Consider the following 72,089-nt stretch of genomic DNA (forward strand, 5'->3'; position numbering starts at 1 on the left):
CCGGCAGCGGCGCCAAAAATGTGCGCTCCTTACCGCACTGTCGAAGCAAGGGACTTGCCGATACACCGTGTGCGAGCCACAAATGGCTCCAAGCACACAACAAGACTAATCTAGCAAGCTCAAGAGAGCAAAGGGTGTGTCACTCACCGCTCTACGCTCGCCTTCGTGGTGGATTCCTCGCCACGATGAAGAAGAAGCTGCAGTCGTGCCGCGCTCAATCGCTTCGCCGCCGTCGTGCCTTCGTAATGTTCAATCGCACACACACTCTCCCTCTCTCTCTCTCTCACATACACACACACACGAGGAGGTGAAGAAGAAGAAGATGGAGATGGAGATGGAGCAAGAGCACTCTTCTATTGCACAAATGAGAAAATAAGTGAATTTTAGGTTAAGTTGGCTTTTATATGAGCTCACCCCATTCACACTTGGGCGCCCAGGCTTAGCCAACTAATTCCTTGAATGTCCCAGTTAGAGTGCGCCTCTCATCGGCGATCACTCTTACCCTTTTCCTATTGGTCCGACAAGCCCGGTACCTGACTCTACCAAATACATAATACACGTCCGTCGTAGGTGATGGGGTGTCCGTGAGCCGTGTGGGTTAACACAGACTTTGGGATCCCAAATCCAGAAAGGTTGTCCGCAGCAATGATGTTCACTTTAATGAATCCAAATATCATTCTAAACCAGAGAGGGTTGAGGAGATTAGAAGAGTTGTCTTCCAAGAAGATGGACCTGCACGTGCAAGACAAAATGTCAGGGCTCAAGAGGAGCAAGGACAGGATAGAGTGGAACCACAGGTTGTGGCTGAGCCTGAGCCACCTATTGTGCGTAGATCTGGACGTGTCACGCGACCTCCTGATAGGTTTGTTCCATCTATGAATTATGTCATGTTGACTGATTGCAATGAGCCTTCATGTTACAAGGAAGCAGTGCAAATGAAGGACTCCGGGAATTGGCAATTGGCCATGCAGTCAGAGATGACAACTCTGCATAAAAACCAGACATTGAAGCTAGTTAAATTACCACGGGGCAAAAAGGCTCTACCCTGTAAATGGGTTTACAGGTATAAGATCACCGCTCATGATAGTCAGCCAAAGTACAAAGCAAGGCTTGTTGCCAAGGGCTTTAAGCAAGAACAAGGCATTGACTTTGATGAAGTCTTCTCTCCGGTGGTCAAGATGACTACATTGAGATGCTTTCTTGCATTGGTTGCCATATTAAATTTGGTGTTGCACCAAATGGATGTCAAGACAGCGTTCTTGCATGGTGATTTAGATGTGGAAATTTACATGCAGCAGCCAGAAGGGTTTGTTGAGAAAGGCAAGGAAGATTGGGTATGCTAGTTGTTAAAGAGTCTTTATGGCTTAAAACAATCACCGAGGGCATGGTACCATAAATTCCACAAGTTTATGCTTTCTCAAGGCTACAAACGTAGTGAGTTCGATCACTGTCTATATACAAAGAAAGCTAAGGATGGTAGTTGGCTGATCCTTATTTTGTATGTGGATGACATGTTGATTGCTGGCAAGGACTTGGAAGAAATTTCAGCTTTGAAGTCAAAGATGGAAAAATCGTTTGACATGAAAGACATGGGTGAGGCAAGTCATATACTTGGTATGCGCATTGAGAGAGACAGATCAAAGAAGTTGATTTGGTTATCTCAAACAGAGTATATTGACAAGGTTTTGCAACGTTTCAATATGGAGAAGGGAAAGGCATTGAGTGTTCCATTGCCACCATATGTGAAACTTAGCAAACAAGATTGTCCTGTGTCTGAGGAAGAACATGCTGAAATGGATAAGATTCCATATGCGTCTGCAGTGGGTAGTTTGATGTATGCAATGATTGCTACTCGCCCAGACATTGCATTTGCAGTGGGAGTAGTAAGTCGATACATGTCAAACCCAGGCAAGAAACATTGGGAGGCAGTGAAAGGAATATTGAGATACCTGAAAGCTACAAAGAGTATGCGTATATGCTATGGGAGTCAGGAGCTAAGTGTAAAGGGTTTTACAGACTCAGATTATGCAGGTGACTTAGACAACCGAAGGTCTACGTCAGGGTATGTCTTTACATTGGCTGGTGGAGCAGTATCATGGCGTTCTAGATTACAAGATTGTGTTACTCAGTCTACTACAGAGGCTGAATATGTTGCAGCATCAGAGGCATGCAAAGAATCAATTTGGCTTAATCGACTAGTAACAGATTTGGGAATCAAAGAAGAGATGCCTGTGTTATATTGTGATAGTCAAAGTGCTATACAATTGGCTCGCAATCCAGTTTATCACTCAAAGACAAAGCATGTGGATGTGAAGTATCATTTCATCAGGGAAATGCTCGAGGATAAGCAACTTCAGCTTGTCAAAGTTCACACCACAGAAAATCCTGCTGATCTACTTACAAAAGGACTTCCCTCAGAGAGCTTTGCGCATTTTCGCAAGCAGATAGGTGTAGGGTAGTACATCACTTCTCTACATCTCTTGTATATTAGCTTGTATAGTAGCTTCTCTCACACTTAAAGTACGACATTGGACTTTAAGTGGGAGGTTGTTGGGGTATAAAGCCCAATGTGGTCGCCCAGGTAAGTGGGCGGGCCGCCAGGTATGTACACATATTCTTTTGTAAAAACCTAATAAGAACTCACTATGCTCTACACATTACAGTAGAGCGAGTTTACCATATCGTCGTGCTCTTCTTCTCGCACTCTCTCTCGCGTCGCACTTCCGCTCGTACTCCTTCAGGGTAGCTATCCCCATCCAATTTATTGTCAACAACAAGCATTTTGAAAAGATTTGTGTTGTTGTCAGCCACGGTGAGTGACTACACCTGATGTAAAAACTGGCCCAAAAGAGAAAAACCAAAGTAGGACTAGCACATGCTATATATCACAACCTGAAGAGGACTATAAGAAACCTATTCTGCAGAAAATTGTAGTGACAGAAACTCTGCACAAAAGAACAAAATTGCCTACACATTATTGCTTGTGGTGAAAACAGAGGCCGAAATGCACTCAGATGAAAAAATTGAGCCTGAAGTATTAATTGATCTGCTAGTGCTTGTCAAAGCTTGCAAAATTTTGAGAACATGAGCGGAGGGGTGTTGGCTACAGTACAGGAGGACCTGACCTGCTCTAATACCAACTATTGGAATTAGGGTTGCAGGGACGCACACACAACTTGGAGAAGATGAAGAAGCCCAAGGCACGCAACATATAGTATATTTCTTAGTGCGCAAATAAAAAGATATGGTAGCCCTAGAGTAATGGGGGTATATACAATGCACATGGGGAAAACCTCCTAGTGAGGGAAAAAGTGCCCCAATGGTCCTAAGTGTGTTCACACACATCATAACTAGATTTATGGTAGCACTGCGCATTGTCATAGCCATTAGGCTAGCCCTCTTGCTGTGGATCCTTCATTTCCTAGGGGCAAATCCCCTCTTTGTGTCGTACCCATTGACCCCATTGCCACCATTCTGACAATCAATTGACATCCCACTTTGATTTGAGTTTGGGTTTGAGAGAGAGAGAGAGAGAGAGAGAGAGAGAGAGAGAGAGAGAGAGAGAGAGAGAGAGAGAGAGAGAGAGAGAGAGAGAGAAGAGAAGACAAATAGTAGTGATTTGCATGCAAGAAAATAGTAAGAGATAGATAGAAATATAGATAGATAGATCTTATTATCTCCTTAGAGGTCAAAAATGACCTATTGGACCACATATACATGTGATGTAGTATGTATGGGGCTGATAAGTGATTCTCAATGCTCCAAAATAGTGATGATGAGAGTCACAATGGCGAGCCCACACTGTGGTCAGTAGAGGAAAGTGTGTAGGTCTAAGTGATGGTTGAAAATGTGAGGAAAGCAAGATAGATTTTATTATCATCCTCAGAGGTCAAAAATGACCTATGGGACCAAAGATACATGTGATGTAGTATGTATGGGGCTGATAAGTGATTCTCGATGCTCCAAAACAATGATGATGAGAGTCACAATGGAGATCTCACACTGTGGTTGGGAGAGAAAAGTGTGTAGGTCTAAGTGATGGTTGAAAATGTGAGGGAAGCAAGTTCGGATGTGTAGGTCTAAGTGATGAGAGTCACAATGGAGAGACTACACTATGGTTGGGGGAGAGGAAAGTGTGTAGGTCTAAGTGATGAGAGTCACAATGGAGAGACCACACTATGGTTGGGGGAGAGGAAAGTGGGTAGGTCTAAGTGATGGTTGAAAATGTGAGAGAAGCAAGTTTGGATGTAAGAAAAAGCTGAGCACTCTAGTAGTGTGTGGCGTTAGGAAATATGACGTAGCTAAATAGAAAGTGATTAGCTTACTTAATGGAGAGAGATAGATTTTCACACACGAGAGATTATAGAATGTAGAGAGAGAGAGAGAGCACACACAATATACGTGGTTCACCCAATGTGAGCCACATCCACGGAAAAGCAGCCACTCAATGGCTTTAGTACTTCAAACAAGAAGTAGGTTACAAAGGGATCAAACCCTTAATAGAGCTCCCGCCTTGCTTCACTCTCACCACCTCACACCCACCTTGTTGCATCAACTTCACACTCTAAAATGTGTGTAGAAATGGCCTCCTTTTATAGGCCAAAATGATTGCCCTCTCTCATGAGAGGCAAGCGTGTGTAGCCGCCCCTTGTGTAGACAAGGACCCTCCAATCCGCCCATATGTGGCCGCCCTTGAGAGGACAAGTCCGTCTTTGAAATCGGCCACTGGTCATTGACTTCCAACCAAACGATCGGCCGTTTTTCGACCACTTTCTGGCCGCCGTCCGGCCCCATAATATTCCAACGAAAAGGAATATTTTGGAGCGGTAAATCAGGCTCCTACTTAACATGTGGTACTCAAACTCTTGAAATTGCAATGAGCATAATGTGCATAGTCGAATTGACTCTTCTCCATTGCCCCAATGCTTTGTCTCACATCGAAGAGAGTGGGAGGTAAGACGAATGTCTACGATGGTGTGTATCACCGACAAGGGGATATGCTCAAGCATATAAGGGTGAGTACGATTTTCTCTTTCAATGAAGAGCATGATTTTGTAGTTGGGCATGAAGCGAGACCCACTGGGCTCCTTCCAAGTCATAAGACATTGGTGTTGTAGAAAAGCTTCATTCACTTGGGAGTCTATTGAGGCATCATGTAGCAAGTGTAATGCATTCCATCTCCCAAACCACTTCTTTATGTCTTGCATCCATATCGTGCTCAAGATCTTGCTTTTATGCATCTTTTGAACTTTTTTGCTTTCTTTTCATGCATTATAGAAAGTCGGTGTGAGGGATTTTGACGCATCTTTGTCATGTCCTCCACAACACTTTCCATGCCCATAACCTCTATTGGAAGAGATCCCGACTCAAGAAGTAGGAGCATATATGGTATTTGTGTCTTAACTTGGAGAAACTTTGTGAGAAAATGCTTTTGGATATTCTCAAACTCTTTTCAAGTAGACTTCGAGATGCTCCCGCCCCACACTTCAACTCCATAAAGAAGAATCAGCGTTACCAATGTGTCAAAAATGTACTTCTTGAGAACCCAACATTTAACATCCCCTACATTACACATGTTCTCAAATCCATAGTATGCTCTCTTCCCAACTTCCGATCGATACATAACACATTCATGCCACTTGTGATTTGCCAGAACCTCAAGGCCAAGGTACTTAAAGCTCTCAACAACTTCAAGTGTCTCATTGTTCTACACAATGCATGGCTTCTCGTTATGGTTGGTTTTTAGAAGCATAACCTTTGTTTTGGATTCATTCACAATCAGCCCACTATGCAAGCAAAAGTTCTCAAGGACAACCATAAGCGTTTGTGCATCGTCTAAAGTGTGTGCTAAATCATCGAGAGAGAGAGAGAGAGAGAGAGAGAGAGAGAGAGAGAGAGAGAGAGAGAGAGAGAGAGAGAGAGAGAGAGAGTACAACGATTCTCTTTATTTTGGGCTTAAAATGAATCGGGATCACCTACCCTCTTAAAATCATGCTTCCTGCTAAGATCTAAAATAAAGTGCACTAGTTGGAAGATGTTGCCTTTTTCGTCATCGCCTTGCCCTCACCTCCACCTGCCCGCATCGGCTCGGTCTTGCAGGGCTTGTTGCATGCTAATTAGCACGTAGCTGCTACTATTCTCTGCAATTGGATAGTTTGCAACAACAACCCTTGCAGGCTATAGCCAAGGATGATGCTTTCTCCCAAGAGCCCCTCACTAGCAATCGCCTCTCGAATACTCTCATTGATGTGTCTTGCCGTAAACGTTGAAGGCGAAGGTATAAGTGATTGGTTATGGAGAAAGACGTTCCCTTCAACGCCTATCCATGACACAAATGAAAGTGGAAAGATCGCTCTCACGTGAAACGGAAGTCGACCTCCATATCGAGGCATATAATAAAAGTCGACCTTGCATATTCAATTTAATAGAAACTTTTTTCATTTTTTGTAAACGGGTTCACAAACTCATGAAAATTTTGATTTCATCCGACGAAAAAAATCGCTTAGGAAGTATATAAACGGCTTGAAGACAGTCCTACCAAAAGTCTTAAAGCCGTAGTGGCCATGGCTGCTGCCTCGTTGAAGCAGTTCCTTTTGGAGGCTCTCAGGCACGATCAGCGCCTCGATGGTCGCGGACCGTTCGATTTTCGTAGTCTCACCATCAATTGTTCAAGGTGAGAGAGAGAGAGAGAGCGAGCGAGCTTCGTTTCAAGAGGTATAGGTCCTACGATGAGTCCTCGATAGTACTCCTGTTCATTCATGATTTGTTAGTTATGGGCGTGGTCAGAGCTTTGTTAACTAGCCACCCTACTGATCAATCTGCTTCCAATGCTTTAAATTCTTTTTTCCAAAAACTTAGAAAACCTTCTTATGGGAAATTTTAGACGTAAACTGACTATATCTAAAGGTTTTTACACTAAATTTCTCTAAACTTCGTAGGGTTTCAAATTTTAATTTAAAAGCTAAATTGCAAAATTTGTAGATGGGATTACACTAAATCTAGGTTTTTTTCTCTAGCCCTTCTCACAACGATGCTTTTTTTTTTTTCACATGATTTTAGATATCTTTTGGCTATTAATAGGCATATTGTGGTGTACATAGGACTGGACCACAACGAGCCTCTCCTTCTTGGGAGAAGGCATATTAGAAGTAGTTAGTTACAACAAGATTCACACCAAGGCTCATCCGGCCAGGCACGATCCACATACGTCAGTATCTACATCCACACACTTAAAATGTTAAATATAAAGGAACAGACCAATCAAGCTACCCATCCATCATCCAACAAGCAAGGCCACACACACATTAAAAACCAAATACATTGATTATCAAATAACACCAAACACCTTATGTGACTACTTAAGTTAATAGAGCAACAATGGATAAACAAGACTCGACTGGATGCTTGGATTTTTAAAGAAATCCTATGTAAATGGTGGGAAATTTTTTGACTTTTTCAACTTTGCAAGCCCATACGATACTTGTGGAATGTGTGAAAATTAGAGCCCAACTTGTGTCAAAGACTCTCATCCAAGTATTTCTTAGACCTTTCTTCCAAGTATCTTGTGAATGCGCATGTTTTTCAAAAAAATCGCCTCAAAAGTACCATTTCTCAAACTACATAGAGTCATCAAATGGATTGTTGCTCCAAGATTGTATCCCATACCTATCGTTATATATCTATTCACATCATACGCCAAGAAACGTTTGTGCCTATTTGGAACTTTGCTCATTTGGAAATACTTCCTTCACAGGACTCTCTAAGGACATTGAAGATTGAGACGGCTTTTGCAGTTTGAGATGGCCATGGTTGGATTCTTTATAGCGGTGCTTCATGGTACGCGACATCTTTGAAGGATCTTTTGTCCAACATTCAACGACACTACGATGAAGTTGGGTTTTCATCTAATGTCTGTGCATGAGGTGTGCAAGCTAGACATGGAGGTGATCTTCAAAGAGGATGCGGTATTCATTCGAGCCTCCAACAAGGAGGTTAGAGGGGGCATGGTGGAGAATGGTCTCTATAGACTCCATGCTCTTTCTTCAATAACTAGCACTTCTGCATGTGATTTATGGCATTATGGGTTTGGTCATTTGAGCATTGATGCTCTTCGTCGTGCTTTTCGTGACGAGATGATTGGAGGCTTATCAAATGCTGGGAGTAAGCATGGTAAATGCATTACTTGCATTTGTGGGAAGCAACATAGAGAGGCTATTTAGAAGCACTCTACACGTCGAGCGACTGCGGTTTTGAAGTTGGTTCACACCGACCTTTGTGGACCTATGCAGACTCTGTCTTTAGGCAGAGCTCTCTACTTCATATTGTTGGTGGATGTTTTCAACCGCTTTACTTGGGTATATTTTCTATAGCACAAAATTAGAGGCACTTGATTTTTTCAAGAATTGGCGGGCTCTTGTGGACAGCGTAACCGCGAAACGCGTTTCAGCAGGCCTGAAATGCGGAACGGCCCACGTGTGAAACGTTTCACCTACAAGGTGAAACGCCTGAAATAAAAAAATTCCTTTAGAGAATTTGGCCATTAAATAGTTATGTACTTATTATGTATATGCTATTTTAAGGTTAACATAGCATATGTCTCTACTCACCGCACTGTGAACACCTATTTTGTCGATACATAACTCTATATATACACAAAATTGGCGTTCCGCTCAGACGTTTTAGTGAGGCCTTAGCCTAGGGAGAAACGTTTTGGGGTGAAATGCCACGTTTCGGGGTGAAATGTTTCGTGGTTATGCTGCTTGTGGATAAAGAGAGCAATGAAGTGTTGAAGAGATTTCAACTTGGATCTGTGGTGTGACGGTTGCTCTTCCCAATGCATCCAAGCAATCGTTCCTATGTTTTGTCTTCCAAATTGGCCCCTGAAGACTATACCATTCAGGACACACCTACTTCCCTTAGCCTTAGATTGGCATGTTGCTTCGCACAGGTGGATATTAGTCCTTGGACTAGGAAGGCTGTCTTCTTGGTTCTCCCAAATTTGGTTCCAAGTTCCATAGGTATATTATTTTCCTTTCGGATTCACCTCCCTTTGGTGATCCAGTTACACAGGCTGACATTGTTGGAGAGTTATGATAGTTATCCATGGTTCGGGTGTTCTCCTATCAGAGGGGGATGTTGAGCCCGCTTGGGACTTCCATATAGTTCTTGTGGTTCCATGTGCATTGGATAGGATTGACAACCTACTTGGTTGCTTTTTACAGCACCTTGTTCTTCTCTTGCAGAGCTTGGGAGCAGGATCTTCTCATGATCTTGCCATGTTAGCTGTAGTCTCAATATTGATGTGTGTTCTTTTCTGCCGGATGTTTATTCTGATTCACTTCGAGAGTGGGGTGACATTCTCTTGGGTGGTGTTCCAGACAGATGAAGATCGATTCACCAAAAATTTTGATGAAATTTCTTCACATATAGTTTGCAGATCATTGATGCAATTCTTTGGTTCTTCGTCATCGGACAACTCATTCTTAAGTAGCCTCGGTTGTCCCATTCTTTGGACTTCTTGTAGCAACTTGGAGTTTCTGGCATGTCGTATATGACCGGAGATACAAATTTTCAACTCTTTCTGTAACAGGATTGGACACTCCAAGCGAGAAATCAATAGCAACACACGAACGGAAACTTCAAAATCTTTGAACTTTGAGAGAGAGAGAGAGAGAGAGAGAGAGAGAGAGAGAGAGTGCCTGATGTAGTTTTGTGCCCAGAGATATTGGCCCCAAAGTTTGGTGCCCCTTTCGGTATTTCTTTGTCATTAATCATTACTCCCGAGGGACCTCTGCTCTCCGACTCTGCGTCCAGATGCTCTGTAGAGTGAGGCCCCAAGGGCTCTTATAAAGAGTACATGGGATGCCCAAAAGTAGAGCCCCAAAAGCAATCAGTTCAAAAGCACTTTCACGCAAAAGCTCTGGTCCTCAAAAGCTAGCGCTAGAGATTCCCAAATGCAGCCATCGTAAGTTGCAAAATCCGTACAACCTACCACGTGGCACTTGTTGTGCAAATTGCGGAAATTTCGTACAGCCCTGCCACGTCAGCATTTGTACGCTCTGCCACGTGGGCATGTCAGTGCAGTTTACGGAAATCTCTTTCAGGGTTCAAGCTTCTGTCTTTTAGGGTTTCGGGCCCCATGACGCGTGTGGCGGGCAGCCTGTAGCTGGGCTACAATGTGACTCTACACGGAAAGACAGTTATAATTGGTCGTGGGTTCACACTTGGTGGACTTGACAAGTGGTAGGAGTGGTGGTTTATAGGACACTGTGGCCAGTTCTTCTCCGCCACAGTTGGGGATATGTGCAGTTGGACAGTTAGAGATATTTGATATATCTGTTGGTTGCCCTTTTGGGGTTGTATATATGTTCACATTTGCTTAGTTGGGATACACTGTTCTAGATGGTTTATGAGTCTTGAGTCTAGCATCAAGTCGGGTCTACATCACACGTAGCACCCTCCGTGCACATCTTGAGCCTCGACACCCCCATTGTACCCGTGAGTTCTGGGCTTGGAGCAGAGAGTGTGCTGTCATGCCAGAGTCTGTACTGGTTCATCTGAGTTAGTCGAGTCCCATGCTATTCAGGTTCTACTGTTTAGTCTGCTGTTCTATTGAGTTACTTGTTTGCTATATTGTTCATCGTCTACAATGTTTTCATTCTGTTGGATGTGAGATTTCATGCACATTGCATTGAGGAGCACCCACAGTAGAGAGCACAACACATTATTCCCGCTATAGGTGCTCTCATTTTTGGCACGCCCGGTGTGACCTCAACTGAAGTTTCACTCCGTTGTGCCTACAGGTCGAGGAGCTAGCCTGTTTATGCTCTCTCCTGTGTTGTGTTGGTGTGCTAGTCTGGACTAGAATAGCCTAGCGTGGTCTGTCCAGCTCAGTCCTAGACCAGCTGGTTTAGTCACTCGCCCCTGGTCTAGTCACTCGTCTTGGTCTAGTCTCTCATCCCTGGGCTAGTCCAGTCCCTCGTCCTGGTCTAGTCTCTTGTCCCCCCGTCTAGTCACTTGTCCTGGTCTAGTCTCTCGTCTTGGCCTAGTCACTCATCCTTAGCTAGTCTCTCGTCCAAGTCACCCGCACCGGTCTAGTGGAGTCTGGACTAGCTAAGTAAAAGTCTTAGTGCCCAAAGCTTGGGTGGGTTCTGATCACTGCATGACACATACAAGGGAGTTCAAAGAAGGACAAAGTCCATTAGTGAGTCTGTCACAAATAGGTGAGGTGGCAATGCCTGGACACAATTGCATTGGGGCAGCAGTACCTACACCGGCTGTCTGAGAGTAAAGCACGCTGGAATGCTGACGTGGCAGGCTTGCAAATTGCGGCGGAAAATACGGAAACCTGCTGACTTGACATGATGTATGGAATTCCATGTTTTGCGCTGGGAGAAAAAACAGGAGCCTGATTCTACCCAAAAAGCATTGTTACCATATACATGTGGTAGTGATGTGTGTGAACACACTAGGACCGCCGGGGCATTTTTTCCCTCTTTAGGAGGTTTTTTCCCCCGTGCATTGTATATACGCCCATCACTCTAGGGCTATCTATCTTTCCATTGCACACTAAGTAACACACTCTCTATTGTGTGCCTTGAGCTTCCTTCGTCTTCTCCAAGCTGTGTGTGTTTCTCTGCAACCCTAATTCCAACAATTGGTATCAGAGCAGGTCACGTCCTCCCGGGCTTAGTCGCCAGTTACTCCAGCACACGCCTGCTCACTTTCTCCGATTTCAGTGAGCTTTGGCGAGTGTTCGCAGGTCGACAAATATTTTGGGAAAGCTCGAAGAGCTTGGTCTGCTCAGAATTTTGATTTGGGCTCATTTCGGCCTCCGTTTCCACTACAGGCAGTACTGCACAAGCTATTTCGTCATTTTGTGCAGATTTTCTGTCAGTGCCGTTTTCTGCATAACAGGTGCCTTATAGTCTTCTACGGTTTGTGCTATATAGCACAAGTTGTTCCCGCTCCATTTCTCCTATTTTCGGGCAGTTTTCACATCAGGTGCAGCATTTACCATGGCTGACAACAACAACACAGATGTGTTCAAGATGTTTGCTGCTGAGGACAGGTTGGATGGGGACAACTACCCTATGTGGGCTTATATGATGCAACATGTTCTTGTGACAAAAGGTGTCTGGAACATTGTGCATGGCATTGATGTACGTCCTGGTTCTGAAGATGTAGGTGATGTTGAGGATGTTGCAGGTCTTGCTGCAAGGATTGCAGCTGTTAGAGTTGTTTTGCCTACGGCAGAACAAGCTCGTTGGGATGTTAAGGATGCGCAGGCTCATGCATTGATTGCGTTGTCTGTGAAGCGCACCATTATTCCTCACATCCGTTCAGCAAAATCTGCAAAACAGGCTTGGGATATTCTAGCAGGTCTTTATGCAAGCCGCAATGAGGCTAAAATTGCTTTGCTGCGTAAAGAGCTAGAGTCGAAGATTATGCATGAGGAAGATGATATGGACACTTTCCTTGCTAGTGTCAAGGATATCAATGAGCAACTCATTTCTGCAGGTGAAGTCATTTCGGACAGTTCCCTTGTGCAGACTGTTCTTGATGCCTTACCAGATTCCTACCAGACTTTTGCTAGTACTTGGAGACTCATGACCCAAGGAAATCCTGAAGTTGTCAAGTTTGATGCATTATGCACATTGCTGTTGCAAGAGGCACTTTCTAGAAAAAACAGGACTAGGCAGCGTGCAGTTGAACAGGCTTTTATTGCTTCTCAAAGAAAGGGTGGTAACAGTAATGCAGCCACTTCTTATGGTTCTGCTGCGAGTGGCAAAAATTCTGTTCCTAATGCTTCTGGTGGCAGCACTTCGTCTGGCAATTCTGGTGATAAGGGCAAAAAGAAGATGCGTTGCCATTATTGTAAAGCCAATGATCACTTGATCAAGTCGTGTCCTAAGTTGAAGGCCAAAGAGACTAAGAAGAAAGAGGGTGGTTCCACTGCAAATGCTGGTTCCACTACAAATGCAGCCATTGTTGAGTCTTCTGTGAAAGGAGATTGTGATGCTGATGTTGATGCAGAATGGGCTTTTAGCGCAGAGTGCACTTACAATCCTGCTGTCCATGATGCATGCTTGTCAGTTGCTGCAGATTCACATGTGTGGTATTTTGACAGTGGTGCTACAAAGCACATTACCTCACATCGTGAATTGTTTACCTCTCTCGAGTCTGTCCCTTATGGGAATTCAGTCACTTGTGCCAACAACGCCTCTTATCCAGTTCAGGGAGTTGGAAAGATTGTGCTCACTGCTGCTAATGGCAGTTCCTTCACACTTGTTGATGCACTTTATGTACCTGGGATCAAGAAGAATCTCTTGTCTGTATCCGCACTTGCTAGACTTGGACTTGTAGTCAAATTTGTGGATGACAGATGTACAGTTCATGATCTCAGTTTTGGTGATGAAATTGTTGCATCTGGGCTTTTGTGCCGTGGGCTGTATAAGCTCACTTTGTATGACAAGTGTGGACAAAATTTTGTAAATGCTGTTGCAGATTCAAGGGCTATTTCAGATGCAAAACTTTGGCATGCACGTTTTGGTCATCTGAATTTTGCCAGTTTGCTGCGTTTGCAGAAATCTGATATGGTTGCTTCTTTGCCGCCTCTTGAAGCACCTGTCAAACATGTTTGTGAAGGCTGTATTCTGGGTAAAATGCAGCGTTCTAAGTTTCCAAAGGATGGTTCAGTTAGGGCCACATGCAGGTTGCAGCTTGTGCATAGTGATGTTTGTGGGCCCATGCAAACTCCGTCCTTGGGCAATTACCTGTACTTCGTGACTTTCATTGATGATTACTCTAGGCATGCATGGGTATTTCCGCTTAAAGCGAAGTCCGAAGTTTTTATGTGCTTCAAACAATTTTTGGCTATGGCTGAAAATGTCTCAAAATGTACTATGGACACCCTCCGTTCCGATCGAGGGGGGGAGTATATGTCTCATGAATTTAATGCATTTCTGGCTAGTCGTGGGATAAAACACCAATGTACAGTGCCTTATACACCTCAGCAAAATGGTGTTGCTGAGAGGAAAAATAGGTCACTAACGGAAATGGCACGATGTATGGTCAAAAGTCAAGCTTTGCCGCATTCTTTTTGGCTTGAGGCCATCATGTGTGCCACTTATGTACTTAACAGGTGTCCTACGAAAGCTTTGCAGTCTATTACTCCATATGAAGCATGGCATGATAGAAAACCTTCTATTGAGCACATGCGTGTTTTTGGCTGTTTGGCATATGCTTTGGTGCCACAAGTGCAGCGCAGAAAATTGGATGATAAGGCTGTCAAATGTATTTTTGTTGGTTATAGTGCTGAAAGCAAAGGTTACAGGTTGTATCATCCGCAAACAAAACATATTCTGGTTTCACGGGATGTAGTGTTTGTGGAAGATTCTGTTCAGCCCTTGCTGTCATGTACTAGAGACAGTAATGTAAGCTCACAGGACATTTATGACACTTTGTTGCCTCTTTTCAGTGGTGGAAATACGAATGTAAGTTCCAATGAGGCAAATGTACAGCCTATGGGGGTTTCTGAAAATGTTTTAGAACAGCCTATCACTGATGCAGATGTACATGATGTACTTGATGAGGAAAGGGCTGAAAATGAGCAGGCTAGAGGTATGCCAAAATGGGTGGTGCACACTTTGCGTGACAGTAAATTGGATGCACCTTTATCTAGTCGTACTCGTTCAGGCTCTCGCCATGCATCTTATGCATCAGATTGTTATGCTTTGGCTGTGTCTAGTTTACATGATGTTGAGGAGCCTCTGTCTTTTGATGAAGCACAGAATTCAGAAAATTGGATTGCTGCCATGAAATCAGAATATGATGCACTTATAGAGAATGACACATGGACTTTATGTGATTTGCCTCCTGGCAAAAAGGCCATTGGTACGAAGTGGGTTTACAAGTTGAAACGCAAGCCGGATGGTGAGATCGATCGCCATAAGGCTCGACTTGTTGCAAAGGGTTATGCACAACAAAAAGGCATAGATTATGAAGAGACTTTTGCTCCCACTTGTCGTATGACTACTGTGCGTTTTCTATGTGCATTGGCAGCTCATTTTGGTTGGGATGTACATCAATCAGACATTGTTACTGCTTTCTTGAATGGTGACATATTTGAGGAAGTTTTTGTAACGCAGCCTCGCGGTTTTGTCATAAAAGGACAAGAGGACAAAGTGTGCAAATGTAAGAAGGCTTTGTATGGGTTGAAGCAATCTCCTCGTGCTTGGTATGAGAAAGCTGACACTCATTTGGTTAAACGAGGCTTTCGTAACAGTCCAACAGAAAGCACATTGTATGTAAAGCGTGAGGATGATGTATTTCTCATTGTGGTTCTTTATGTTGATGATTTGCTGATCACTGGACCAAATGAGAGACATATTGCTGAATTTAAGGCTGATTTGAATGCTACTTTCAAGATGAAAGATTTGGGGCTGTTGCATCATTACTTGGGTATACAGTTTAAGCAGTGTGATGGTGGAATTGCCTTGTGTCAGAAAAGTTACATAGAGACATTGCTATGTAAGTTTGGACTTGAGGATTGCAAACCTATTGCCACTCCCATGGAAACAGGTTTGAAGTTGAGTCTACATGATGCTGGCGATCCTGCTGATGTCACTCTTTACCAAACTGCTGTTGGCTGCCTCATTTATGTATGCAACACGAGGCCAGATATTCAGTTTGCAGTCTCGCAGGTCAGCAGATTTATGCATAGCCCAGGGTCTAAGCATTGGCAGGCTGTCAAGAGGATTTTCCGCTACCTTAGTGGCACTTTACATCTTGGCTTGTTTTATCCCAAGGGGGGATCATTGCCGCCAGACTTACATGCTTTTTCGGACTCAGATTGGGCTGGTTGTTTTGACACGCGAGTGTCCACAAGTGGTTTTTGTTTCATGCTTGGCAGTTCATGTATATCATGGTTGAGCAAGAAGCAACCTACTGTGGCCACTTCGAGTTGTGAGGCTGAGTACAGGGCAGTCTTCACAGCTACGGTTGAGTGTGTATGGCTCAGACGCCTTATGGCTGACTTGGGTGTTGGACAGGACACTGCCAACACTATCTTCACTGACAGTCAGAGTGCATTGGCAGTTGCGAAGAACCTAGTTTTTCATGCTCGCACAAAGCACATTGAGGTGCATTACCACTATGTCAGGGAGAGGCTCTCAGCAGGAGAGATCAGCTTGGCTTATGTGCCAACACAGGACAACCTTGCAGATCTTTTCACAAAGGCATTGTCTCGTGAGAAGCTTGAAGCTTTCCGCAAAGCTTTGGGCTTACTCCCCTTTGTGGACTGATCCTGTCCTCAGGGCATGGCACTTCCCTTTACTCATGTGCCAGCTCTCGTTCACCGCATCACTCCAGGGGGGATTTGTTACCATATACATGTGGTAGTGATGTGTGTGAACACACTAGGACCGCCGGGGCATTTTTTCCCTCTTTAGGAGGTTTTTTCCTCCGTGCATTGTATATACGCCCATCACTCTAGGGCTATCTATCTTTCCATTGCACACTAAGTAACACACTCTCTATTGTGTGCCTTGAGCTTCCTTCGTCTTCTCCAAGCTGTGTGTGTTTCTCTGCAACCCTAATTCCAACAAGCATGAGAGAGAAGCTTTTGTTAAATTGCTTTAATTGTTAAGCAAGGTTTGGGGGAGAGAAATTGCTTTATTTTAGAAGCTTTTGAAAGCTTTGCTTTATTTTTACAAGGCTTTTGATTTACAGCTTTTGGGACTCTGCTTTTGGCATCCCTTGTAATCTCTTTATAAGTGTTGGTGGGCTCTTACTTCTCAAAGCATCTGGAAGAAGACAGAAAAGGGAAAAAGCGAAGCTTTCGAAAGGGTAAGAAAAAGGAAAAGAAGCCTAAATCTCGCCCAGTGTTTGACAGTTCTACAGAGGACTCGTCTTCGGATAGTTTGGACTCTGAAGACAACAACTTTTATGCAAAGAAGAAGAATTTTTATAAAGCCAACCAGTATGACTTTTTGGAAGATAGAAGCAAGAAAGTCCGAGAGTTTAAAGAAGGTGGACAATCAATTAAATTTGACACGTTTTCTGGATATCGAGATGCTTCGAAGGCTTTGGCCTTCATACAGCAGTTTGACATAGCTTTCTCTGGAGGGCATTACTCAGAGCACTCCAAGATTCGGAGGGCCGCTTCTTATTTCAAGGAAAATGCTCGCACTTGGTGGTCCACGCTTCTATTGAACAAGACAAGGCCAATTAAATGGTTGAAATTTAACAGGGGGAGGTAGTTCTAGCAGCACCCGGACGGGTTGTTGCGATTACACCGATCATTGGCAAACTTTGTTTGCAATGACAAGGGTGTTTAGGGCATGAGGATTTCTACATAATTTCCTTGGGAGGTTGTGACGTACTACTCAAAATCCCTTGGTACCACAAGAACAATGCCGTGGTTGACTATCGGGCCGAGAAAGCGACTTTGACAAATGAAGGAGTCAGAGATTGTACTTGATGAACTTTAGTTTCTCTACTCACTTTTTTTTAAAAGAGAACTGAACGATGAATGAAGGTCGAATAGGTTTTGACATGAACAAAGAACGCCGAGATTTTCTCCACACTCATGCCGATTGCTTTTCAGAGGGCTTGCCAGGCGAGTTGCCACCAGCTCGTCCTGAAGATCATACCATTGATCTGATATTTGGAATCACACCACCGAACCGGCCACCTTACCGTGTGAGCCGAGCCCAGAGATACACTTGTTTGGGACACATTGTCTCAGCAGCAGGAGTGCAGATGGACCCGGCCAAGATAGAGATTATTTGTGATTGGCCCGATTTGATGAATGTCCATGAAGTTGAAAGCTTCTTGGGCTTATGTTCTTACTACCGGCGGTTCATCAGAAAGTTTGTAAAGGTTGTTTACCCCTTTGCATTTGTAACAGACTTGGACACTCCAAGTCAAGAATCTGCCGCGACACCACAAATAAACACTTCAAAACAGTTCACAGTTCACAATTGATTCAACACTTGCCCGGCGGAGTTCCGTGCCTAGAGATATTGGCCCCAAAGACTTGCACCCCTTTCGGTATTTCTTTTTGTATTAGTCTGCAACTCAAAGTACAAGCGAGTAGCCGGGACTCACTCTCAGACTCTACGTCCAGATGCTTTGAGAAGTGAGAGCCCAACTACTAATTTAAAGGTGTACAAGGGATGCTAAAAGCAGAGTCCCAAAAGCTGGTCAAATCAAAAGCTTTTAAAAATAAAGCAAAAGAGCTCTTTCTCTCTCTTTCTCAAGCTAAGTGGAAAATAAAGCAATTCCCAAAAAACCCTCAATGTAGAATAAAGCAGGCTAGATTTGCGTAGAAGAAACTGCCAAAATCCGTACGCTGCTGCCACGTCATTAGTTCCGCAATTCACGGAAACACCTGTACGACAGCTAGCCAGCCATGTCAGCATTTTCGGTTTTCTGCATAGGGTATGTGTGTGTATAGTGGGCAGCCATGTCACCAAGTGTGATAGCATTTGTCGACATAGAAAGGAGTCCTTTTCTCGTGGGGCATCCACAGAAGTGATTGCCTTTCAAGAATTGAAACAAACTTTGCCGGATTTGTAGAAGTTGTTTGAAGTATATTGTGATACTTGTGGTCGTAGTCTAGATGCGGTCTTAATGCAAGAAGGCCAATGTCATTGCCTATGAGAGCCGATTGTTTTCAAGGCCGGAATTGACAGTACAGATATGTGAGAAAGAGCTTTTGGAGGCTATCCATGCTCTTACTCAGTGGCGACATTACCTACTCGGAGCCGATTTTACGGTTTTCACAGATGGTAGGAGTTTACGCTACTTCTTATCACAGAAGCAGCTATCGGAAAAGCAGATGCGGTGGGCAAACATCTTGTCACAGTTTTACTTCCGGATTGTCCATGTGCAGGGACAGAAGAAATTGGTGGTAGATACTTTGTCCCGGAAGGCGTTGGTTCTGGCTATTTCCGCGATACATCATAGAAGCTTTGAGGATATGGTCAGTCAGTACGTCACAGATACAGATTTTGCAGATGTATTCAGTTGAATAAAGAATGGGGAGGTAGTAGCGGACTATTCCATTCGGGATGGTTACTTGATGAAGAAAACCATGTTGTGCATTACACAGCCATTGAGGGAAAAGGTTCTAACCGAATGCCACTGTCCATCTTTTACAGGTCACTGCGGCATAGCTACCATCTTAAAAGATGCGGAGAGATACTTCTTTTGGCCGAGACTCAAGAAGAACGTGGACGATTTGCTTGGCATGCCAGAAGGTCAAGTTTGACAGGCATAAAGCACAGGGAATTTTACAGCCTTTACCCATACCCACGTGCCCCTGGGAAAGTATTGCAATGGATTTCATTTTTGATCTCCTGAGAACACAACGTGGGCACGATTGTTTATTGCCCAGATCTTCAGATTACATGGCATGTCTGAGACGATTGTCTCCGACAGGGACCCCAGGTTCACCTCAAAACAAAATGAAAACAAAGAATGAAAACAAAGGAAACAATCGATAACAACCGATCAACACAGAGACATAGCAGCAACCAAAACATATAGACTCGACTATCTCAAAGAACTGATACAGACTCTGGCGTGGCAACACACTCAGCTCTAGCCCAGGACTCACGGGTACAATGGGGGTGTCGAGGCTCAGATGTGCAGGGGTGGTGCAGATGTGCTGTGTATAGACTCGCTACCTAGACGACGACGCTGGACCATATATGAAGAAGATGATACTCATGACCCAACAACTACTACTCATATGTATAACCATAAAGAGCCACCAACGGCTCATAAATGTCAGCCATCTAAGTCTATCCCCAAACTGAGTGGTGGTGGTGACCTGGCCACGATGCCCACTAGACCACCGTCCGTATCCCTGCCACGTTCTTTGCCCAGCCCAGAGAGTTCGTCCAGTGTGAACCAAACCAGACCAACTGTACTAACTGTGTGTCTTGTGAAAGTGACACTGTAGCCTGCTACAGAACTTTACCTTGAAGCATTCGGTTTAGCATATTCTACTTCGATAGAACCCTAAATTCAGCGAGGGTGAATCTAGTGCAGCGGGTTTGCACAAGAGGGGAGTCACTCCGCTCCTTTGTCAACAGATTACCCCGATTTTGAATAGAGTCACTGATGTCCCCTTTGGGTTTCAAGGATATTAATGGGCTGAGTAGCATTCTGCTGTATGACTTTATGACAGGAATTCCCAAAAATGAATATGATTGATTTATACTTGACTTGTTTGAGTGCAGGAACTGAAAGACGAAATGACTGGAGCATTTCGGTCTCATAAATCTCTATAGACATGATTGCAATAAGGATTAGTTAATCGAGCATCCGTGAGGTCTCAAATGGATCTAGGTGCGATTACTAAATACGTTGCCGATTGGTCATGGTCTGAGATTTGGAATGAATTTGTATGTGATTTGTCATGTGATGTCCTGTGATGTGACTGTGTCGATTTGTACAAGTGCTAGATGTGTTGTGTCTAGTGCGTCGGTACTAAATCAGTGTCTACTAAGACAGTTTATGACCTCTGTCTGTTTTGTAGGCGTACTCGAGGGCGATTACAATTCTTTCAAGAGGGGGGGGGGGTATGTCACAAACTGGTGATGTGGCAGGCCCTCGGACGCACACACCTTGCTGGCACAGTCTCCCGGTAATGCGCCGACGGGCTGACGTGGCAGCATAGTCCCGAAAAAAGCGTCGACATGCTGATGTGGTAGGCCGTACAGATCTCCGCCATTTTCGCTGACATGTTGACGTGGTAGTGTATAAACGCCCGTAATTTGTGTTGGCTGCTTTTGGCTGGCAGATTTTGAGTAAAAGCTTTTTGGGCATAATGTCACAAAGTGATGACGTGGCGGACAACAGAAACCCTAATTTCCGGAAATCGCGGAGGCTAAATTTTCTTTTTTTGGAAAATGATGAGCGACGCGAATTTTGCTTTTTTTCATAAAAAAAGAGAAAAGACTATCTAAGAGAGAGAGAGAACTGATGCTTTTTTATTTTAAAAGCTTTTGGGGCTCGGCTTTTGGGCATCCCTTGTAACCTTTAAATTAGTCGTGAGGGCCTCACTTCTCAGAGCATCTGGACGCAGAGTCTGAGAGTGAAACCCTAACGGCTCTCTTGTACTTTGATGATTGATTAATAAAAAGAGAAATACTGAAAGGGGCGCCAGTCTTTGGGGCCAATATCTCTAGGCACGGAACTCCGCCGGGCCAGTGTACATCTATTGTGATCTGTGACTTGTTTTGAAGTGGTTATTTGGTGCTGTCGCGGTTGATTCTTGACTTGGAGTGTCCAAGTCTGTTACAGTGGTATCAGAGCACAACCGATTTCTCTTCTACGGGAAATCCGATCCCCGAATTTTTTTTCCGCGGCACCTATGGCTTCAGGCAATGATCAGTCGACTCCCTCTGCATCTGGAGATGCGGGCTGGGATCACAACGAAGATTCAGACAGAGAGTATGGCCCGCCTTGGCCTACTCAGGCGGAGCAAAGAGAGATGGAGCGTCATCAATTGATTGGCGATGCAACAAAGATGATGCTCAATTTTGCCAAGGACCCAAAGATGGCAAAATATATGAACTAGACCTCTTTGGAAGAGGTACAGATGGAGTGGCAAAAAACCACAACACCACTCCCGAAACCCACTCTCAAGAAACCTTCTGCCTCCAAGAAAATATACGGAGAAGGAACTGGAGAACGTGGTTGATGCACGGATTGCTCAGCTTTTTGATGCGCAAAAGAAAGCCAAAAAGCACGGCAAAAAGCAGAAGAAAAGCACTGACTTTCCAGGTTATTTGGGTCGTCAGTCGACTTTTGACAAGGCAAAGAAACAGAAGAAGCGTGTTCGATTTGAAGGAGTACCTAGTTCTTCTTCTTCTTCTTCTTCTGATAGTTCTTCTAGCTCCTCGGATTCGAGCGAAGAAGACAGAAAAGGTAAAAAGAGAAGCAAGAAACAAAGCTTCGGAAAGGGCAAGAAAAAGGCAAAGAAGGCTACATCTCGCCTAGAGACTGACAGTTCTACTGAGGACTCGTCTACAGACAGCTCAGATTCCGATGACGGAAAGTTTTATGCGAACAAGAAGAATTTTTACAAAGCCAACCAGTATGACTTTCTTGAAGATAAAAGCAAGAAAGTCCGAGAGTTTAAGGAAGGTGGCCACTCGATCAAGTTTGATACTTTTCAGGATACTTAGATGCTTCGAAGGCTTTGTCTTTTATACAACAGTTTGACATCGCTTTCGTGTGAGGACGCTATTCAGAGCACTCCAAGATTCGGAGAGCTGCCTCTTATTTTAAGGGGAATGCTCGCACTTAGTGGTCCACGCTTCTATTAAGCAAGACTGTGCCAGTTACATGGCTGAAATTCAAGAGGCTTTTTATTTCTTCTTGGTTGACTCAAGAGTTTGAGCGAGATATACGAGCTGCTTGGAACCATCTCCGGATGACCAAGAGCGATACAGTGAATTCTTACTGTGAAAGATTCTGGAACTCTTTTCTACCCGCCTGTTCATTCAAGAAGATCTCGTTCAGAGAACAGATTGAGCGGTTTACCTTGGGTCTACCTACAGAGATCCGAGATCACTGCTTGGAACAAAAGTCAGCTTCTATTCAGGAGTTGATGAGTCATGCGAAGCGGGGCTTTGCCATTCACTCTGGCAGTTTGACCTACCCCACAGATGAGGCCATGACACAACGAGCCGAACAGACTTCTGGGAATGAAAGTAGAAAGAAAAAGAGCAACCTGTAGAAAAAGGATGCACGACCCAAGCTTACTTCTGAGGAGAGAGCTCTCTTCATCAGAGAGGGGAAGTGCGTTGGATGCAAGGAACATGGACATATCTCCGCGAAGTGCCCTAGAAAGGCACAGAAAGAACAAAATGATAAAGACGACGACAAGCCTGAGAGTTCGAGAGCAGCTGAGGAATGTCGCAGAAAAGGCAGATAGAAAAGCAGAACTGGTACCACATGGCGTGGGACCTGCACCGAATCTAATGAATGAAAGTACAAACTTTGCCGCTTTTGGGGCAAAGTGAAGGATCAGGAAGCTCTTTTGAAGGAGCCAAGGCCAACTTCTTTTTCACTTGGAATTGGCGGGTCGATTTGGAATTACGCCCAATAGATTGACGCCACAGGCGGAGGTAGTTCGACTGGCACCCGAATGGGATGTTGCCATTACACCGAGCATTGGCAAACTTCATTTGCAATGACAGGGGTGTTCAGGGCACGCGAGTGACGTTCTACTCAGGATCCCTTGGTACCACCAGAACTATGTCGTGGTTGACTACCGGGCCGAGAAAGCGACTTTGATAAATGAAGGGCTTAGAGATTGTACTTGATGAACTTCAGTTTCTTACTCATTCTTTTGGGAGAGAATTGAACGATGGATAAAGGTTGAATATGTTTTGACCTGATCAAAGAACGCCAAGATTTTTCTCCACACTCATGCCGATTGCTTTTCAGAGGGCCTGAAGATCAAACCATTGATCTGATACTTGGAAGCACGCCACCGAATCGGCCACCTTACTGTGGAGCCGAGTACAGAATGAAAAGATTATGAACCAAGTGAAAGACCTCTTGGAAAAAGGGTCTTGTCCAACCTAGTACTTCACCGTATTGCTCTCCAATGTTGTTGGTTTTGAAGAAAGACGGATCTTGGAGAATGTGCATCGATTATAGCACTCTCAACGAAATCACCATCAAGAACAGATTTCCGATTCCTAGGATCGATGATATACTCGACAGGTTACAGGGATCCTCGTGCTCTAGCCGGATTGACTTGAAGAGTGGATATCATCAGATCAAGATAGCGCCAGGAGATGTCTACAAGACAGCTTTTCGGACGACTTTTGGGTTATTTAAGTTTTTGGTGATGCCTTTTGGCTTAACCAATGCTCCTGCGACATTTAACCGGACGATGGACATGATTTTTCAAGAGTACAGGCTATTGGTTGGCACTTTCTTTGACGACATCATTGTTTTTTCCAAGAATGAGGCAGAACACAGAGATCATCTGCTTCAAGTCTCTCAGGCATTACGAGATCACACATTAGTGATTAATGCAAAGAAAAGTGAATTTTTCCTACCAGAGATACACTTTTTGGGACACATTGTGTCAGCAACAGGAGTGCAAATAGACCCGGCCAAAATAGAGACTATCCGTGATTGGCCCGATTTGAGGAATGTCCATGATATTGCACACAGATATTTTGCAGATATTTTCACACGGATACGGGATGGGGAGATAGTAACTGGATACTCCCTTCGGGAAGGCTACTTGATGAGAAAGACTATGTTGTTGAGGGAAAAGGTTATGACTGAATGCCACTGTCCACCTTTTACTAGTCACCGCGGCATTGCTATCACCATGAAGGGGGTAGAGAGATATTTCTTTTGGCCGAGACTCAAGAAAGATGTGGAAGAGTTTGTGCGCAGTTGCTTGGTATGCGAAAAGGTCAAGTTTGACAGGCATAAGGCACAGGGATTGTTAAAGCCTTTACCCATACCCACCCGCCCCCAGAAAAGTATTGAAATGGATTTCATTTTTGATCTCCCGAGAACACAGAATGATTTTCCGATTACACTGCACGTCTGAGACGATTGTCTCCGACAGAGACCCTAGATTTATGAGTTTGTTTTGGAAGGCAATTTGGGAGAACATTGGCACGCAGTTGCAGTTCTCGTCATCGTTCCACTTGCAGACTGACGGGCAATTTGAGATTGCCAATTCAGTGATTTTAGATTTATTGAAGTCTTGTATCTTGGATCAGAAGACTCAATGGAAAAAGAACTTACCTTTGGTGGAATTTGCCTACAATAACACGATACACTCTTCGACGGGGAAGACGCCATGTGCGATTGTTGAAAGTGCTACGAAGGTTCCATCCTTCCTGCGCACGAAAGATTAGATATTGGAAGCGGATGAATATTCGCGAGATTTGGATACGACTTTTGCCAAGGTTCGCGAGACTTTGCCGAAGTCTCAAGAACGACAGAAAAAGGCAGCGGATCGCCGTCGTCGCGACTTGAAATTGAAGGAGGATGATTGGGTGCTCTTATGTTTTGAGAAGGCACACCTACGTAAGAAAAAGGGAAAGGAGAGGCTTTTTCCAAAGCTTAGTATGCGATACTACGGACCTTTCCAGATAACTGAAAAGATAAATGATGTCTCCTTCCGATTGAAACTGCCAGATACTTGGAGGATTCACAATGCATTGCATGTGAGTCTCTTGAAACCTGTTAAGGGTGATGTGCCTGATGATGGGGAGCCTGATGAGCAACCCGAAGTGGAAGAAAACGAGGAGATCCTTGTTCTTGAACAGATTTTGGCACATCACGATACGAAGAAAGGTAAAGTCCGAATGCGGTTCTTGGTTAAGTTCAAGAACTTTCTTGCATTTGGTGCGAAGTGGATGGAGGAGGAGGACCTAGCAGATACTCCTCGGATTGTGAAACTTTACCTCGATGTTTTGGTTTAGCATAGTCTACTCCAAACGGAACCCAGAATTCAGTTTGGCCGAAGATCTGGTGCAGTGGGATGCACAAGAGGGGAGTCACTCCGCTCCCTTGTCAACAGATGCCTTGATTTTGATACTAAAGTCACTTATGTCTCTTTGAGCTTCAAGGATACTGAGAGCTGACAGTATTCTGCAGGATGAATTTATGAAATGGAATTCCTGATAATGATACTGATTTGATCTTGACTTCTTGTGAGTGCAGGAACTGATAGCCGAAATGACTGCAGCATTTTGGTCTGATTGATCTCGAATAGACATGGTTTCAAAAGGGGTTAGTCAATCGGACATCGATGAGGTCCCGATTGGACCTAGATGTGATTGCTAGCTACATGGCGATAAATCATGGTCTAAGATCCGAATGAATGTTGAATGTCATGTGATGTCCTGTGATGTCGTGTGATGTGACTATCGATTTTGTACATGTGCTAGATGTGTGTTCCTAGTACGTAGGTACTAACAGTCAGTGTCTGCTAAGACGGTTTATGGCTTTTGTCGGTTTTGCAGGCGTAATCGCGGTCGATTACAATGCTTTCAAGAGGGGGGCATGTCACAAAGTGATGATGTGGCGGAGAACAGAAACCCTAATTTTTGGAAATTGCGGAGGCTTTATTTATTATTATTATTATTATTTTTTTGGAAAATGATGAGCGACGAGAATTTTGCTTTTTTTTATAAAAAAAGAGAAAAGACTCTCTAAGAGAGAGAGAGAACTGATGCTTTTTGTTTTAAAAGCTTTTGGGGCTCTGCTTTTGGGCATCCCTTGTAACCTTTAAATTAGTGGTGAGGGCCTCACTTCTCAGAGCATCTGGACGCAGAGTCTGAGAGTGAAAACCTAACTGCTCTGTTGTACTTTGATGATTGATTAATAAAAAAAGAAATACCGAAAGGGGCGCCAGTCTCTGGGGCCAATATCTCTAGGCACGGAACTCCACCGGGCGAGTGTACATCTATTGTGATCTGTGACTTGTTTTGAAGTGGTTATTTGGTGTTGTCGCGGTTGATTCTTGACTTGGAGTGTCCAAGTCTGTTTCACATAATGCGTTTGAGTTAGAAGCTTTGCAAGCTAAAAGATTTTGGGGCTCTGCTTTTGGGCAACCCTTGTAACAATAAATAAGTCTTTTGGGCCTCATTACTTGGAGGATTTGGACGCAGAGTCTGAGTGTGAGTTCCTGTGGACTCTTGTACGTTGCACACAGATTAATATAAAAAGAAATACCGAAAGGGGTGCTAGTCTTTGGGGCCAATACCTCTTGGCACGGAACTACTCGGGCCGTTTCGTCTTTTGTGAACTGTTTAAGTGAATCTCCGTTGTGTCGCGTTAGAATCTAGACTTGGGTGTCCAAGTTTGTTACACAATGTGCCTACATCCTGGTGTATCTGGTGGTGTCACAGAGAATTTGGTCAACGGCCACAGAGTTTGTATCAAATCTGTCACCCCCAAGTCTCCCGTGTGATGAGAGAACTCGAGAGCCTGAGCGTGAAGCCAGTCCATCATTGAGTCCAAAGTCCACTCAGCTGAGTCCAAAGTCCACTCAGTCTGGTCCCTGCCGCACAATGAGAAGAAGAAACCAACTGCTGTGTCCAGGGTTTCTGCCACTCTAGCTACTCAAAACAGTATGTGGACTCTGAAGCAAGCCGTCTCAAAGTCGGGAGAGGAGTCGCCAAGGAATCGTGTGAAGCCGTAAGCGAAGAAGTCCCGCCTTCGACGGATGTCATGAAACTAGTCAGTCCTCGAGGGACTACTGCAAAAGGTGACGTTTGCACCAACAGGAATGGTTGCTCCTCTCTCGCCAGGCGGCTCGTGCAAAAGCGTTGCCAAGAGACCTGCTAGCTGTCGATGAATGTCCTGTCCCCTGAGCCGGCTGTGATACAGGAGAGGCAGTGTAACAGACTTGGACACTCCAAGTCAAGAATCAATCGCGACAGCACCAAATAACCACTTCAAAACAATTCACAGATCACAATATATTTGCACTGGCCCGGCGGAGTTCCGTGCCTAGAGATATTGGCCCCAAAGACTGGCGCCCCTTTTGGTATTTCTTTTTGTATTAATCAATTCAAAGTACAAGAGAGTGGGTCGGGATTCACTCAGACTCTGCGTCCAGATGCTCTGAGAAGTGAGGCCCTCACCACTAATTTAAAGGTTACAAGGGATGCCCAAAAGCAGAGCCCCAAAAGCTTCAAATCAAAAGCAACTGCTCTCTCTCTCTAACAGAGAGTCAAAACTTGAAAGCAAAAGCATTCTCTCTCTTTCTCATTCGTATAGAAAAAGCAAGATTCGCGTTGCTCATCATTAAAAAAAAATAAAAAAATTTATTTTTATTTTTTTAGCCTCCGCGATTTCTGGAAATTAGGGTTTCTGGCAGAAATTAGGGTTTGCAGGAATTTTAGGGTTTTTGGCAGAAATTAGGGTTTTTGCTGTCCGCCACGTCATCACTTTGTGACATACCCCCCTCTTGAAAGCATTGTAATCGACCGCGATTACGCCTGCAAAACCGACAAAAGCCATAAACCGTCTTAGCAGACACTGACTGTTAGTACCTACGTACTGGGAACACACATCTAGCACATGTACAAAATCGACAGTCACATCACACGACATCACAGGACATCACCAGACATCACAGGACATCACATGACATTCAACATTCATTCGGATCTTAGAGCATGATTTATCGACAATGTAGCTAGCAATCACATCTAGGTCCAATCGGGACCTCATCGATGTCGGATTGACTAACCCCTATTGCAACCATGTCTATTCGAGATCAAGTAGACCAAAATGCTGCAGTCATTTCTTCTATCAGTTCCTGCACTCAAAAGAAGTGAAGAAACAAATCAGTATCATTATCAGGAATTCCATTTCATAAAGTCATCCAGCAGAATACTGTCAGCTATCAGTATCCCTGAAGCTCAAAGAGACATCAGTGGCTTTAGTATCAAAATCGAGGCATCTGTTGACAAGAGAGCGGAATGACTCCACTCTTGTGCATCCCACTGCACCAGATCTCCGGCCAAGCTGAATTTTGGGTTCCGTTTGGAGTAGACTATGCTAAACCAAAACATCGAGGTAAAGTTTCACAATCCGAGGAGTATCTGCTAGGTCCTCCTCCTCCATCCACTTCGCATCTAATGCAGGAAAGTTCTTGAACTTAACCAAGAACAGCCTTCGGACTTTACCTTTCTTCGTATCGTTATGTGCCAAAATCTGTTCAGGAACAAGGATCTCCTCGTTTTCTTCCACTTTGGGTTGCTCATCAGGCTCCCCATCATCAGGCACATCACCCTTAACAGGTTTCAAGAGACTCACATGCAATGCATTGTGAATCCTCCAAGTATCTGGCGGTTTCAATCGGAAGGAGACATCATTTATTTTGTCAGTGATCTGGAAAGGTCTGTAGTATCGCATACTAAGCTTTGGAAAAAGCCTCTCCTTTCCCTTTTTCTTTCGTAGGAGTGCCTTCTCAAAACGTAAGAGCACCCAATCATCCTCCTTCAATTTCAAGTCGCGACAATGGTGATCCCCTGCCTTTTTCTGTCATTCTTGAGACTCCTGCAAAGTCTCGCGAACCTTGGTAAAAGCCGTATCCAAATCTCGCGAATATTCATCCGCTTCAAATATCTAATCTTTCGTGCTCAGGAAGGATGGAACATTCGCAGGACTTTCAACAATCTCACATGGTGTCTTTCCCATCGAAGAGTGTATCGTGTTATTGTAGGCAAATTCCACCAAAGGTAAGTTCTTTTCCCATTGAGTCTTTTGATCCGAGATACAAGACTTCAATAAATCTAAAATCACTGAATTGGCAATCTCAAATTGCTCGTCAGTCTGCAAGTGGAACGATGACGAGAACTGCAACTGCGTGCCAATGTTCTCCCGAATTGCCTTCCAAAACAAACTCATAAATCTGGGGTCTCTGTCGGAGACAATCGTCTCAGATGTGCCATGTAATCGGAAAATCATCGTGATCATTCTGTGTTCTCGGGAGATCAAAAATGTGTTGGAATTAGGGTTGCAGAGAAACACACACAGCTTGGAGAAGACGAAGGAAGCTCAAGGCACACAATAGAGAGTGTGTTACTTAGTGTGCAATGGAAAGATAGATAGCCCTAGAGTGATGGGCGTATATACAATGCACGGGGGAAAAAACCTCCTAAAGAGGGAAAAAATGCCCCGGCGGTCCTAGTGTGTTCACACACATCACTACCACATGTATATGGTAACAAATCCCCCCTGGAGTGATGCGGTGAACGAGAGCTGGCACATGAGTAAAGGGAAGTGCCATGCCCTGAGGACAGGATCAGTCCACAAAGGGGAGTAAGCCCAAAGCTTTGCGGAAAGCTTCAAGCTTCTCACGAGACAATGCCTTTGTGAAAAGATCTGCAAGGTTGTCCTGTGTTGGCACATAAGCCAAGCTGATCTCTCCTGCTGAGAGCCTCTCCCTGACATAGTGGTAATGCACCTCAATGTGCTTTGTGCGAGCATGAAAAATTGGGTTCCTCGCAACTGCCAATGCGCTCTGACTGTCAGTGTAGATAGTGTTGGCAGTGTCCTGTCCAACACCCAAGTCAGCCATAAGGCGTCTGAGCCATACACACTCAACCGTAGCTGTGAAGACTGCCCTGTACTCAGCCTCACAACTCGAAGTGGCCACAGTAGGTTGCTTCTTGCTCAACCATGATATACATGAACTGCCAAGCATGAAACAAAAACCACTTGTGGACACTCGCGTGTCAAAACAACCAGCCCAATCTGAGTCCGAAAAAGCATGTAAGTCTGGCGGCAATGATCCCCCCTTGGGATAAAACAAGCCAAGATGTAAAGTGCCACTAAGGTAGCGGAAAATCCTCTTGACAGCCTGCCAATGCTTAGACCCTGGGCTATGCATAAATCTGCTGACCTGCGAGACTGCAAACTGAATATCTGGCCTCGTGTTGCATACATAAATGAGGCAGCCAACAGCAGTTTGGTAAAGAGTGACATCAGCAGGATCGCCAGCATCATGTAGACTCAACTTCAAACCTGTTTCCATGGGAGTGGCAATAGGTTTGCAATCCTCAAGTCCAAACTTACATAGCAATGTCTCTATGTAACTTTTCTGACACAAGGCAATACCACCATCACACTGCTTAAACTGTATACCCAAGTAATGATGCAACAGCCCCAAATCTTTCATCTTGAAAGTAGCATTCAAATCAGCCTTAAATTCAGCAATATGTCTCTCATTTGGTCCAGTGATCAGCAAATCATCAACATAAAGAACCACAATGAGAAATACATCATCCTCACGCTTTACATACAATGTGCTTTCTGTTGGACTGTTACGAAAGCCTCGTTTAACCAAATGAGTGTCAGCTTTCTCATACCAAGCACGAGGAGATTGCTTCAACCCATACAAAGCCTTCTTACATTTGCACACTTTGTCCTCTTGTCCTTTTATGACAAAACCGCGAGGCTGCGTTACATAAACTTCCTCAAATATGTCACCATTCAAGAAAGCAGTAACAATGTCTGATTGATGTACATCCCAACCAAAATGAGCTGCCAATGCACATAGAAAACGCACAGTAGTCATACGACAAGTGGGAGCAAAAGTCTCTTCATAATCTATGCCTTTTTGTTGTGCATAACCCTTTGCAACAAGTCGAGCCTTATGGCGATCGATCTCACCATCCGGCTTGCGTTTCAACTTGTAAACCCACTTCGTACCAATGGCCTTTTTGCCAGGAGGCAATTCACATAAAGTCCATGTGTCATTCTCTATAAGTGCATCATATTCTGATTTCATGGCAGCAATCCAATTTTCTGAATTCTGTGCTTCATCAAAAGACAGAGGCTCCTCAACATCATGTAAACTAGACACAGCCAAAGCATAACAATCTGATGCATAAGATGCATGGCGAGAGCCTGAACGAGTACGACTAGATAAAGGTGCATCCAATTTACTGTGACGCAAAGTGTGCACCAGCCATTTTGGCATACCTCTAGCCTGCTCATTTTCAGCCCTTTCCTCATCAAGTACATCATGTACATCTGCATCAGTAATAGGCTGTTCTAAAACATTTTCAGAAACCCCCATAGGCTGTGCATTTGCCTCATTGGAACTTACATTCGTATTTCCACCACTGAAAAGAGGCAACAAAGTGTCATAAATGTCCTGTGAGCTTACATTACTGTCTCTAGTACATGACAGCAAGGGTTGAACAGAATCTTCCACAAACACTACATCCCGTGAAACCAAAATACGTTTTGTTTGCGGATGATACAACCTGTAACCTTTGCTTTCAGCACTATAACCAACAAAAATACATTTGACAGCCTTATCATCCAATTTTCTGCGCTGCACTTGTGGCACCAAAGCATATGCCAAACAGCCAAAAACACGCATGTGCTCAATAGAAGGTTTTCTATCATGCCATGCTTCATATGGAGTAATAGACTGCAAAGCTTTCGTAGGACACCTGTTAAGTACATAAGTGGCACACATGATGGCCTCAAGCCAAAAAGAATGCGGTAAAGCTTGACTTTTGACCATACATCGTGCCATTTCCGTTAGTGACCTGTTTTTCCTCTCAGCAACACCATTTTGCTGAGGTGTATAAGGCACTGTACATTGGTGTTTTATCCCACGACTAGCCAGAAATGCATTAAATTCATGAGACATATACTCCCCCCCCTCGATCGGAACGGAGGATGCCCATAGTACATTTTGAGACATTTTCAGCCATAGCCAAAAATTGTTTGAAGCACATAAAAACTTCGGACTTTGCTTTAAGCGGAAATACCCATGCATGCCTGGAGTAATCATCAATGAAAGTCACGAAGTACAGGTAATTGCCCAAGGACAGAGTTTGCATGGGCCCACAAACGTCACTATGCACAAGCTGCAACCTGCATGTGGCCCTAACTGAACCATCCTTTGGAAACTTAGAACGCTGCATTTTACCCAGAATACAGCCTTCACAAACATGTTTGATAGGTGCTTCAAGAGGCGGCAAAGAAGCAACCATATCAGATTTCTGCAAACGCAGCAAACTGGCAAAATTCAGATGACCAAAACGTGCATGCCAAAGTTTTGCATCTGAAATAGCCCTTGAATCTGCAACAGCATTTGCAAAATTTTGTCCACACTTGTCATACAAAGTGAGCTTATACAGCCCACGGCACAAAAGCCCAGATGCAACAATTTCATCACCAAAACTGAGATCATGAACTGTACATCTGTCATCCACAAATTTGACTACAAGTCCAAGTCTAGCAAGTGCGGATACAGACAAGAGATTCTTCTTGATCCCAGGTACATAAAGTGCATCAACAAGTGTGAAGGAACTGCCATTAGCAGCAGTGAGCACAATCTTTCCAACTCCCTGAACTGGATAAGAGGCGTTGTTGGCACAAGTGACTGAATTCCCATGAGGGACAGACTCGAGAGAGGTAAACAATTCACGATGTGAGGTAATGTGCTTTGTAGCACCACTGTCGAAATACCACACATGTGAATCTGCAGCAACTGACAAGCATGCATCATGGACAGCAGGATTGTAAGTGCACTCTGCGCTAAAAGCCCATTCTGCATCAACATCAGCATCACAATCTCCTTTCACAGAAGACTCAACAATGGCTGCATTTGTAGTGGAACCAGCATTTGCAGTGGAACCACCCTCTTTCTTCTTAGCCTCTTTGGCCTTCAACTTAGGACACGACTTGATCAAGTGATCATTGGCTTTACAATAATGGCAACGCATCTTCTTTTTGCCCTTATCACCAGAATTGCCAGACGAACTGCTGCCAGCAGAAGCATTAGGAACAGAAATTTTGCCACTCGCAGCAGAACCATAAGAAGTGGCTGCATTACTGTTACCACCCTTTCTTTGAGAAGCAATAAAAGCCTGTTCAACTGCACGCTGCCTAGTCCTGTTTTTTCTAGAAAGTGACTCTTGCAACAGCAATGTGCATAATGCATCAAACTTGACAACTTCAGGATTTCCTTGGGTCATCAGTCTCCAAGTACTAGCAAAAGTCTGGTAGGAATCTGGTAAGGCATCAAGAACAGTCTGCACAAGGGAACTGTCAGAAATGACTTCACCTGCAGAAATGAGTTGCTCATTGATATCCTTGACACTAGCAAGGAAAGTGTCCATATCATCCTCCTCATGCATAATCTTCGACTCTAGCTCTTTACGCAGCAAAGCAATTTTAGCCTCATTGCGGCTTGCATAAAGACCTGCTAGAGTATCCCAAGCCTGTTTTGCAGATTTTGCTGAACGGATGTGAGGAATAATGGTGCGCTTCACAGACAACGCAATCAATGCATGAGCCTGCGCATCCTTAACATCCCAACGAGCTTGTTCTGCTGTAGGCAAAACAACTCTAACAGCTGCAATCCTTGCAGCAAGACCTGCAACATCCTCAATATCGCCTACATCTTCAGAACCAGGACGTACATCAATGCCCTGCACAATGTTCCAGACACCTTTTGACACAAGAACGTGTTGCATCATATAAGCCCACATAGGGTAGTTGTCCCCATCCAACCTGTCCTCAGCAGCAAACATCTTGAACACATCTGTGTTGTTGTTGTCAGCCATGGTAAATGCTGCACCTGATGTGAAAACTGCCCGAAAATAGGAGAAATGGAGCGGGAACAACTTGTGCTATATAGCACAAACCGTAGAAGACTATAAGGCACCTGTTATGCAGAAAACGGCACTGACAGAATATCTGCACAAAATGACGAAATAGCCTGTGCAGTACTGCCCGTAGTGGAAACGGAGACCTGCGAACGCTTGCCAAAGCTCACTGAAATCGGAGAAAGTGAGCAGGCGTGTGCTGGAGCGGCTGGCGACTAAGCCCGGGAGGACGTGACCTGCTCTGATACCAATTGTTGGAATTAGGGTTGCAGAGAAACACACACAGCTTGGAGAAGACGAAGGAAGCTCAAGGCACACAATAGAGAGTGTGTTACTTAGTGTGCAATGGAAAGATAGATAGCCCTAGAGTGATGGGCGTATATACAATGCACGGGGGAAAAAACCTCCTAAAGAGGGAAAAAATGCCCCGGCGGTCCTAGTGTGTTCACACACATCACTACCACATGTATATGGTAACAAAATGAAATCCATTTCAATACTTTTCCAGGGGCGGATGGGTATGGGTAAAGGCTTTAACAATCCTTGTGCCTTATGCCTGTCAAAATTGACCGTCTGGCATACTAAGTAACTGCGCACAAACTCTTCCACATCCTTTTTGAGTCTCGTCCAAAAAAAAAGTATCTCTCTACCCCCTTCAAGGTGGTAGCAATGCCGCGGTGACTCGTAAAAGGTGGACAGTGGTATTCAGTCATAACCTTTTCCCTCAACGGTTGTGTAACGCACAACATAGTCTTTTTCATCAAGTAGCCTTCCCGAAGGGAGTATGCAGCTATTGTCTCCCCATCCCGTATCCGTGTGAAAATATCTGCAAAATCTGTATCTGTGGCATACTGATCGACCATATCCTCGAAGCTCCTATGATGTATCGCGGAAATAGCCAGATCCAATGGCTTTCGAGGCAAAGCATCTGCCACCACATTCTTCTGTCCCTGCTCATGGACAATCTGGAAGTGAAACTGTGACAAGATGTTCGCCCACCGCATCTGCTTTTCCGAAAGCTGCTTCTGTGACAAGAAGTAGCGCAAACTCTGATGGTCTGTAAAGACAGTAAAATCCGCTCCGAGTAGGTAGTGCCGCCACTGAGTAAGAGCATGGATAACTGTCAAAAGCTCTTTCTCATATATCTGTGCTGTCATCTCCGGTCTAGAGAACAATCGGCTCTCGTAAGCAATGACATGGCCTTCTTGCATCAAGACCGCACCCAGACTACGACCACAAGCATCACAATATGCTTCAAATGACTTTTGCAAGTTCGGCAAAGTCAAAACTGGTCCCGTAGACAATTTCTCTTTCAATGTCTGAAAGGCAGTCACTTCTGTGGATCCCCACGAGAAAGGGACTCCTTTCTGTGTCAAGATATGCAAAGGGGAAGCAACCTTTGCAAACTTTCTTATAAACCGCCTGTAGTACGAACACAGTCCCAAGAAGCTTCGAACTTCATGGACATTCTTCCAATCGGCCAATCACGTATAGTCTCTATCTTGGCCGAATCCACTTGCACTCCTGTTGCTGAGACAAAGTGTCCCAAAAAGTGTATCTCTGAAGCAGATGATCTCTGTGTTTTGCCTCATTCTTGGAGAAAACAATGATATCATCAAAGAAATTGCCAACAAATAGCCTGTACTCTCGAAAAATCCTGTCCATCATCCGGTTAAATGTCGCAAGAGCATTGGTTAAACCAAAAGGCATCACCAAAGAAACTCAAATAACCCAAAGGTCGTCTGAAAAGCTGTCTTGTAGACGTCTTCCGGCGCGATTCGGATCTGATGATATCCACTCTTCAAGTCAATCCTGCTAAAGCACGAGGATCCCTGTAACCTGTCGAGTATATCATCGATCCTAAGAATCGGAAATCTGTTCTTGATGGTGATTTTGTTCAGAGCTCTATAATCAATGCACATTCTCCAAGATCCGTCTTTCTTCAAATCCAACAACAGTGAAGAGTAGTACGGTGAAGTACCAGGCTGGACAAGACCCTTTTTCAAGAGGTCTTTCACTTGGTTCATAATCTTTTCAATCTGTACTCGGCTCACACGATAAGGTGGCCGGTTCGGTGACGTGCTTCCGGTTATCAGGTCAATGGTTTGATCTTCAGGCCCTCTGAAAAGCAATCGGCATGAGTGTGGAGAAAAATCTTGGCGTTCTTTTGATCAGGTCAAAACATATTCAACCTTTATCCATCATTCAGTTCTCTCCCAAAAGATGAGTAAAGAAACTGAAGTTCATCAAGTACAATCTCTGAGCCCTTCATTTGTCAAAGTCGCTTTCTCGGCCTGGTAGTCAACCACGGCGTAGTTCTGGTCGTACCAAGGGATTCCGAGTAGAACGTCACTCGCGTGCCCTGAACACCCCTGTCATTGCAAACGAAGTTTGCCAATGCTTGGTGTGATGGCAACATCCCATCCGGGTGCCAGTCGAACTACCTCCGCCTGCGGCGTCAGTCTGTCGGGTGTAATTCCAAATCGAGCCGCCAATTCCAAGTGAAAAGAAGTTGGCCTTGGCTCCTTCAAAAGAGCTTCCTGATCCTTCACTTTGCCCCAAAAAGCGGCAAAGTTTGTACTTTCATTTACTTGATTCGGTGCAAGTCCCACGCCGTGTGGTACCAGTTCTGCTTTTCTATCTGCCTTTTTTGCCACGTTCCTCAGCTGCTCTCGAACTCTCAGGCCTGTCGTCGTCTTTATCATTCTGTTCTTTCTGTGCCTTTTTAGGGCACTCCGCGGAGATATGTCCGTGTTCCCCGCATCCAAAGCACTTCCCCTCTCTTATGAAGCGAGCTCTCTCCTCAGGAGTAAGCTTGGGTCGTGCATCCTTTTTCTCTGGGTTGCTCTTTTTCTTTCTACTTTCATTCCCAGAAGTCTGTTCGGCTCGTTGTGTCATGGCCTCATCTGTGGGGTAGGTCAGACTGCCAGAGTGAATGGCAAAGCCCCGCTTCGCATGACTCATCAACTCCTGAATAGAAGCTGACTTCTGTTCCAAGCAGTGATCTCGGATCTCTGTAGGTAGACCCAAGGTAAACCGCTCAATTTGTACTCTGAATGAGATCTTCTTGAATGAAGAGGCGGGTAGAAAAGAGCTCCAGAATCTTTCACAATAAGCATTGATTGTATCTTTCTTGGTCATCCGAAGATGGTTCCAAGCAGCTCGTACATCTCGTTCATATTCTTGCGTCAACCAAGAAGAAATAAAAAGCTTCTTAAATTTCAGCCATTTAACTGGCGCAGTCTTGTTTAAAAGAAGCGTGGACCACCAAGTACGAGCATTCCCCTTAAAGTAAGTGGTAGCTCTCCGAATCTTGGAGTGCTTTGAATAGCGTCCTGCCGTGAAAGCGATGTCAAACTGCTGTATAAAAGACAAAGCCTTCGAAGCATCTGGGTATCTTGAGAAAGTATCAAACTTGATCGAGTGGCCACCTTCCTTAAACTCTCGGACTTTCTTGCTTTTATCTTCGAGAAAGTCATACTGGTTAGCTTTGTAAAAATTCTTCTTGTTCGCATAAAAGTTTCCGTCATCGGAATCTGAGTTGTCTGTAGACGAGTCCTCAGTAGAACTGTCAGTCTTTGGGCGAGATTTAGCCTTCTTTTTCTTTGTCTTGCCCTTTCCGAAGCGTTGCTTCTTGCTTCGCTTTTTACCTTTTCTGTCTTCTTCGCTCGAATCGGAGGAGCTAGAAGAACTATCAGAAGAAGAAGAAGAAGAAGAAGAACTGGGTACTCCTTCAAATCGAACACGCTTCTTCTGCTTCTTTGCCTTGTCAAAAGTCGACTGACGACCCAAATAACCTGGAAAGTCGGTGCTTTTCTTCTGCTTTTTGCTGTGCTTTTTGGCTTTCTTGTGTGTGTCAAAAAGCTGAGGAATCCGTGCATCAACCAACCACCTCTTCTAGTTCCTTCTCTGAATATTGTTTGGGATCAGAAGGTTTCTTGAAAGCAGATTTCGGGGTTGGTGTAGTGGTTTTCTGCCACTGTGCATGCACTTCTTGAAAAGAAGTCTCGCTCATATATTTTGCCAATTTCGGATCCTTCGCAAAACTGAGCATCATCTTTGTTGCATCGCCGATCAATTGACGACGCTTCATCTCTCTTTGCTCCGCCTGAGTAGGCTGAGGCGGGCCATACTCTCTGTCTGAATCTTCGTTGTGATCCCAGCGTGCATCTCCAGATGCAGAGGGAGTCGACTGATCCTTCCGTGAAGCCATAGGTGCCGCGGAAAAAAATTGGGGATCGGATTTCCCGTAGAAGAGAAATCGGCCCTGCTCTGATACCATTGTAACAGACTTGGACACTCCAAGTCAAGAATCAATCGCGACAGCACCAAATAACCACTTCAAAACAATTCACAGATCACAATAGATTTGCACTGGCCCGACGGAGTTCCGTGCCTAGAGATATTGGCCCCAAAGACTGGCGCCCCTTTCGGTATTTCTTTTTGTATTAATCAATTCAAAGTACAAGAGAGTGGGTCGGGATTCACTCTCAGACTCTGCGTCAGATGCTCTGAGAAGTGAGGCCCTCACCACTAATTTAAAGGTTACAAGGGATGCCCAAAAGCAGAGCCCCAAAAGCTTCAAATCAAAAGCAATTGCTCTCTCTCTCTCTAACAGAGAGTCAAAACTTGAAAGCAAAAGCATTCTCTCTCTTTCTCATTGCGTAGAGAAAAAGCAAGATTCGTGTCGCTCATCATTATTATTATTTTTTTTAATAGCCTCCGCGATTTCCGGAAATTAGGGTTTCTGGCAGAAATTAGGGTTTGCAGGAATTTTAGGGTTTCTGCTGTCCGCCACGTCATCACTTTGTGACAGGGAGTGGATGACAGAGCAGGGGGGCTAGTGGGTGGAATGGGAGGGGAAGGGATGGTAACGAGGGGAATGGGGGGAGGTGGAGGTGATGGAGGCGGGGGGGTTGCGGTGTAGGCGAAGTGAGAGGAGGGACTGCCGGCGGCGAAGCTGAGGTGGAAGGGGTATCTGTGGGCTCGTCCTGTTGTAAGGGTCGGAACGGTTTCTTGTGGGAACCCACTGCTGCTGGCCTGGTGTAGGTCGACCACCAGGGGTGTTGAAGTGATGTGGTGGTCCTTGGTGACGTCGACCACGGACGTGCTACCAGTCCTCCTCCGCTTGGGCACGAGTCTCGGAGGAAGAACCTGCAACCTTAGGATGCTAGGTCTGGGTCTGTGCCGCGGGTCAGGCCTCCTTTTGGATAGGCCTTCGCAAGATGGCCCGTCTGTCGACAAATGAAGCACTAATTCCGGAGGCCCTAACACTCCACATTCTGACGGAGCCAACCACCACTCACTCGAGATAGTAAAATGACCTTCAGGAGGGTGTGGGCGTCTCGAACCAAAACGCGTACTATAGGTACGCCTGCTGCCTTGGCCGCAACAGACATTGTTGTGCGAGGTGTCTCTAAGACGGTCCCAATCTCGGAACCGATCCTGGAAAGGAGCGGGAAGTACTCTCTTTTAAGGCCAAGGAAGCTGACTGAGATGGGTAGGTCTGCCTCCTTGACAAGAGCATCGGTAGCTAGATCAAAGCCATGGCGTCACTGTGTCAAAAATGAGCTTTGGCTGCTCGGATGGCCTGGGGGCTCATTGCAATGACCTTGGACGCCATCTCGGAAGTCTCAAACTCAATCTGATAGTAGCCGCACCCGAGAAGCTGAACGTCGATGATCTTTCCCACCTCTGCTAAAAGGAGGGCCTAAAGGAGATCACGCACCTCCCCTCTGCCAAGTCGGGTGTCGATGATCTTGCAGATAACAGAGGTGGCTTGAAGCCGCGCCACCTCTACCTAAGCTCGCTTGCTCTGTCGGCAAAAGAGCAAGTCGGATTGAGGCGGAGCAGAATCCTCCATCTGTGTCTGTTGCTGTGAAGGCGAGCGAGGGTGAATCGAGGGCGTCGACGAGGTCGAAGGTGGGGAGAATAGGAGTCTGCTAGAGAGCAAGACCGAAGGTGACCAGGGGGGCTCAAAACAGTGAGAAAGGGGAGCGGGAGGAGGGCAGCGTGAGGAGGGCAGCGTGAGGAGGGAGATAGGGGCGGGTGGGCAAGCTGAGTGTAATGCGAGGAGGGAAAGGGGGGTGGCGGGCTGCTGAGGGCAGCGCGAGGTGGAAGAGGGGGGGTCCTGGGGGGCAGCTGAGGGCAGGGCAAGGAGGGAAGGGGGGTTGGTGGGCAGGCTGATGGCGAGCTATAGCGAGAGCAGCAACGGGTGCGCTATAAACAAGGAGTTGTTTAGAAACGTTTCAAGTGTTTTGAGTTTCGTTTCATTTTGAGGGGACGAAACGGGTTTCCGTGTTACTATTATTGGAAGGAAATTAAGTGGATCTTTCGCTACTTGAGTGGCAGTATACATCTTGGGTTGATTTCATCCCAAGGGGGAATCATTGCCGCCAGGTTTACATGCTTTTTCAGACCTGGAGGTTGTTTGGTATTTCATAGGAGTGTCCACTCGTGGTTTAAGGACTGAGTGCTCCATGCTCGCACAAAGCACATTGAGGTGCATTATCATTATGTGCCTACGCAAGACAACCTTGCTGATCTTTTCACGAAAGGCTCTGCCTCATGAGCTTTTCGCAAAGTTTGGGCTTACTCCCATCTAGAGTTTGGCACTTCCCTATACATGAGTGCCAGCTCATGTTAAATTGTTACCGTATTATGGTAGAGATGTGTGTGAACACACTTAGGACCGCCCGGGCACTTTTTTCCCTCGCTAAGAGGTATTTTTTTCCCTTGGCTTGTATATACACCCATCACTCTAGGGTAAGCCTTATCTTTGTATTAGCGCACAGAGTAAAACTACTTCATGTGGCCTTCGGGCAATTTTTATTAACTAATGGAAGGATCTTTTTCTTGCAAAAAAAAAAAAACTGCTTCCTGTGTTGCCTGCTCTTGAGCTTCCTCTTCATCTTCTCCATCTTTGCGGGCCTTTTTTGCAGCTGTAGTTCAAGCAAAAGTTTGGGGAGAGGTATTGGCCCTTGCAGTATTTCCTATATCGATTGACCTTGCACACTTGCGTTCTTTATGAATCTCACCCTGTTTGTGGGTGGTTCTGCTTGTGCACTTACTCTGTACACAAGACTTCAGAAAATAATTACTGTCCCACAAGGGCTCCTTATGCAGGCTCCATAAGTCTCAGCACCAAAAGCAACATATAAAGAGCTTATGCTCTGAAGAGCAGGGGAGCCCAGCCCCACACTTGTGTACCTTTACCGAGCAATCTCTCTTTTTGGTCCTTCTGCTACTTTTTAGGCTGCTGTTCTGCAGTTGCGCACACTTGGGCTGTTTTCTCTCAGCTATGGCTGCATCTGCCTGCCATGCTAATATCTGCCATGTCATCATTTGATGACATGGGTGGAGGATACATAACCTTTTTTGCCTCAAGGAACTGCTGCTGCATACACATCATGTCCCATTTGACAATGGGAATAACTCTCATTAGTTCTTAGTGTGGATCATTAGTCCATAATGTGAAAAAATTATTCCTTTTTTGTGGGTTTATCTTCAAAATTGGGTGTCATAATTCTCATAGGGACTTCCTCGGCAATGCTTGGTTTTATTCCTTCGCAGGGAGGATGGTGCAGCAGAGGTTCAGCTTGGACAAACTCGTATATCATGTGTTGTCACCTGTCAATTGGTGCAGCCTTACTCTGATCAACCTAATGAGGGTTCGCTTGTGGTATACACAGAGTTTTCCCCCATGGCTGACCCTTATTTTGAAGTTGGTCGGCCAGGTGAGAATGCTGTGGAGCTTGGACGAGTCATTGAACGCGGCTTGCGGTAGAAACTACACTCTCACTGGAAAAGTTGAGGCAATTTTGTTTCTTAGGTGTCTGAAATATCTACACTATGCAGGGATAGCAGGGCAATCGACACAGAGTCTCTTTGTGTGCTTTCAGGAAAAGCAGTGTGGTCATTACGGGTTGAGATTCATGTGCTCGACAATGGAGGGTAATTGATTAATTCTATCATATGCCTAACATGCTCCTGAAAACCTTCAAACAAATTAGCTATAGCATGTCTCCTTTGGTTTTGTGCAGAAATTTGATAGATGCTGCTTGTGTCGCTGCTTTAGCTGCCTTGCTGTCCTTCCGGAGACCTGAGTGCTCCCTTGCAGGCGCTGAAGGACAGGATGTTGTTATCTATCCCCCTGAGGTCTTGAATCTTTCTGATCGACTTATGGTCTTACCCTTTTGCTTGTTCTAAACATTAATAGCTAGCTTTTCTTTTAGGTATGTGAACCTGTGCCTTTGATTATTCATTACCTGCCAATCGCCTTCACGTTCGGCTTTTTTGGTGATGGAGAACTCATGGTATTTTCTCTTTTGATGACAAATTATTTTTTGTTTTCTTGGTCTGCTGCTCCTTACGTTTGGTAACTGTGTAGAATGTCACAGGTCATGGACCCAAGCTTCAAGGAAGAGTTATTAATGAGAGGACGGCTTACCATCATTCTGGACATAAATGGTGACATCTGTGCAATTCAGAAAGCTGGTGGTGTTGGGGTCAGTTCTTGTGATATTTTACATTGCTTGCGGATTGCATCTACAAAAGTAGCAGAGGTCACATCGTCTTTAAGGAAAGCAGTGAGTATATCACTTTCTCAAGAATACATCTATAAAGGTTGGGGTTATCTTCTTTTTAATGATGGGAACACTTACATACATGGAGGTGTCTGTAGAAACTTATGTTTTACTAAAGCTAGTCAGTTATTTGCTTTTGCAGCAGAGATGATGCTTAAAAAAATTCTAGTGTTTTTGTGGAAGATGCTTGAAGAATTTTATTTGGTAAAGAGTACAAGTTATTTAAGAATACTCTCTGAGGTTTTTTCCACTTTTGTAGGCTCTTGTTGACTTCATTCTTTTGTTTTCGTGTCAAGTATGGGCACAAGGTTGGCCCATAACTTTTGTGGTTTGTGAACAGGTGGTGAGTATAGCCCTAACAAACTCTCCTCTAATGAACGGCTTTGAGAAGTTATAATGGTTTACTTCTGATTAATGATACAACTTCTAAGTTTCAACTGAGACAACATAGTACGTTTAGATGATGGGAATACAACAGCCCCCCTCCATTGAAACTTAGTGGAGAACTTGTTGAGGGTTTAGTAGGCACAGTTTAAGTGGCTTAGAATATGATAGTTTACAGCTGATCAATGAAGTGGATCCATATAAATTTGCACTCCAACTGGTGCTTCTTGGGCTCGGCTCTTTAGTCTCTCGTCCGGTCTGGGGCCAGCAGGCCATGCCACCAAGTTGTGACATACCCCCTTTTTGAGAAAAGTAATCTCCCCCCATTACACCTGCAAAAAGAAAACCGAGCAGTCCACACAAAATCCAATTCCACATTTAGATTTTATCTAGTCATCGCATCCTTTTCAGAACTCATGATATTTCAGAATGATAATCTCTCTGCCTAGTCATCTCATCCTTTTCAGAACTCTTGATATTCTAGAATGATGATTTGTGTAACAAACTTGGACACTCCAAGTCAAGATTCTACCGCGACACAGCAGAGATTCACTTCAAAATAGTTTACAATTCACAATTGATTCGACACGGCCCGGCAGAGTTTTATGCCTAGAGATATTGGCCCCAAAGACTAGCCCCCTTTCGGTATTTCTTTTTGTATTAATCTGTGTTCAAAGTACAAGAGAGTGGGAGGGTTCTCACTCTCAGACTCTGCGTCCAGATGCTCTGAGTTGTGAGGGCCCTGCCCACTAATCACAAGGGATGCCCAAAAGCAGAGCCCCAAAAGCTTCTCAATTTAAAAGCTCTTAAAATAAAGCAAGTGAGCCAAAAGCTGCCAATTTCAGCCTCTAGTGCTAAAGCAAAATTCCGTACAGCCTTCTGCTTTTTGTGCCGCATTTCACGGCCTGCCATACAGCTGCCACGTGTCGCAGTTTTCCGTGTTTTTCCACTGTTGCCACGTCAGCCTGTCTCCGCATTTCACGGGACTGCTAGCCGGGGTGTGTGTGTGTACTCTGCTGCCCCATGTCCAGGGCCATGCAACATCACCAGTTTGTGACATACCCCCCTCTTGAAAGCATTGTAATCGCCCTCGACCACGCCTGAAAACAGACAGAGGCCATAAACTGTCTTAGCAGCACTGACTGTTAGTACCGACGCACTAGGAACAACACATCTAGCGCATGTACCAATCGACAGTCACATCACAGGGCATCACTTGACATCACAGGACATCACATGACAAAACACATTCAACAATCATTCCAATTTCAAACCATGATTAATCGGCAACGTATTTAGCAATCGCAGCTAGATCTAGTCGGGACCTCTCGGATACCCGATTGACTAATCCTTATTGCAATCATGTCTATAGAGATTTTTCAGACCGAAATGCTGCAGTCATTTCGTCTATCAGTTCTTGCACTTAAACAAGTCAAGTATAAATCAATATCGTATTATCGAGAATTCCAAGTCTAAAAGTCATTACAACAGATTACTGTCAGCTCAAAGTGTCCCTGAAACCCAATAGGGACATCAGTGACTCTATTATAAAAAATCGGGGCAATCTGTTGACAAAGGAGCGGAGTGACTCCCCTCTTGTGCAAGCCTGCTGCACCAAATTCCGCCCAAGCTGAAGTCGGGGTTTTATCGGAGTAGACTATGCTAAACCGGAATGCTTCAAGGTAAAGATTCACAATCTGAGGAGTATCTGCGAGGTCCTCCTCCATCCACTTCGCATCCAATGCAGGATAGTTCTTGAATTTAACCAAGAATCTTTCTATCTTTATGTGCCAATATCTGTTCTGGAATGAGTATCTCCTCTGGTCGGCTTCAAAAATCTTACCTTTCGTGCTTAAGAAGGGTGGAACCTTCGGAGCACCTTCAATAATCTCAAATGGCGTGTTTCCTGTCGAAGAGTGTATCGTGTTATTGTAGGCAAATTTCACCAAGGGCAAATACTTTTCCCATTGAGTTTTCTGATCCGAAATGTAAGACTTCAATAAATCCAGCACGGCTGAATTTGCAATCTTACATTGCCCATTTGTCTGCGGGTGGAAAGATGACAAGAACTGCAACCGTGTGCCAATGTTCTCCCGAATAGCCTTCCAAAACAAACTCGTGAATTGGGGATCTCTGTCAGTCAGAGACAATTGTCTCAGGCATGCCATGTAATCTGAATATCTGGGCAATGAATAGTCTCGCTAAATGATCCGGCTTGACTGTCTTCTTCACTGGAATGAAATGAGCTTGCTTGCTAAATTTGTCAATAACAGTCCAGATACCATTGTGCCCACTCTGTGTCTTCGGGAGATCAAAAATGAAATCCATAGCAATACTTTTCTAGGGGCGCGTGGTTATGGGTAAAGGCTGTAACAATCCCTGTGCTTTATGCCTGTCAAACTTGACCTTCTGGCATACCAAGCAATTGCGTACAAAATCGTCCAATCCTTCTTGAGTTTCGGCCAAAAGAAGTATTCCTCCACACCTTTCAAGGTGGTATCAATGCTGCGGTGACCCGTAAATGGTGGACAGTGGCATTCGGTTAAAACCTTTTCCTCAATGGCTGTGTAACTCACAACATCGTTTTCTTCATCAAGTAGCCATCCTGAATGGAATATCCCGCTACCAGCTCCCCATTCTGTATTCGACTGAATATATCTGCAAAATCTGTATCTTTGGCATACTGATCGACCATATCCTTGAAGCTTCTATGGTGTATCATGGAAATAGCCAGAACCAACGGCTTTCGGGACAAAGCATTTGCCACCAAGTTCTTCCGTCCCTGCACATAGACAATCTGGAAGTGAAACTGTGACAAGATGTTTGCCTACCGCATCTGCTTTTCTGATAGCTTCTTCTCTGACAAGAAGTAGCGTAAACTATGGTGATCTGCGAAGACCGTAAAATCTGCTTCGAGTAGGTAATGTCGCCACTGAGTAAGAGCATGGATCACCGCCAAAATCTCTTTCTCATGTATCTGTGCTGTCAATTCCGGCCTTGAAAACAATCGGCCCGCGTAGGCAATGACATGGCCTTCTTGCATTAAGACCGCACCTAGACTACGACCACAAGCATCACAATATACTTCGAATGACTTCTGCAAATCCGGCAAAGTCAAAGTTGGTCCTGTAGTCAATTTCTCTTTCAATATTTGAAAGGCAGTCACCTCTGTGGGTCCCCACGAGAAAGGAACTCCTTTCTGTGTCAAGATATGCAAAGGGGAAGCAACCTCTGCAAACTTTCTAATGAACCGCCGGTAGTAAGAACATAAGCCCAAGAAGGTTCTAACTTCATGGACATTCTTCAAACCGGGCCAATCATGAATAGTCTCAATCTTGGCCGGGTCCATCTGCACTCCTGCCTGTTGAGACGATGTGTCCCAAAAGGTGTATCCTTGGTAGGAAAAATTCACTCTTCTTTGCATTAATCACCAACTTGTGATCTCGCAATGCCTGAAAGACCTGTAGCAGATGTTCTCTATGTTCTGCCTCATCCTTGGAGAAGACAATAATGTCATCAAAGAATGTGCCCACAAAAGATCTGTACTCTCTGAAAATCTTGTTGATCATTTGGTCAAAGGTTGTTGGAGCATTGGTAAGGCCAAAAGGCATCACTAAAAATTTGAATAAACCGAAAGTCGTCCGAAAAGCTGTCTTGTAGACATACCCCAGCGCGATTCAGATTTGATGATATCCGCTCTTCAAATCGATCCTGCTGAAACAAGAGGATCCCTGTAGTTGGTCTAGAATATCATTGATCCTAGGAATTGGAAATTTGTTCTTGATGGTGATTTTGTTGAGAGCTCTATAATCTATGCACATCCTCCTAGATCCGTCTTTCTTCAAAACCAACAACACTGGAGAGCAGTAAGGTGAAGTACTCGGCTGGATAAGACCCTTTTCCAAGAGGTCTTTCACTTGGTTCATAATCTCTTTATTCCAGGCTCGGCTCACACGGTAAGGTGGTCGGTTCGGTGGTGTGCTTCCATGTATCAAATCAATGGTATGATCCTCAGGACGAGCCGGTGGCAACTCGCCTGGCAAGCCCCTCAGAAAAGCAATCGGCATGAGTGTGGAGAAAATCTTGGCGTTCTTTATCAAGGCCAGACATATTTGTCCTATGTTCATCATTCAATTCTTTCAAAAAGATCGAGTAAACGAACAGATTGGATTTCATTAATTTTGAAACGGCCGAAGCCGATACAATAGGGACAAACTCGCCCTTAAGTTTTTTTTCCAGAAAGAGATCCTTCTATTAGTTAATGAAAGCTGCCCATAGGGCTACATCCACCTCTGCAAGAGAGGGCTACAACAAACATGATGGGGAGACTCTCCCAATGAAAAAACAGCATATATACAATGGGGCTAAATCAAGAGATGGGAGGAGGGAAAAGCCACACAGGTGGACAGTAGTGCCATCTGAGCACCCCCTGGACCATGGAGTAAAACGGCCCAGGGCGCCAGAGACGAAGGAAAGCCTTGCGGCGCTCCCGCATGCGGTCGTAGCTGCCCTGTAGTCCCTCAAGCTGTCCTCTGAGAGTATGGATCAGCTCTAGCCAAAAGTCACGAACAGTCTCTGCTGGTGGTACAAGGCGAGCCTCAAAGATGCGGAAACAACGGGCCCGCCAGATGAACCAGAGAGCTAGGCCGCTGATGAGCTCCCAACACTCCTCTCTCTCACTGCTCCACTCCTGTGGAGTAAGGTCTGTAGCAGGCTGGAGTGTAGGTCGACCCCCCTGTATCACTATCATCCTGCTGGTGGAAGATAGCTCAAACTGAAGTGCCGGGCCCGTGAGGGTGGACCAAGCCGCCGCCCCCCAAGTGTATTGTCGAGCCGTGGAGAGGGCAGGCATCAGCCGAAGAACTCGTAGCCACACCTGCTGGGCCGAGGGACAGTCCCAAAGACAGTGTCGCTGACTCTCCACCAACTGGTCATAGGCTGTACATGCGGCCGAGAGACCACAATGTACAAGCCAGCTCCCTACTGCTGTGGCTCTGTGTGCAACCAACCACTGGAACAAGGTGACGCGCCTCGGCTGTCTGGAGTCCCACAGCCTCTGCCAAAAAGCTGCCAAGAACTCAACTGTGAGACCCTCCTCCTGCCAATGACGTGCTGCAGCGGGGGGGGCCTCTCTCTGTGCTGCAAGTATATGACGTCCAAGCCGAACAGTGTACTGAAAGAAAGGGACTCCTGGGCGGTCTGCAGAAGAGAATGGGTCCCTCCATAGCCACTCACCAGGATCCCACTATACTCGTGCCAGTGGACAGCACTCCCAAGCCCATAGCCTCCAGTGTCCTGTCTCAAGAGCTGCTGGGTCAGGGTCTATGACGCAAGTCCTCCCACAGATGCCCACAACACGGATCCTCTGGAAACAACACTCTGCTACATGCGGGGCCTCTACTGCAACTCTCTGTAAACGTCCCCCACCCTGAAGCTCGAAGAACAGGGCTGGGACAGTCTCTGAGCAAGCCCTGACTGAAATGAGAACCTCCAGTCGTGTGAAGGCTCCCATCCACGGGGGTGCTACTGGCTCGAGAGGCGTGAGCCAATCAGCTGGAACTGACTCTGAGATGTCCTGACACATGCTCTGAACCCCTCTCATGCCCTGTAGCTGGACAACCTGCACCTCCTCTGACAAACCTGTGAACTCTAGCCAGTCACCTAGAGAGCGCGCTGGACCTACTGCCATGGGACCCCAAGAAACATGAGGCCTACTCCCAACCAAGTGGCCTCTCTGAGTGCTAACCATGGGGTTCGAGACGAGGGGCTGCCGTAGGCGCTCCTCCGTGCACGTCGGCTGTCGCTGCTCTAGGCCACGCCGCAATAGCTCCCAAGACCGAAGCAAACTCACAGCGAATCGGTCCTCCAGTCTCCTGCTCAAACCAACTCGGCGCAACTCTGTAAAGATCCATCTGGTCGAAGGTTGCCAAGGGCCTCCTGCCTGAGGCACCCTGGCACGAAGCCTCTGCAACAAGAACTCCTTCCAGGGCTCCTCGCCTGGAAGAAGTCCTCTGACGACGAACTTCCCAAGAAGGGCTCTGCTCTGCTGTGCTGGATCAATGATCCCAAGCCCTCCCTGAGAACAAGGAAGTGTGATGACCGACCAAGCCACCTTGGCTCGGGCAATCTGAGTGTCGCGACCAGACCAAAGGAAGTTCCTGATCAGCCTCTCTACCTGGCTGATACAAGAACTCGAGAAGATCCAGCAAGAAGTGATGTACCACATAGTCGCCAACAACACCTGGTTGGCAACTACTACTCTACCAGCCAGCGAAAGTCGTGCTGAGCTCCAATGTAACAGCTTTCTCCTGATGGACAGGAGAAGAGGAGCAATCTGCTGCTCGGGGGCCAAATCCAAACCAACCTGACAACCCAAGTACCGAACTGCAGTCCCTGGAGGAATCCACCTGAAACCCTCTCCTGGCATCCAATCTGGCACAGGAGCACTACCAACTGAGAAAGCCACTGTCTTTCTCCAGTTGATCAGTGCGCCCGATGCACAGCAGAAGGTCTCCAAAGCCTGCCCACATCTGTGTAAATTGGCCTCCTGGCCCTCTAAGTACAAGGCTGAGTCGTCGGCAAACTCAGCGTCCAGAAGCTCATCTCCCCGTATAGGGAGTGCTAAGCCCCTCAAACCAACCTGCTGTGACACCAAAAATCTGCTCATCGCCTCCGCATAGAACAGAAAGAGAAAGGGGGCAAGAGGACAACCCTGTCTGACCGATCGTGTGAGCATGAAGCGCTCACCTCTACCTCCTGCCAAAAGCACCTGACTGTGGGCCTGTCTGTACAAAGCTGACACCCCTCTGATCCAAGCCTCTGAGAAGCCCATCCTACGTAGCGTGCCCTCTAGAAAGTCCCAGTCAACTCTGTCGTATGCCTTCTCAAAATCGAGAAGAAGAATCACAAGGTCCTCCCCACGGAGCCGTGCAAGGGCAGAAGCCTCCCAAAAAGTGAAGATGTTGTCAAGGATACTGCGTTCCTTGACAAAACATGTCTGAGTCCCATGTATAAGGCTCTCCAAGAGTGGCTGAATCCTCAAACTCAGAGCCTTGGCAAGAATTTTGTAGGCTGAGTTGAGAATGGTGATGGGACGCCACTGTCGAATCTCATCCAAGGAGCCACCCTCCTTAGGAATGAGGTAAATCAGGCCCTCACTCATGCTATCCGGCATCACTCCTGTGTGCAGAATGTACTGAAAGGCACTACAAAGATCTTGGCCAAGCAGGTCCCAGTACTCCAAGAAGAAGCTGGGAGTCAGCCCATCCTCACCTGGACAGCTACCACGAGGGAGGGCCCTAAGAGCTGTGTGCAGCTCCTCAAGCTGAAGAGGTAACTCAAGCCTCTGCCGCATCTCCTCAGTCACAAGACAAGGCATCTGTGCCCAAACCTGCTCCCTGCACGCATCCTGTCTCTCTGACTCTGGCTCAGCCGACAGTAGCTCACGGTAAAAGTCAGTAGCAACTGCACGCATATCCTCTGGCTCGCAAACAACTGACCCATCGGGTCTCCTCAACTGATTGACCTTGGCATGCGAGTGCCGAGGTCCCACTGTCTCAAAAAAAACACCTGTCACTCTGTCACCCACCTGAGTCCACTGAGATGCATGCCGGTGGAAGGCAAACTCATGGCGCCTCTCCTCTGTGCAAGCAAGCTCCTGTCGAGCCTGCTGAAGCTGCTCCTCCAACCATGGACTGTCTGGATGCTGCTTCTGCATCCTCTGTAGTGAAGCAATGCCTCGTCTGAGACGCTGCTCCTCCTCTCTCGCTGCAGCCCGTCGAGCCAAAGACTCCTGGAGAAAGAAGTGGCTGAGCTGAGCTAGGCCTGAGGCCACTCTGTCTGCAGGAGGAGCCTGGCTGTCCATGCCCTCTGTCCATAGAGCCTCGACCCTCTCTCTGAGTGCTGAGTCCAACAAGACCCGCTCTGGGATGCGAAGCATCGTGCTCCCACTCCTCTGCCTGTCTGCCACTGTGAGGATCACTGGGGCATGGTCCGAGAAGGATGTCCCTGCCAGGATGCCCACTGATCCCCCCAAGTCACTGAAGTGGTCACTAGTGTAGAAGCGATCTATGCGCGATAGATTCACTCCTCCCACTCGGCGGTCCGATCTAGAGAAGGTAAGACTCTCTGGAGGCCTCACAAAGCCAGAATGCTGCCATGTATCCGAGACCCTCAACGTCATACAAAAACTCTCCCAAGCTGCTAACTCGACTCCATGCACAGTAGCATGGCTGCCTCCGATTCTGTCAGAAGGGTCCTCCAACATGTTGAAGTCCCCTCCTACACACCACTGGTCAACTTGTGGCAAAGACTCAACAATCTGTGACCAAAACTCTGCACGAGCACTCGCCACATTGGGCGCATAGATGTTCAGGAAACCCACAAGGCTACCCTGAACCTGCATAGTAATCCACTGAGCCCTGTCTGGTACAATAATCCCTCTGCCCACAATGGCCTGCTGTAATGAGTCCGCAATAGTCATACATACCCCACCCTGGATGCCTCCAGGTCCAAAAGCAGCTGACCAAAAGGTATCATAGTGTCCACGCAAAATCTGACCACATCGCCGAATGCGGCTCTCAGACAAATGGTGCTCCTGAAGCATAAGGAGATCAATCTCTCCTCCCACAAGGCATCGCTGAAGCTCCTGACGCAATTGGCCCCGCTGTCGCTGAAACTGGGGCCCACCGAGTCCCTGCACGTTCCACGAGACGATCTTCATGGGGAGCGAGAGAGAACAGATGCTGCCGCAGCAGCAAGACGAGCTATCTTCGAAGTAGGCTTGGATGGGGAGTAATCCGCATCCGAGCGTCCTCTAGATAGGCGAGACTGCAGTGAGTGCCTGGTCCAAGCCCGGTAGAGCGAGCCGTGCGTAAAGCAACCTCCTCTGTCCAGGAGTCCTCATGAATGAATACATAGCAAGGCAAACACTGCGTATCAGCAAAAAAGTACACCACAATGTGTCTACATCCTGCTGAATCTGGGGGTGTCACCGCAAACTTGGCCAGTGGCCACAAAGTCTGCAGCAGATCTGTAACGCCAAGTTCTCCCATGTGGGGAGAGAACTCGAGAACCTGTGTATGCAACCATCCCACCACTGAGTCGAGGGACCACTCTGTCTCAGTCCTGCCACAGAGGGGGAAGGAGAAACCAACTGCTCAGTCCAAGGCCTCTGTCCCCCTAGCGGCGAGGAACAAAGCGTGGACTCTGAAGCAAGCTGCCTCGTGGTCTGCTGCGGAATCGCCAAGAAAACGAGTAAACCCGTAATCGAAGAGATCCCAGCGGCGTCGGAGGTCAAAGCTCGTCAAACCACGAGGGATAGCTGCAAGAGGAGATGTCTGAATCTGCAGTGGGGGCCGCAAGAAGGGCTGACCCTCTCTCGCTAGGCGACTCGTGGCGAAGGCGCTGCCAAGAGATCTCCTGGCTGCCGGCAAGGGTCCAGTCTCCAGAGCCGACTGTGGTACTGAAGCAGGAGGAGGGGGAGAAGGGGCTGGGGGGGGGCGGGGGAGAGGAGAAGCGGGGTGGGGCGGCAGAGACATGGGGGGGGCGAGGTGGGGAGTGAGCGGTAGCAGAGGGCGGGGGAGGGCATGAGGAGGAGGAGGGGAGATCGGAAGGCGGAGCGGCTGGCGAGGGTGAAGCGGAGGTGGAGGCTGGCGAAGGGGGCTCCTCCTGCTCAAGAGGACCAAAGCGGTTCCCCGTGGGAACCCACTGCTGCTGAGTAGGCACCTGGGGGCCACTCTGAGTGCCAGGCTGTCGCTGTGGCCCCTGGCGTCGACGGCCACGGGCCTGCTGCCACCCCTCCTCCGCTGGAGCCCCAGGCTCGGAGGGTGGCGCTGGATCTGTGCTCTGCGTCGCAGGCTGTGGCTGCGGCCCAGCCTTGGGAGGCTGGGGCTGAGGCTGCGGTGCGGTCGTGGTCTCCTCCGTGGACAGGCCTTCGCTAGGTGGCCCATCTGTCTGCAAATGAAACACTGGTGCGGGAGACCCGAGTACTCCACACTCTGTCTAAACCAACCCCCACTCACCCGAGGCAGAAGGATGACCTTCGGGAGCGTGTGGGTATCTCTGACCAAAACTCGAACTGAAGGGATGCCAGCCGCCTTGGCAGCTACTAATGCTGCCGTACGAGGTGTCTCCAGGACAGTTCCGATGGCGGAGCCAATCCTGGAGAGAAGTGGAAGGTACTCCCTCCGTAAACCCGGAAAGCAGACTGATATGGGGATGTCCGCCTCCTCTACTAGCACATCCGAAGACGGGTCAAAACCATGTCGCCACTGTCGAAAGTGGGCGCGTGCTGCTCGGATGGCCAATGGACTCATAGCTATGACCTTGGAGGCCATCTCGGAAGTCTCGAACTCAATCTGGTAGTACCCTCGTCCGAGAATCTGGACATCCAAGATCTTGCCCACCTCTGCGAGGAGGCGGGCCTGGAGAAGATCTCGCAGCTCTCCTCTGCTGGGACGAGTGCCGAGAACCTTGCAGATGACAGAAGTCGCCTGCAAGCGTTCTACCTCTGTGGCAAGGCTCGCTTGCTCTGCCGGCGTAAGAGCAAGTCGAATGGTGGGCTCAGCGGGGTCGGGCGAGGGAGCTTCAGGCGAGTCCCTCTGAGGTGGAGCTGGAGCCTCCATCTGTGTCTACTGCTGAGTCGAAGAAGCGGGCGATGAAGAAAATCTGCGAACGAGTACGCCAAGCACTTGTCCGAAGAGAAAGCGTTGCCGAGCCAGGTGCAGAAAAACCTTCGGGAGCAACGAGGACGGGGGGGGGGATGGGGGGACGGCGAGGGCGAAGAGGGCAGCCGGGAATGTGCGGGTGCACAAGCGGCAGCGAGCGGGGGGTGGGGTGGGGATGGCAACGCGAGAGGAGGGCAGCGGGCAGCCTTTGGGGCAGCGCGAGAACAGGGGGGGGTAGCGGGCGGGCGGCAGCGCGCAGGGGCAGCGGGTTGGGGGGGGGGGGGGGAGAGGTTAGCGCGCAGGGGCAGCGTGTGGGGGGGGGGGGGGGGGGGGGGGGGAAGAGGGTAGCGATGGCGCAGCAAGGGGGGGCGAGCAGCAGTAGCGAGCGTCAGAATCCTTGTCAATTCACAAACTCGCCCTTAAGTTTCACATCAAGTACAATGGTTCGGCCCTCTTCAGTAGTCAATGTCGCTTTCTTCGCCCAATAATCGACCATGGCGTTGTTCTTATGCTACCAAGGGTCCCAGGAGAACATCACAACCTTCCAAGGGCATTATGTAGAAGTCCTCGTGCCCCGAATACCCTTGACAATGCAACCAAAGTTTGCCAATGACAGGTGTAATGGCCACGTCCTTGCCGAGTGCCGCTAGAACTGCCTCTGCTTGTGGTCCCATCCGATCGGGTGTAATCTCGAGCCGCGCCGCTAATTCAGGTGAAATGAAGTTGGCCTTGGCTCCTCCATCAAAGAAAATCAGTGCTTCTTGATCTTTCACTTTGCCCCAAGCTCGTTGTGCACTTTCATCAATCGTGCTTGGGTCAGTACCCATGCAATCTGGAACCAGTCCTGCTTTCATCTTGCCTTTTCGTCCACGTTCCTCAGCTGCTTTCGAACTCTCTGGCCTTTCTTCATCTTGTTCTTTCTGTGCCTTTTTAGGGCACTTCGCGGAGATGTGCCCATGTTCCCCGCATCCAAAAAACTTCCCCTCTTTGATGTAGTTGGCTATCTCCCGAAGAGTGAGCAGGGTCGTGCATCCTTATCTTTCTTTTCTTGGGGGCTCTTCTTCTTTCTACTTTCATTATTGGAAGTCTGTTTGGTTCTCTGCGCCATGATCTCATTTGTGGGGTAAGTCAGACTGCCTTAATGTATGGCAAAGCCCCGTTTCGCATGACTCATCAGTTCTTGAATAGAATCCGACTTTTGTTCTGAGCAGTGATCTCGAATCTCTGTAGGAAGTCTGTAGCTAAACCGCTCAATCTGTTCTTTAAACGAGATCTTCTTAAATGAAGAAGCGGGTAGAAAAGAGCTCCAAAATCTCTCGCAATATGCATCCAAGAATCTCTCTTGGTCATCCGAAGATGATTCCAAGCAGTTTGTATATCTCGTTCGTACTCCCGAGTCAGCCAAGAAGAAATAAAAAGCCTTTTAAATTTCAGCCATTTAACTGGCGCTTTCTTGTTCATTAGAAGAGTGGACCACCAGTTCGAGCATTTCCCTTGAAGTAAGAGGTAGCCCTCCGAATCTTGGGAGTGCCCTGAGTAATGCCCTCCAAAGAAAGCTATATCAAACTCCTGTATGAAGGCCAAAGCTTTGAAGCATCTCAGAATCCAAAAAAAGTGTCAAACTTAATTGACATCCACCTTCTTTAAATTCTCGAACTTTCTTGCTTTTACCTCGAGAAAATCATACTGGTTGGCTTTATAAAAATGCTTCTTTTTTGCGTAAAATCTGTGATCGTTGGAGTCCGAACAATCTGAAGACGAGTCCTCTGTAGAACTTTTAAAAATTGGGCGAAACTTGGGCTTCTTTGCCTTTTTCTTGCCCTTTCCGAAGCTTTGCTATTTGCTTCGCGTTTTCCCTTTCCTGTCTTCTTCGCTCGAGTTGGAAGAGCTAGAAGAACTCGAAGAAGAAGAAGAAGAAGAAGAAGAAGAAGAACTGGAGACTCCTTCAAATCGCACACGCTTCTTCTGTTTTCTTGCCGAGGCAAAAAAGTAGATTGACTGCTTCTTCTTGTTCCTTTCTTCTGCTTTTTGTCGTGCTTTTGGGCTTTGTTGTTCGCGTCAAAAAGCTGGGTAAACCGTGTGTCAACCACCTCTTCCTATTCTTGCTCTGTAAACATCCTCAAAGTAGGAGGTTTCTTGAGTGCCGGTTTGAGGGGTGGCTCTGTGGCTTTCTGCCACTGGGTGTGCACTTCGTCGAAGGACGCCCGAGTCAAAAATTTTGCAAATTTCGGATCCTTCGCAAGGTCGATCATCATTTTTGTTGCGTCGTCAACCAATTGTCGACGTTCCATCTCTTCAATCTCCTTCTGAGTAGCCTGAGGCGGGCCGTACTCTTTTTGAGAATCTTCTTCGTGATCTCTTCCCGCATCCCTAGATACAGAGCAAGTCGATTGTTCGTTGTTGGAATCCATAAGTGCTTGATAGAGAGTAGATAGAGATGGGAAAAGGATCGGATTTCCCGGTAGAAGATAGATGAGAAAAGGATCGGATTTCCCGGTAGAAGAGAAATTGGCTGGCGGGCTCTGATACCACTGTAACAAACTTGGACACTCCAAGTCAAGATTCTACGGCGACACATCAAAGATTCACTTCAAAACAGTTCACAATTCAGAATTGATTCGACACGGCCCGGCGGAGTTCCGTGCCTAAAGATATTGGCCCCAAAGACTGGCGCCCCTTTCGGTATTTCTTTTTGTATATCTGTGTTCAAAGTACAAGAAAGTGGGAGGGTTCTCACTCTCAGACTCTGCGTTCAGATGCTCTGTGTTGTGAGGGCCCTGCCCACTAATTTATAGATTACAAGGGATGCCCAAAAGAAGAGCCCCAAAAGCTTCTCAATTCAAAAGCTCTTAAAATAAAGCAAGTGAGCCAAAAGCTGCCAATTTCAGCCCCTAGTGCTAAAGCAAAATTCCGTACAGCCTTTTGCTTTTTGCGCCGCATTTCACGGGCCTGCCGTACAGCTGCCACGTGTCGCAGTTTTCCGTGTTTTCCGCTGCTGCCACGTCAGCGTGTCTCTGCATTCCACGGGACTGCTAGCCGGGGTGTGTGTGTATACTCTGCTGCCCCATGTCCAGGGCCATGCCATGTCACCAGTTTGTGACAATTTGCCTAGTTATCTCATGCTTTCGGAACTCGCGATGCACTAAGTTTACCATCCATGTACTTTGAGATATCCCCCTTAAGAGAAAAGTAATCACCCCCCATTACACTTGCAAAAAGAAAACCGATTCTTGAGCATACCCCCCTTTAGAGAAAAATAATCAAACCCCCATTGCCATAGAAACATGGTACAGGGACCGGGGTCGGGGCCCAGAAAGACAATGTTTTTTTGAAAATTTTTCTCTATTTTTTTTTGCTACACGTATGTACCATAGTGCTAAGAACACTTTGAGCATTGAAGTGTAGCAACAAGACAAGAAACATGAGAGAGTAGAATCTAAATACTTGATAGAGAGTAGATAGATATTAGAGAGATCAAGCTGTGGGAGTTTGATGCTTGAGAGAGTAGAGGGAGCTCGACTCTTGAGAGTGTGCAAGTTGCGAGAGGGGAGGGGCAAGTGAGGTTCGAGGCTTGAGCTAAGGGCTAAAGCATAAAGCTTGAGCTTGAGGCTTGAGTATTGCAATGTGCATAATGCATTGAGCAGGCCTTCTCTTAAGGCCTCCAAAAGAGCCCCTAAACCTTGTGTAAAAGGGCCCCAAAGCTCCCAAGAAACTAGCTGTTTCTACTCATTTGAACTAGCCGTGTCTGTCCGTTGGCCGTCCCCCTACCGTTCTAAATGGCCAGCCTTCTGATGCGCTGGAAAAGTCTCGGCTCCGTCTTAGCCATCCCCATCCCCTTGTTTCTATACCCATTGCACCTGCAAAAGGAACACCCATTCTTGAGCAGTTCACAAAAAATCCGGTTCCACAATTAGATTTTATATAGTCATCGCATCCTTTTCAGAACTCTTAATATTCTAGAATGATGATTTGCCTAGTCATCTCATTCTTTCGCAACTCTTAATGAACTAAGTTTACCATCCATGTACTTTGAGATATCCCATCTTGAAACTGTGGTGGTCAGAGAGGACTTTATCTTCATGAAGACCTCAAGAAGGCGTGCGCCTTGCGGGACAGGATGAATGTTTTAGTATCGAATTGGAACTCTTGATGCATTATAGTTAAGTTTCCAGAAAAGTACATTTGACAGAAGCAACGCCACGCCAATGCCAATGCCATAGATGCACAACTCACAGATGCATTTACGAAAACAAGAGTGCTGATTTTCTAGCTGAATTTTATTGTTTTCGCCCTCTAAATTATTTCCCTCTTCAAAAGTGCAGTTTTCTCTCATACTGTTCTCTCTCATGGCAGAAATTTCTCTCTAGAAGATCCGCTTCTCTCTCTAAAAATACTTGCAGAATTTCTCTCTAAAACAGAGCTGATTACCTGCTGCTGGAATCTGTGTGAGCCTATTTGACTTTGTTTGATATTGTTGTTGAGACCTTCGAACAGTTTAGGCCCGACTTGTCCTAGATGTTCTGTAGACCAGCAAGAGTGGGTTTTCTTGATCCTCTTGAGACACAGTTGTGACTAAGTGGTGTAGGCTCAGCTTAACAGTTGGATGTCATCCCAAGACCCGTTTTGATGGTGGATGCCATCCTAGGATCTGTTTTGACGGTGCACCCCAGACAACGCTTTACGGTCAGATGCCTTCCCAGGTTCCGTTTCAACGGTCAGATGATATCTCAGGACCCGTTTCGACCATCACAGTGATCGATTGGATGATTCTAGAACCTGTTCCACACAGTTTATGACTAGCAATCAGATCCAATATGGGGCTGAAAATACCATGCGAGAGAAGGACAATGGACACCAAGTGGCTACTGGTAGAAGATGATGGAGATGGTGAGCAGCAGTGTAGAAGCCTCCAATGTGCCAAGATATGGGCCGAGGATGGAGGGCAACAGGCTGCCAAGAAATGTTAAGGAGGATGAGACAAAAATGCCAAGGAATCCATCAATGTGTGGGTGCTAGGGCTAGGAGAAGGCTGCCTACATACCTACCTGATCGACCTGGTAATTTATAGGCTCCAACTTACTCACCTCTGTGAATGTCCTTATGGAACGCACAGTTTACCCCCAAGATAGCTGGAGGTGTAGGAGAAGTTTGAACATTTTTTCAGTAAACCATTTTGTTACATCACCTGACATTTGAAGGCTGTCATAGTCTCAGTACCTCGATTGATTATATGCTTAAACGGAGAAATTTATTGTTTGCAGGTTGCTTACATTGACATTCGCCATCTTGCAGGTTGAAGCGCATGAGCTTGAAAAAGCACATCTGAAGACTACAAGACAGTTAGACTTTCTTGAGATAAAGGCTGCAACAATAATGCAGAGTGCTCCAGAAGGGTGTGGTGTCATGCGCGAAGATGAAGATGATGCGGTTGCAAGTAGTGATGAAAGTTCCAACAGTTCAACCAGTGAGGAGGTGATTGATATCTTACACTCCAACCGTCTCAGAGTGAAGCAAGAAGGTAAGAGAGGCGGAAGCAAGTGCAAGCATCAACAATTTGCAAAAGGTCCTTTGGTTGCCCCACTGTCTGCTTCACAAACTAGCTGTAGGTAGGTTTTTTATTTACCCATTCAAGTGGTTGCTTTTAGTGAGAAGTTCTTAACTGGCATGGTTAAATCTGAACACAGAAAGGAGATTCATGACCTTTCCTCAGACTTAATCACCACCAACAGAGCTGGAGAAGTTCGAGGCTCTGCATTCGGGAACATTGACCACAGGCAGCAGGTATCAGAATCAGAAAGAGGGAACAATCTTGTCTCTCATGAGCTGGAGGGATTGAGCATTCAAATGTCAGGTGATGTAAAAATGGCAGGAGGAGGGAACATTGACCACAGGCAGCAGGTGTCAGAATCAGAAAGAGGGAACTATCTTGTTTCCCATGAGTGGCAGGGATTGAGCATTCAAATGTCAGGTGAAGTAAAAATGGCAGAAAGAGGCCATGCTTCCTCTTTGAAAGGCAAACCTCAAAGTCTTCTTGATGCTGTGAAATGGGAGAATGTGAAAGGAAAAAAGGCTGGTTCAATGCGAGCCTAATTTCTCCTCCGTCCTTGCTCATTTATGAAGCTGTTACAGGTCACAAGATTTATCTGGTTGTAGCATCCCGACAAAGGGGTTACCCCTTCTGCGGTCTTTGCTTTTTTGGAACACCATCTTCAAAATTTGCAGATAATGCTCAAAATGCTTGACACGAATTGCTGAGGACACTTATTCGGAGGGGCTCATCCCCTCTTGTGAACATTAGCTTCTAGAGAAGCCCAATTTGTGAGAGCACACTCGAGAAAATTGGGGAATGATGAAGGAGACAACGGTTTTGTCAGAGAGCTTTTGAGTATCGATTTTGTCAATGTGAAGGTCTTTGGAGCTTCCAGTTGAAAATACAGATGAGGCTCTTTGCTACATTAGGATGATGGCTGCATCTGTGAATCGAATTTTGCGCCTTCACTGTGTTGATCTATAGGAGAAGTTTTATTTTGTTCACACAATTCACAACATCTTTTGAATGATCACGTCTGACAAGACATGTTGTGCAATCAATTGCTGTTGTCTTTTTTTGTGCAATTACTGTTAATTTGATGGCTGTGGCAGTGTCTAAAACAACGCTAATGCAAGCTCTTTCCCTGTGACTAAAATAGTTGCTCTCAATCATACCCATGTCCACCTTGCTAGCAGCCATTGCCCGAGGATTCTGAATTGGTAGGCAATCACAATGTAATTTGTAGAGTAATATCTTCTTCCTAACTTAGAGAGAACATAGAACCAAAAGAACATAAGGTTCTCCTCAATAAGCCAACTCTATATTGAAGTAGATCACTAACTTGAAAAGGCACACATTAAGAGTAACTAGGTGCACATACTCACAATATAAGTGGCATTGGTGCACCATGCTTCTTGGGGTCTCCCGTGTGCGACTTCGCATAGTGTTTACCTATAGATGCTCAAGAGGAGGTAGCATATGCTTTGACAGTAAGAAAATATGATGATCCGCCCTTCATACTTGGGAGATATGTGCGATGCAAAGCTTCCTAGGCCTTTGAGAGACCTAGGCAAATTGCACCTTGGTTCAAAATTTGGCCTTCAATCGCACTTGCATATATGGCAATTTGGTGAATGCCTAATTGTCTATAATATTGCAGGCTTGTAGAAGACCCGACCTTTAGAATTCTGGTCGCTCCCCGCTCCCTTTTGCTTTACATTTCCCTTTTGTAAGATGAACTACGTAGACTCATCTTCCTCTTCACAACTAGTCATTGCTTAGAGTGGGCGTCTTATCAAAAAAACAATCTGAATCTCCAAGATCTTTTAGCCCTCTTTTTTATGCATTTTCAACATACAAAAGGGTACCAATCAAAGAGGACATACACATAATGAACTGGTACAACAACCACAACGGGAAAAGACCTCACGGCCGTAAATGAAAACCTCTCATTTCAAAGAAAACTTCGTACATAGCATTTCACATAGCAACTGCATCATTGTAACAAAATCCCAGGAACCTTTTGCCCAGTTTGGTAATAGACGGAATTGACTTTTCTCATAGAGACTTTTCAACATCAAGGTAGGAAAATCTTTTGCTAATGGCTGTGCTTATAGGACTTGGGATCAAGGCTCAACAGTCTATTCAACATAGCTACTCATATGAAAAGATTCATACCCGATCAAATAGAGCTTCTTAGGGTCTCTTGGCATGTTTTTAATCCTAACAATTTTTGGCATGTCAAAACAAATTGTACGAAATACAAAGCAACAAAAAAATACTAAATGCTTAAGTCTCAATGGATGACCTAGATGTCCTTCTGGAAAACATCTTAGTGAGTGGTTGTTGGAAGGCATTTACTCACATAACAACCACTCATTCTTCCAGTTGCATCGTTTGTAGAATGATCCAACATATACATGGGATTCATATGGAAGCCTTAGAACTTCCCATTCAGTGTTCAAGGAGCACTACAGGATGAGAAAACCAACATGTGAATGGGGTCTTGTAATAAGTGCTAGGCTGCTTGTGATAAGCAAATCACTCATATAGATTTGCAAAGAGGGGTCAACCCAAAAATTGGACAAAAAGGGCAGGCTCTGGTTTGGCATGCAAGGCATCTACTAAAATTAGCAAATGACACAACTTTCTGGTGTGTCGTCTCTTCTTTTGCATGTGTGTGTCTCTCTTGGACACACACTGCATCTTGAGGCTCATTGGAAAGCTCTCTTCTAGGTTATATCCTCCTCTACTTTGTTCTTACTCTTATCAGGTTATTTATTACAACACGGTGAAGAAGAGGAATTCTCTTGATTTTGAAAGCTTCTCGTTTAAATCGCATAATCGCGATTACTTACACATCTTCCGATTCTCATCTCTTTGCCTCTCCGTAAGATATCCAATTTTCATAATCGGATGCCTTTGAGAGGGAGTCCAACATTACGTGTGTTGTAAAACTAGAAAAATAGAGCTACTAATTATATGTTTTGTGAATTTCTAAACCTTCATAAAGCATGGTAGTTAACAAAGGTCTCAACAATTTTGTGAACACCCAATGCATATGGTTGTAATATCTCCTTTCATAATGGAAAAGTCCTTTTGAGAGAGGGTCGACCTTATGACACTGACCCTCTACGTTGTGTCAATGTCTACTTTATTTGTCTTGAATTTCCTTATCATCAGTTGAATTGTACAACCATTACCATATTAGTCAATTGCAACTTACAATTTAGTCACATTGGTATTAGAGCTAATTTGATCTTCCTTTGTCATTGAAGAATGGATTGTCCAAGGGCTTGTCCAAGGGCAACCACGAGTGGGGGTGCTATGGAAATTCTCCTTACTTCATAAGAGTAAATTCATGATGTTTGATAGTCAGTCAACCCAAGTAGAGCTAAGAGAGCTAGGAGTGAGAGAAGGAAAGAACAATGTGGAAAGCTAAAGGGCAAGCCAAAGAAGTGGACGAATGGCAAGAGTAGAGGGTTTTGGTTGCTCAAATCAATCAAGATATGGAGCAAAAAAATCCAGTGAAACTACAATGCTCAGAGGTCCAATCCATTCAAAAGCTTTCGCTTGTAGCTTTAGTGGCCTAGACAGTAGGAATTTTGCAGGGTCCTGAGAAGACAACAAAAATCCAAACAACTGGTTCCGATATGAATAATCCTAAGAAGGATTTTTTGCAAGTTAGAGCTAACTTAGAGAATGTTGATAAAAGGGATCTAGAAACATAAAATGTTTGGAGAGAAGAATCTAATTTTCCACTAGAGGATCCGTCAGCAAGGAACCAGAGAAGGACAACACAAGCATGGCGCTATGAAGACAGCTACCACTTTAAGCGTTATTCTTATATATTTGTATTGAGTCATGGGACGGGCTTGTCGGTTCCAAATGTGTAATCATGGGTGATCGTCAATGATATGTGCACACCAAATTTAGTAGACAAAGATAACATGTTTTGACCGTCAATTGAGTGTGGGCACCCATATGTGAACGCAATGACCAACATAAGTGGCTTGTAACCTAGTTTTTGGTCATTCTCGAATATATTGGGATTGCTCTTGCTCTCCTCATCTCTTGGGTTATCTCTTTGTTGTGCATGATTGTGAGAGAATGTGTACGCCCAAGCGAGTGCAAGCAGCAATACGACGGTGACGAGGTGGTTGAGCACCGATGGGGAGCTCCCTCTTCACTATGGCACGAGTTTCCTTCATCAACAAATACACAAAGGTGAGTGTACACCCAGTTGCATCGGTTGAGCTTGCTTGTATCATCTAGGTTGTGTGTTTGCACCCTCAGTGGCTCACACGCGATGCACAACAAGTCCCCTATGATCCGACTTTTTTGGGGCCGTTTCCAGGGAGGCGCTTTCCGTTAAGCTCCAGGTGTAGCTGTGCTGTTGTTTTTGCATTTTTTTTGTTTTATTATGTAGAAGGTTGGGAGCGGTGTGTGTTTTTGTTGTTTGTCTACACAAATCTGTGGGCAGCAAGCCATATTTGTCATTTTCGATTGTTGTTTTCATAGATCTGTTGTTAACATAGTTATATGTGCTATTTTTGTAATTTTTGCTATTCTTTTCAGTTGATTTAAGATCTGCGCTTCGTTAATTTCTAATTGCTCTGTTGTAAATCTGACTTGTGCAATGGTATGTTTTGCTATAATCTCTACAATATTTGTTTGGTAAAAAAAATTGAATTTTCCAAAGAAAATTAAATTTATTTTAAAAAAATATCCACACACAACCGCACGAGAAATCTGAACTGAGAAATTCTTTGTTAGAAAAAAATTTGAAACAAAAAAACCCCCCATAATCCTCATCCCCGAGCTCGAGCACAAGCTATGGTCTTTGTCTAATGGTTTTTGTCTTTGTCTTTGACAGAAGGTGTACATGGTTTTATATATATACCCTACTAAAAGTGGAATGGGGCATGTGGGATAAAGCCTCCTCTTTTTCCCTCCACAATCCTCCACTTAACTTTCACTTCCACCCACTTGCCTAGGTAGAGATTAGTTGTTTTGAGGGCCACGGGTACCTCGGTTGGCCAAAAGCTGTGTTGTAAAGTGCATGCAAACCTCCTAGCCAAAACGCTCGTTTTGAGCTATCGCATGTCCTTCTCTAAATTGTGAGCATAAAAAAACAAAGAAAATTTTTATTAAACAAAACGACTAACACATGAACAACCAAAACAAACAAAAAACAGGGAAAAATATCTTGGGGCGCCTATCAATGTTGGTAGGGTACTAAATTCACATGAATTTATGCTATTGTCGAGTCCTAGAGTATGAAAAGCTTTAGAGTGCTACAATAGATTTTGGACTTTCGGTAAGGACCCAAAATAGTGCAACCCAAGACTCACACATCGTGGCTAGTGACTCTTCCTCCAACTACGACATCATAGAGGGGTATCCTACACAAAATCTTGAGAGTTTGAGTCAAGACATGTATGGCTTGGCCCCACTCCCCGGGTTTAGCGTGTTTAGTCACTTAAAAGAGACCTTTAGTAGAGCCACTCACTCTGAACATGCGGCTAGTGAAGTAAATGAAGGGGGTGAAAAAGTAAATTCACCTTTCATGTCTCCTGTAGACCCCACACTCCTTGAGAGTACCCATGTGAATATTCCACCCACTGCACTCACTGGCTCTTTAGAGATATTTGCCTTTGAAGTTCTATTGCCTAATGCTACGTAGGAGTCTTGTTGAAGTGCAAGAGGTCGAGTGCTATATCCTTGCAGCTAGGAAAAGGAAACTGAACATTAGAGGTATCACTACTTGGGAAGCAGTCACCACCACTGCAATCCAATTGGAAGACAATTTAATGATTGCAAGAGAAATAGTGTATGATGAGCCAAAGTTTACTAGCTTGCAAGCAATTGGGCATGAGCCGATGACCATAAAACCTATTGTTAAATAGCAAAAGATATTTGAGATGACTTTGGTAGACCTCACCAAGGCTATTCAAGAAACTCTTAAAGATCATCGTGCTCCACGAAACAATCATATGTATCCAAGAAGGGAGAAACTACGGTGCTCTGTTTGCTTTGTTCCACATAACACCAGTGAATGCCCTATGTTTAGAGTAAAGTTTAACAGGAATTGCAATGCATGTGGAAGGTATGGCCATCAAGCCAAGGATTTCATAGTGTTAAAACGTGCGATGGCAAATAGACCACCTTTGGCTCGGACAGACTCACCTCGAGTTCATACATTGATGCTTGCCCCACATTTTGAGAATCCATCACATCACATGGTCCCTAGAGCACAACATGTTGTTCAAACAACGCCATTATTGTGTCCAGTGTTAGGACTACAACCCGTGCGTCCAAGAGGCACCCCTATGAGCAAGTGGGTTGTGAGTCATCTAGTTCTTATGTGGATTGTGAGGATGATATAGACCCTAGTATTGCCTACGGATCCGAATACTAAAAGACTATCCACAATACTACATGGAGGAGTAATCAATGGCAAAATATGTAGGTGAAAGGCTGCAAAGACCAACAAAATCCCTGCGTGCTCGCTACTGCTAACCCCCCCCCCCCCCCGCCCTCGCGCTGCCCCCTGCCCCTGCTTGTCCTCGCGCCCCCCCCCATGCTGCGCGCTACATTACCCACCCGCTGCCCCCTCTCAAGCTGCCCCAACTCCACCCGCTGCCCTCTCGTGCCGCCCACCCCCCCGCCGCTGCTCTTGCCGTCACCCCCCGCGCGCTGCCTCCTGAGCTTCTGCCCCCTTGCTCGCCTTATCCGCCTTCCTCTTTCCCGAAGTTACCCTACAACTGGCTCTGGCAGCATTGTTCTTTGGACAGTGCTCGGCGCGCTTGGTTGCAGAGTCTTTTCTCCGTCCGCTTCTTCACCACTGCAGTAGACACAGATGGAGGCTCCAACTCCGCCATAGAGGGACTTGTCCGAAGCCCCCTCGCCCAACCCCGCTGAGCCCACCATTCGACTTGCTCTTTCACCGATAGAGCAAGCGATCCTAGCCACAGAGGTAGAGCGCTTGCAGGCGACTTCTGTCATCTGCAAGATTCTCGGCACCCGACCAAGCAGAGGAGAGCTGCGTGACCTTCTCCAGGCCCGCCTTCTCGCAGAGGTGGGCAAGATCTTGGACGTACAGATACTCAGACGAGGTTACTATCAGATCGAGTTCGAGACCTCCGAGATGGCGTCCAAGGTCATCTCCATGAGTCCATTGACCATCCGAGCAGCACGAGCCCACTTTCGACAGTGGAGACATGGTTTGGACCCTACTTCGGTAGCTGCCAAGGCGGCTATCATTCCCTCAGTTCGCGTTTTGGTTAGAGACACTCACACGCTCCCGAAGGTCATTCTTCTGCCTCGGGTGAGTGGGGATTGGTTTAGACAGAGTGTGGCGAACCAGTGCTTCATTTGTCGACAGATGGGCCATCTTGCGAAGGCCTGTCCACGGAGGAGGCCTCGACCTACATCACAGACTCAGTCCTAGCCTGCAAGGGCTGGCCATCAACCACAGACAGAGACACAACGCACACATGCAGAGCCACCCTCTGAGCCTGGGGCTCCAGCAGAGGAGGGTTGGAAGCAGGTATGTGGTCGACGACGATAGGGGCCACAATGACAGCTTGGAACTCAGAGTGGTCCTCAAGCGCCTACTCAGTAGCAGTGGGTTCCCACGGGGAACTGGTTTGGTCCTCTTGAGCAGGATGAGTTCCCTGCTCCAGCCCCCACCCCAGCTTCACCCTCGACACCTCCCCCCCCCAAGAGTTTACCCCCTCCTCATCATCCTCCCCCCCGCCTCCTGCTCCCGCTGCCTCTTCCCCCCTCCCCTCTAGCTCTACTGCTCCCCCCGCCCCTCTTCTCCACCGCTCCCCCCTGCTCCTACTCCCCCCCTCCCGCTTAGATTCCACAGTCGACTCAGTGGGTAGGGACTTCTCCGGCTTCTAGGAGATCTCTTGGAAGCGCCTTTATCATGAGTCACTTGTCGAGAGAGGGACAACATTTCTTGCGACCCCCTCTACAGGTACAGACGTCTCCCGTTGCAGCTATCTCTCGTGGTCTGACGAGCATCGACATCCGGTGCTGATGGGACTTCTTCGACTACGACTTTACTCGTTTTATCAGCGACCCCTCAACAAACCATGTGGCAGCTTGCTTTAGGGTCCATGTTCTGTTCCTTGCAGCTAAGGGGACAGAGGCCTTGGACTTAGCAGTTGGCTTCTCCTATCCCCTTTGCGGCAAGGACCAGACTGAGTGGACTCTTGACTCAGTGTTGGGATGGTTGCACACACAGGTCCTAGAGTTCTCTCACCACATGGGAGAACTAGGAGTTACAGACATGGTGCAGACTTTGTGGCCATTGGCCAAGTTTGCGGTGACATCTCCAGATACAGCAGGATGTAGACACATTGTGGTTTACTTCTTTGCCAATACACAGTGCTTGCCATGCTATGTACACATTCATGAGGACTCGTGGACAGAGGAGGTTGCTTTATGTATGGCTCGCTCTGCTTGGGCTTGGTCCAGGCACTCGTTGCAGTCACGTCTATCTAGAGGACGCTCGGATGCGGATTACTCCCCATCCAAGCCAGCCTCGAAGATAGCCCATCTAGCTGCTGCGGCAGCATCTGCTCTCTCTCGCTCCCCATGAGGATCGTCTCATGGAACGTGCAGAGGCTAGGTGGGCCCCAATTTCAGCGTTGTCATGCTGTGACACGTACATAGTGGGAACACATGCTACAAGATCTATCTCGTAACTTTTTAGATACATAATTATATTTCCCATAATGTACATCTGCATATGTAAGTATAACAATAAGCTTTCTATCTCATCCTATTATTTATCTCAAGGGTAACGTATTCTTACTTTACCATAAAAAAGTACTATGGGAAAAGCGTCAATAGCTCCGCCTCTTTAACTTGGGGCCAAAAGCATTGACTCTTTCTTTCTACCATCTCATTATTATCTCACACCCTATCTAGATCCTATATCTAGGGTAATTTCCAATCTATATATATTCTATGTATTTTTCATATTTTTCTTATATTTCTTTTTAAATAGCTACTAGGAGGGAATCAAATCCTAGTGGGACACTAGGTGGCATGATTTCAAAGATACACTTATTTTAATGCATTATTGCAAGCATGATTACAAAACTTTGTCAAGGAGCAATGTCATGCTTTCATATGGAATGAGGTGTCCATTGGAATCAAATAAAAGTCTACGCTAAGGGGACCACAAGAAGACTTTTGCTGCCAAAACTGTACCCTATTTTGATGATTTTTTTACACAAGGTTCCAATCCAAATTAGAAAAAGCATATAAAAAGGAAGTCGTAGGTAACGAGCTGAAGTTTCTGCCCATATTTTTACTTTTTTAAATGGAGCCACGGTTGAAGAGATATGATTAAAATACTGGACCCTAGTCTGCCCACATCATGCAGGGACAGCTCATTTCCAACTTTTTCAATTTCTGTTCACACTGGCTCCTCTCTTCTTGTGTAAACCCTTGGGGGTTTCCTTCACCTATAAAAGGGGACCTCTTCTTCCTTGAAAACCACTCAAGCATTCAAGCCATTGATGAGAGGAATTCATGAGGGAGTGAGTAGTAATGCCATAGCCATTAACAGAAGCCTAAGCCTACACTTTCTCCTAGAGGAAGACTAGCCATTCTTGCATGCTCTCCTTGGAAGATCAACTCTAATCAAAGAAGGTCTTGGACTTGACGTATCAATCAAAGTTGAATTCTCCCCTCTTCTTCTCTCTCTATCAATAATGGTGCCAGAGGGTTTATCAAATAAGATGTGTTCTACATTGATGTTTTCTTGATTTTTTGTTGTTTTCTTTTTCATCTCTGATCCAACATATATATATATATATATCTAATCTCGTCTCCTTAACCAAACCTATCTCTCTCTCTCTCTCTCTCTCTCTCTCTCTCTCTCTCTCTCTCTCTCTCTCTCTCTCAGTAATTCATCCTCTCTACAAATTCTAGGTTCTCTTTGCTACAGGTACATCTCTCCCCGCAGTATCCTTATTGCCTACGGACAAGAATAGGGCTTGGGAGGGAAACTTCTCATCTCTTCACTTCTCTCATATCTACATTTCTCACATACTATCCTAGATGAATAACCCAGATGATGATAATTTCTATCTCTTTCACTATGTATGATCTATTAGAATTAACGTATGGATTAGCAGTAAAATACACCTTCAACAACATATAGTGTTTCTCTTTGGCTCAGAGAGGCTCAATGAAATACTTCTATCACCGGATCCCATCATACTACCTCTCATAGACTATAACTTTTCTTTTAACGTAAGCGTAGTTATCTTGCTATGAACCAAGAGGACTTGTACACACAATTAATCCCAATCACTAGACAAAATATATATATTATGGTAAGCACAAAACTACAATTCCAAAGAACAATTCTTAGCCTATTTGGTCAGCCAAGATTGAATGCCATTAACTCATCTATTAACTCTTTCATATTACCCATGATACGATATGACCATATCCTTGATGTTTTCATCTTTGTGTTGTTTTGACATTCTCTTTTGTGTTCTTTCTTTGTGTGTGTGAGTGCAAGAGAGAAAGAGTGGGTCTTCTTTGATTGCACTTCTTTCCAAACCCTAGTCTTCATGGCATCTATGGTTTAACTCCTTCATATAATTTTTGTTGAGTTCTCTCACAAACTCTCACAGCCATAAGCCCAGTGCTTTCCTGGCAAGACCGCAAATTTCTCGACAGCGTCAACGGGGCCGACTGTGTCAAGAGCTTCAGCGCTGCCTTGTGGGAGGAGAGATTGATCTCCTTATGCTTCAGGAGTACCATCTGTGTGAGAGCCGCATTAGACGTTGTGGTCAGATCTTGCGTGGACGATATGATACTTTTTGGTCAGTTGCTTTTGGACTTGGAGGCATCCAGGGTGGGGTATGTATGACTATTGCTGACTCTTTGCAGCATGCCATTATGGGCAGAGAGATTATTGTGCCAGGCAGCGCTCAGTGGATTACTATGCAGGTTCAGGGTTGCCTAGTGGGCTTCCTGAACATCTATGCGCCCAATGTGGCAAGTGCTTGAGTAGAGTTTTGGTCATAGATAGTTGAGTCCTTGCCGAAGGTAGAACACTGGTGCATAGGAGGGGACTTCAACATGTTGGAGGACCCTTCTAACAGGATTGGTGGTATCCATGCTACTGTGCATGGAGTTGAGCTGGCATCTTGGGAGAGGTTTTGTATGCTTCTGAGGGTCTCGGATGTTTGGCAACACTCTAGTTTTGTGAGGCCCCAAGATAGCCTTGCCTTCTCTCGTTTGAACCGCAGAGTGGGAGGAGTGAATCTATCGCGGATAGATCGCTTCTACACTAGTGACCGTTTCAGTGACTTGGGAGGGACAGTTGACATTCTGGCAGGGACTTCCTTCTCGGACCATGCACCAGTGATCCTCACAGTGGCAGACAAGCAGAGGAGAGGAAGTACGATGCTTCGCATCCCAGAGAGGGTCTTGTTGGACTCTGCACTTAGAGAGCGAGTAGAGGTTCTCTGGACAGAGAGCTTGGACAGGCAGGATTCTCTTGCTAACAGAGTGACCTTAGGACTAGCTCAGATTAGCCGTTCTTTTCTTCAGGAGTCTTTGGCTCGCCGGGCTGCAGCGAGAGAGGAGGAACAACATCTCAGACAGGGCATTGCTTTGTTACAGAGGATGCAGGAGCAGCATCCAGACAGTCCTTGGTTGGAGGAGCAGCTACAACAGGCTCGACAGGAGCTTGTTAGCACAGAGGAGAGGCGACATGAGTTTGCTTTCCACCGACAGGCATCTCAGTGGACATAGGTGGGCGACAGAGTGACTGGTGCTTTCTTTGAGGCAGTGGGACCTTGGCATTTGCATGCCAAGGTCAGCCAGTTGCGGAGGCCCGACGAGTCAGTTGCTTCTAAGCCCGAGGATATGCGTGCAATTGCTATCGACTTTTACCGTAAGTTACTGTCTGCAGAGCCCTAGTCAGAGCGTCAGGATGCATGCAGGGAGCAGGTTTGGACACAGATGCCTTGTCTTGTGATTGAGGAGATGCGTCATAGGCTTGAGCTGCCACTTCAGCTTGAGGAGCTGCACACGGCTCTTAGGACACTTACCTGTGGTAGGTGCCCAGGTGAGGATGGACTGTACTCCCAATTTTTTCTTAGAGTAGTGGGACGTGCTTGGCCCAGATCTCTATAGTTCTTTTCAATACATTTTGCACATAGGAGTAATGCCTGACAACATGAGTGAGGGCTTGATCTACCTCATTCCCGAGGGTGGCTCCTTGGATGAGATTTGACAGTGGCGCCCCATCACCATCCTCAACTCAGTCTACAAAATTCTTTCCAAGGCTCTGAGTTTGAGGATTCAACCACTTCTACAGAGCCTTATACATGGGACTCAGATAGGTTTTGTCAAGGAACGCAGTATCCTTGACAACATCTTTCCTTTTTGGGAGGCTTCTGCCCTAGCACGGCTCTGTGGTGAGGATCTAGTGATTCTTCTTCTCGATTTTGAGAAGGCATACAACAGAGTTGACTGGGACTTTCTAGAGGGCACTCTACGTAGGATGGGCTTCTCAGATGCTTGGATCAGAGGGGTGTCAGCTTTGTACAGACAGACTCACAGCCAGGTACTTTTGGCAGGAGGTAGAGGTGATCGCTTCATGCTCACATGTTCGGTCAGATAGGGCTGTCCTCTTGCCCCCTTCCTCTTTCTATTCTATGCGCAGGTGAGGAGCAGGTTTTTGGTGTCGCAGCAGGTTGGTCTACGGGGCTTAGTA

The 72,089-nt window shown here is 45.9% G+C and overlaps 1 protein-coding gene across 1 annotated transcript; it reads left to right on the plus strand.

Annotated features, from left to right (window-relative positions):
• The first annotated feature begins 6,527 nt into the window (after nt 1-6,527).
• LOC147453457 (exosome complex component RRP45A-like) lies at nt 6,528-60,399 on the plus strand. The gene is made up of 8 exons (XM_086515640.1): nt 6,528-6,673; nt 41,730-41,939; nt 42,015-42,110; nt 42,200-42,314; nt 42,392-42,472; nt 42,557-42,745; nt 59,086-59,399; nt 59,478-60,399. The coding sequence occupies exons 1-8, from the start codon at nt 6,564-6,566 to the stop codon at nt 59,881-59,883; spliced, it is 1,521 nt and encodes a 506-aa protein (XP_086371766.1). The 5' UTR covers nt 6,528-6,563; the 3' UTR covers nt 59,884-60,399.
• The last annotated feature ends 11,690 nt before the right edge of the window (nt 60,400-72,089 follow it).

The sequence above is a fragment of the Adiantum capillus-veneris genome, chromosome 7, assembly GCF_014529385.1.
Source record: "Adiantum capillus-veneris isolate H3 chromosome 7, ASM1452938v2, whole genome shotgun sequence".
NCBI lineage: Eukaryota > Viridiplantae > Streptophyta > Polypodiopsida > Polypodiales > Pteridaceae > Adiantum > Adiantum capillus-veneris.

What these genes read in the sequence shown, in the direction of transcription:
- LOC147453457 (XM_086515640.1), top strand. Translation starts at nt 6,564, where the DNA reads ATGGCTGCTGCCTCGTTGAAGCAGTTCCTTTTGGAGGCTCTCAGGCAC. An exon ending in CATGTGCTCGACAATGGAGG is followed by an intron (nt 42,111 to 42,199) that starts GTAATTGATTAA and finishes GGTTTTGTGCAG; the next exon opens with AAATTTGATAGATGCTGCTT. An exon ending in TTGGTGATGGAGAACTCATG is followed by an intron (nt 42,473 to 42,556) that starts GTATTTTCTCTT and finishes AGAATGTCACAG; the next exon opens with GTCATGGACCCAAGCTTCAA.